Source organism: Prinia subflava, chromosome 1 (assembly GCF_021018805.1).
Source record: "Prinia subflava isolate CZ2003 ecotype Zambia chromosome 1, Cam_Psub_1.2, whole genome shotgun sequence".
NCBI lineage: Eukaryota > Metazoa > Chordata > Aves > Passeriformes > Cisticolidae > Prinia > Prinia subflava.
In genome coordinates this window covers 25617026-25688763 of record NC_086247.1, presented here as the reverse complement: position 1 = coordinate 25688763, position 71738 = coordinate 25617026, and the positions used below count along the sequence as shown (strand labels likewise).

Sequence of the window (71738 nt, the reverse complement as noted above, 5' to 3'; positions counted from 1 at the left end):
AGCAAAAGAGTGAATCTGTATTTTTAATCCCATTACCTACTGTGGCAGTGGGTTTTTGTTAAGCTGTTTTGAGTTCTGTATCTCACTGGTTCTTCCCAGTTTCCCCCCTTTGCTTGATGTGTCGGGTGCTGTCCAGGCATGTTCCCCTTTTTATCTCTTTGTCTACCTCTCCTACCCCTGCCCTGTCCCTAGAAGCTTCGGTCAGCTGTCCATCTTTCCCTTGACCCTGTCCTATGTTATGGAAAAACCCCTGTCCATCTGTCCTGGGGCCAATCACCTGCTTGTTCCACACCCCCCACCCCTTGGGTTTAAAAGCGGGTGCAGGCTTTGTCTCCTGCCTTTTTTCGTCCCCGCCTCTTGGGGAATAAAGGTCTCTGAGAAATTGTATGGAAAAGAGCCTTCTCTAGTCCTTGCTCTGAAGTCTAGACACCACAACACCTGTTTGCAGTAGAAGAACAGCCTTGCTCTGCACCATTACCTGAATCTGCTGTCAGATTTGGGAACAGCCCTTGGCACAGCCGGGAATCAGAGCTAGCTAGGGTTCTGCTGGCTGTGTTTACTTTATACTGGAGCTCATGGCTGTCACAAATCTCTCTATTGCTTTTCTCCACGCTGGGGGTACCTGCACTGCAGTTGTGGGTCACCAGGAGTTCCGCAGCTGTGCGGACCGGCAGGAGCTCCTCCAGCCGGGAGAGCCGCAGCCGCTGCGCCGAGCCCTGCCCGCTGCCAGGGGAGCAGCTCCCAGCGCTGCCCAACCCTGCCGGGCCGGGAACGTGCCCGTCCTCGCTGCTGACAGCTCGTCCCAGGGATGCTGAGTGCTTGCTCAGCTGCTTCGCTAATGGACAGGGAGAGCTGGCAGCGGCAGCGTGGCCGTGCCAGGACGGGGAGAGGGGTGGGCTGAGCGCCCTGTGACCCACACCAGGTCAGCCCAGCGAGCGCTCCGGCACGGGCTATGCCCAACCCCAGCACCGCAGCCCTTCCCTGCACTGGAGCACTGAAACTGGCAATTAGAGAAGTGCCATTATCTCCCTTCCCGTAAAACCTGCCTTCACATTACTGGGAAAAAAAAATCTTCCGCAGCCTTTCATTTCTTTAGTTTTATGAAATGAATGTTTTCTGCCCTCAGGTATTTTTGGTTACGTGATGCACTTTGCCAAAACATTATTTTGTATATGGGCCATCCACTCAAGAGTAGGATTTGATGGTTCTTGTGGGTCCCTTCTAACTCGTGTTCTGTGATATATAAGTATCTATCTTATTTTAAAATTCTTCTGCTAAGACAAGAATTAGTTGGTTGCTTTCAGTCCACAGCTTCTGAACTGAAAAATCCACACCTCCAGATTCTACACATATGCTATATACCAGCTTAGCCTCTGCACAGATTTATTTGACCCTCTTAAGACCATTTGGCTGCTGGAGGTATAATAAGAAATCATTAATAATTTTAAAATCTGCAAACTTTAAAAATATTTAAGAACATGCTGTCATGGCAATAACTGCTCGTGATAGCAGCTCCTAAAAATACTCCTGAATTTATTATACAATTAGAATAGACATGGTTCCCAAAAGAACCATTTCATAGAGTACTTCTGAGGGCCTAGTGCCAGTGCACTAATGTTTTTGGTGCTATAAAATCACTGGAAGAGAGTCTCTGTTACGAATAGAGACATTTCCTTTGCAATGAAGGAAAGTCTAACTGATTTTCATGAGCAAACCTTTCATAGCTTCTTGGAAAATCTGGTACCTAATAAATTTATATAGTAGGGGATGTTCCTCCACATTGTAATTTTTTATCAACAATAGTAAACTTTCATCTTTTCCTTTTAACAATGTCTTTAAAATCAGGTCAGACATGGTTTCCGAAATAGTTGATTCAGCATTTAGCTCACAATAGCACTTACTTGTAATATTCAGAGGATTCTGCTGCTTTATTGACACACAGGATAAAGAAAAAAATTGAGATCTCATTTAAAGATTGGCCTCCAAAGGGGTATTCTGATGTTCACCTGGAGGAGTATGGCATAATTTAAATGTGATTTTTATGTGCAGGGATAGAGTTTCAAAGCAAGGAATATAACGCCTCACTAAATCATCATGAGTGCTTCACTTGTAAAAAGCTGCTTGCCTGAGCACTCTGTCAGTAGCTTAGTTATGTCCTTCTGCCTGACAGATGTGGAATAGTGTGTAACAACATGACTCTGAGGCAGCATACGCTTACTCAGCACTTTTCTGATGGCAAAGTGCGTTAATGGTGGACTTGTCACAAAGTGTCCTGACACAAAATGGAAATTATGGCTCAGATTAGTGCAAGATACAGCCATCCTGCATTCTTATACTGTTAAACAGAAGCAGCACTTCAGGCAACCCTTTAAATGTCTCACAAGATTTAAGTAGAGAAATTAGTTATTTTTTCATACTTCAGAGAAAAGGAAAGTTTCATTTTAAACAGTGTTTTCTAATTCATCAACCAAGGACATCAGCAATCATAATTGCTAATCAACTGCTTCCAGAACAGCAGGGAACAACACAACCCCCTTTCTCATAGAGTAGCTGCTACAGCAAAACCACTGCTGCAGTTCATTAGAAACACAATACAGGGCCCTGGAAAATGTATCTTTGGAAACCAAGCTGCAGATCTACCAGATACTGCTAAGACACTAAGAATCAACAGTACTAGCAGGTTGTCAGTGGGTTAATCTAAAATTGAGCAAGCCCTTCTACATTAATAATTAGGAAGAAAACCAGTCTCCAAAAATTTAGTTCACTAAAAGCAAGAGCAATCTACACTGGCTGTGGAAACAACAGTTGTAGTTCATTGCAGGTTGAATTATCTCACAAACTAAATATCCCTCCCATAAATTGTTTGAATTGGCATTTGTTAACAACAGATTGAATTTACAACTGTAAATTTTCATTTTTGAAGCACAGAAATTGCATTTTTTGAAGAACATGTCCTAGGCATCTACTTTAGAACGAGATAATTGGATTCAGAGGTGATGATTTCTCTACTCACACCATTAAAGGAGTCTAATGACTTGTTTAGATGGAGATATCTGTATTTGTTTAGGTTATTCAGGTATCAGACTCTACAAGAAAAGAAAGTCAACAGATACTTAAGAGAATGGGACTTCGCTGAAAAGCAGAAGTCTTAAAAGTGCAAGCGACTTTGATGTGCCCCTTGCTTAGACTTATTCAGTAAATTGAATGAGAAGTGTATAGGAGCCAAAAAACAAACAAAAAACCCCCAAAAAAACCAACACCAAAAGTAAAAACAAACAAACAAAAATCCAAAACAAACCCAAAAAACCCACCACACACAGAGCCCTTATCCCTTACAGTTGATCTTATACTGAGGAAAGCCCCAGATCAAACTGAGATTATAATCTGAAAATTTATTTGACAAACTGCTGCTTCTACTCCTGTTCTCACAGAAACTATTGACAGTCAATTAAAGAGCTTTAGGCTTTATTAAAACAGCATATAGGTACAGGTTATAATTATAAAGAAAGAGATCTCCCTGCTTTTCAGTGCTGTAACATGCCTACGTATCCAAGACTTTCCATGGGCAAACTGTGCTGGCATTTGTTGTTGCAGGCACTTGGACTAGATAATCCTTCTAAGTCACTTCCAGCTGAAATATTCTAAGGTTTTAAAGACTTTTTAGAAGGAACACAGGGCTCTCAGTGAATACTCAAATAACAGACATTTGAGACCCGCAAGGGGGTCAACAGAAAGAAAAGCAGAACTCACTTCCTGCTTTTTGGAAAATCAGAACCATACAGTCCTAAAAACCAAGATAAACCTTCCTGGAAAGAGCTCACAAACATCGAGAAACACAAACACATGGAGATATTTTTTCCACAGTTAAATAAAGTTCCTGGGGGCTCAAGCCCCTAAGAGTGAATAATATGTGTCAACAAGTGTCTGGTCTTTAAGACTTCATGCATTTTCTGTAGAGGCCATAAAAGAAACCCCTGACTCAGAAATTTATGTAGGTCTGAAATTTCTTCATTCTTTGTAAAGTTCTTCAGGGATTTAGACAATCATACCTGAATGGCTCTGTCTTTCTGGCACTTCTTCCCTGGGCTGAAATTCATGAGTACACTGAAAGAAACTTCTCTTTAATCTCTTTCTTGCCATCTTAAACCCTCTGTGCTGTCCTGAAGTTAAGAAACACAGAATATGACCAACTAAGGCAAAAGCTGATCAGCATTTACTTTGATTTTCCTTTCAAATGCAAATTAGATAACATACCAGGAGAGAAATAGCATCTGAGCAATTATTTTAAAATACTGTTCCTATCTTCTAACTCTAATACAATCATTAATAGAAATTTATGGCAGATAGTTACCAAAGATGATCATTTTGACCAGTTCTACCAAAAAGTCATGTGTTCTTCTCTAGCACTACAAAATGTACATGAATACTTAAAACTGCATCAAATAAACACCTCTATAAAAATTAAAATACTGAAAGATCTCTTGAAATGTGCTTGTGTAGGAAAATATACTGATATGTAAAAGCTTCTACCCATAGATTTGTAATACAGATGGCACCTTAAATTAGCCTGTGTATATTGTAAAGGGATTCTACGAAAAATAAGTAATTAGATCACAACATTTTTCTAAAAGTACTTGGGGAACATACAGAAGAAAAATCTGTCCTCGAAAGTGTTTAATAAAGCTGACTATTTAAAGCTGTTTGAAAAGATGTGTCAAGCTGCTCATCTGAAATGTCACATTCATATCCTCACGAATATCAAAACACAGCTCGTCTTTTCAAGCACAGATTTGAATGACAATAGTGACATCGAGTGGTCGTTGTTAAACGCTGCTGTGTTCTGGCATAAAGCCCCTGCTGGGATGTAATGCCAATGTGCAGACAATGCCGGTGGCACACAGGGCTGGGTCAGCTCATACTGCTGGTACAGCAGCGTCGGAGGTGAATGTCAGATTGTCAGCGCGCACTTTAAGTTCACAGTTTGCTCTCCTGGGCAGCAGGAGAGCAAAGATCACTCAGCAGTCAGGGACTCAATGAATCATTCCTGATTTTGGTGCTCACTAAATTATATTCCTAATATGTTGATTCTTTCTTCACTCCCTTCCCAGTTGCCCATTGCCATACCAAGACAGGATTTATACTAAAAACTCCCCATTCTTTTTCTTCTCTATTTTTCATTAGTGTGTTTCATTCCTATGTTTAAAAATGCTGCTCACATATTAAGGCTGTATGTAACCTTAGCCATGAGGGCAGACACCTTCCATCAGTGACAAACTTCAGAAATCACTGGAACTCTTCACAGGCTGGAGTGCAGGCACAGCTCTCATTCAGAGCACGTCTCAGTAACACATTCTGTGCTCAAGCACACTTCCATATCATGCCCTGCATCTGTAGGCTGTGCCTTCAACAGAAAGCTCTCATCAGTATCTGGAGCTATACTGAGGGAAGATGCTAAGAGTCCATTTGATCTTCAGATTTCAAGGAGGCAGTGGTCTTTTGTCTGGATAACATGTAACAGCTTCTGCACATGGTGGGAGATTTTGGAGGAACTGAAGAGTAATGCAGAAAAGGAAAACTATTTTATCATTCTCATAACAGCCCATATGGATAAGCAACCCCTTCTCAAATTCGTACAGTAGGCACAAAATGCCCTGTTTCATTTGCTTGTTCCTTTCTTGTTCTGATGTCCCCAGTCAGTAGTCCCTGATATGCTACATTGGAAATAAATTATTTCTACTGCATTTCTGTAAGAAAACTAATTGAGACCACTAAAGAAATGGATATTTACAATGGGGCTTAATGCTACATTGGAAATAAATTATTTCTACTGCATTTCTGTAAGAAAACTAATTGAGACCACTAAAGAAATGGATATTTACAATGGGGCTTAAGCAGATGAAAAACATAGCAGACTTTGGTACGTACACAGGAGGCTGAGGTATCAAAAGGCTTTCTACAACTGAAATGATTCCAGCATGGACCTGCAGCAGTGCCCTTCCTGGAGCACCTCAGTGCACTGATAGAGATAACCAGCACAGGAGACAAGAGAGATATCTCTAAGCTCCCAAAGAATGTACAAGGATGGAAAAGGATGGCAGCTGGGCCCAAAACATAGCCTGTATTTATAAACATTTGGAGGAGTGGAGGAGACCCACGGAACAGGAGAATAATAAGTATCATTTGAGGGACTCAGGATAACGCTAAATGAGTATGTATAACTCTGTACATTGACTATAAAGATCACTTAAATAATGTAGTATAAGCTATAAGCATAAAAATATCTATGAAGATATTTCAGTAATGAGATTTAAATACAAAAGGATGGTTAGAAGATATACAATTGCATTAAATTATGTGAGATATAAGCATGATGCAAATGGTATGGAATTTATGTCCAGGAGATTGTGTTCAGTGTGATTGGGATGGAGTCAACCTTCCCATAGCAGCTCTCAGTGCTGTGCTATGTACCTGTACCTAGAAAGGTGTCAGTGTCACACACGAGTGTTTTGGCTACTCCTGAGCACTGCTCCCACAGCACCAAGGCTGTCTCTCCAACATCCCCTCACACCCCTAAAGACCAGTAGGCTCAGGGTGGGCAAGAGGCCGGGAGAGGACAAAGCCAGGACAGCTGACTCAAGCTGGCCAAGGAGATACTCCATACCAAATAACATTGTACTCAGCAATAAAACCAGGAGAAAGAAGAAGAGGGGCATTTTTCATTTAGGTGTTTATTTTCTAGAGAATCCAATAAGTGTACCAAAGCCCTATTTCCCAGGCATTGGCTGGATATCACCTGCTTAGGGGAAGTAGAGAATAGATTTTTTTTCCCCTTTGTCTCCATGTGCAGCCTTTCCTTTTTCTTTATTAAACTGCCTTCATCTCAGCCTATGAGCTCTTCTTCATTCTGTATTCCTCCCCTGGGCCCTGCTGAGGAGGGCAGTGACAGAGCAGCTGGATGGGCACCTGGAGACAGTCAAGGTCATCCCATCTGTGCTTTATACAGCACAAAATCTGCTCTTCCCAGCCAGCTCTTCCCTGGAGAACATTACACAAAAGAACTTCTGAAAGGTCGCGGCCCAATTATAGCACACAATTTATTCCTCTATATGTGTCTTTCTAGGTGTCCTGGCCATTTCCATCAATAAAGCAATTGATCATCTGTATTCTCTGACAGCCACATAGACTGCTGCAAAGATACCCAAAAGCTTAGAAGCAGGCATCTACTCAATAACAGGATAAAAATAAAATCTCAATTTGTATTCCAAAATGTACAATGACCATGTTTTTCAAAGAAGTGTGGGACACTTAGATATCAGAAAAGGCTGATAAATCTTTTTTAATTGTCAGGCAGACATAGCACATAAAACCCAGACATTTTTAGAAGAGCAACGTATGGTGATACACATTCCTAAGCACAGAAGTTTTAAGTGAGTTTAACACCTTACATAAACCAACCTAAAGCTATTATCTTCTTCCTGTCAGTTCAAGTTGATGGTCTTATTAAAAGAATTGGGCATAAGAAATGATAATCAGAACACTATAAGATTTCTTTTTAAATATCAGATGCATAAAACTTATCTTACCTGTCCTCCTCCTTGTTATATTCTACCTCTTTCCCATCTATCCCTTGTACTCTTCAATTATCTTTGATCAATTTAGACACTATTTAAGAAAATAGAATATATCTTTTGGGTTGTTTGTGTTATTTTAAGTACAAATATTTCTAACCCAAGCTTAAGCCTTTTAATCCTAAAGAAATAAATTTAAAAAAAAAATTATTGAGTATTTTCCTAAATGAACTTTTAACCCTCCCAGGTTTAGAGAAACAGGTTAGACTAAAATTTCAAATCTCAACTTGTCTCAGAGATTCTCACTTACCCGAAACTTAAGTGAGATTAACTTCCCATTTTGACACTCAGATGCAACAGGAAAACAAAATTTTTAATTGTTTTAAAACTGCAATATTTTCCAATTTGAAATTCTAACTCTTTTTCAGGTAATGAAAATCTTCTACAATCACAACTTAATAGATCTTCCAGAATCAATTTCTCATGACAATAGTTCCTGAAAAGTCAGTACTCCTGACTCAGTCACAGTTGTTTCCTTCCCCATGCTTCGATGCTGGAGATAAAAAGGATTCACATCCTGCATATTTCCTCTTTTATTTTGCCTACATGTACAGCACAACTACTACAATATAAATACCTTCAGCTTGAAGGTCACATTCTAAACTAACTTGTATTTGATCCTCTTAAAAGATACTCTTTATAAAACTTGAAAATTTGGCTTCAATAAATTTGCTGAGATATGAATCTATACTAGAGTTTTTTACTTATTGAAAATATTTACACAGAAATGTATTTCCAGTTTACCAAATCATACAAAATTTCTCTTTTTCCCTTGAAGACCACAAGGTGGCATGTGAAACATATGATAATACTAACAAGATACTTGAAAGAATACAGTAGAAAAGTGGTATGCAGTGCTACTAGATGACCATAACATGAATACTCAAACAGTTTTAAGAATCGGTCTAATTTTTTTTGTAGAAGTTTGCCTTTTTCAGTCCAAGCTCTTTGCACTGGAAAAGGAACAAGATGTGCAAGCCTTTTATTAACAAGGAGGGACTATTCTTTTTAATGTAAAATTATATTAAGGCATTCTAACAGACAGTGGGCTTTGCTACCCAAAGAGTGATCAGAGTGAACTGCAGCAAATCTCTTCCATGATTTCCATTTAGCCAAAAGAACCAGACGACCATCATGCATGCAGCTGTGGTGCGCTAAATCTTCATTTTAGTGAAAAACTAATTAGGAGGTTTTATTAAGCATGAAACTATATTTCAAAATGAAAAAAAAAATATGGAATCTGGTACTGTTGTGCTACATCATGGCAATTCTGAGCCTGTTCCCACTGATGTCTGAGCACAATGAAAAGTTTTTCACTTATCTCACATACTTCTAAATTCAGCAGATTCAGGAGATGCCACTGGGATGCCTAAAGGACACCAAAGATCTAGCTGTGTTAACTGCTAGAAGCTACTGTTGTGGTATCTTCTCCTCATGTGCTTTACCCAAGATGATAATATTATATTTTTGCCATTGCCAACAAAAATTGGATCATGTTGATGTGTCCAGTTTTCTGAGTTGCACTCCAGAGAAACACCTTCATTCCTCAGATCACTTCAAATGCATTCCAAGCCCATCTAGGGGAGACTTCATCCCAACTACAGTCTCAGCCCTTCTGGGTTATTTTACCCTGCAGGAGGGTGAGCTGTGGTACTCCTAGGCCAGTTAACTCTTTACAGACATTTCCTATATTGACCAAGTGTCAATATGTTCATGGAAGACAGCCACAGAAGAGGTCCATCTGCTCCACTCTATAAACACTTGTGAAAGACTCATGTTAATAACCTGCCAATACCTATGGGCATTCAGACAAATTGAACCTGTAAGAGTGTTGTACCCTGTGTAAACGGAGCCCTCACCTAATACAGGTCTTGCATATATATTGTTCAAGAAAAAAATCCACCTTCATTTCTGCTTTGGTTTTTTGATCTGATTTCGTTTGGGGATTTTGGCTTTTTTTTTTTTTTTTAGACTACTGTCTAGAGTTTACCCCACTGCAAACTGTTACATCTGTGATGAAAATATGCCTTACGTTATTCCCAGATGACACATGCTAACTGTTTACACAACAGGAAGAGAGGGCCATGTGTTTATTCCTGATAAAATGATTAAAAGGTTGATTCATTATGATTTACTATAAATTCCTTGAAGCGTAAGCACTGTTGCTAAAAGTCATAGACTTTCAACATAATACTTATCAGGAAATACCTGCTCCTAAGGGAACAAGAAGTAATTACACTCACTAAAAAAACTACTGAGGCTTTGACTGTCAGAATCAAAGAATCGAGGCAAAGGTTCGAGGTGACCTTTGAAGGTTTTCAAACCTGGAGCTGGAAATTTGGGCTATTTTTCCTCTTATGAATGCAGTCCTGGATGCTACTAAGAATGCTAAGTCCTTACAAGTCTTAACTCCTCATTTCATTTACAGATAGGGTGGATCTTAAATTGATTTCAAAACACACATATGTTGCCAAATAAATATGCCAATTTTTCTCTTATTTAAGTGCCAACACAAACCACAAAAAAAGCAAACGTAAATGTATAACAATTCCAATTCCCACATTTCCACCTGGTTCCATGTATCTACTTGATTATCTAGACCTTGCCTCTCAGTCTTGTAGTTAAGCAATGAATGTTGTTCTCTTTTATCACTCTGTCTTGAGTGACAGCTTGACAGCTGTTTGGAAAGAATTGTAGCTATTTGAGCTAGAGGACAGAGCTCCAACACATTATATATTTATGGCAACAGAAATTACACACCTAGCAGATTTGTAACACTCCAGGAGGTGCCTTGAATCACAGAATGGTTTGGGTTGGAAGGAACCTAAAAGATCATCTAGTTCTAATCCCCTTGCCATAGGCAGGGACACCTCCACTAGATCAAGTTGCTCAGAGCTCTATCCAACCTGGCCTTTCAGGGATGGGGCATCTACAACTTCTCTGGGCAACCTGTACCAATGCAACCTCTTCACCATCCTCTCAGCAAAGAATTTTTTCTGATATCTAGTCTAAGCCTACTCTCTTTCCATTTGATTCCATTTCCCCTGTAATTACATGCTCTTGTAAAATGTCCCTGTCCATTTTTCTTGTACAGTCCTTTCAGGTACTGGAAGGCTGCAAATACCCCAAAGCCTTCTCTTTTCCAGGTTAAACAAACCCAATCCCCTCATCTTTCCTTGTGGGAGAGATGCTCCATCCCTCTGATCATCTTGCTGGCCTCCCCTGGACTCGCTCCCACAGGCTCATGTCTGTCCTGTGCTGGGGATCCCAGAGCTGGATACAGCACTGCAAGTGGGTCTCAGCAGAGTGGAGCTGAGGGGCAGAATCACCTCCCCTGATCTGCTGGCTTTGCATCAAACCTCCTGCACTAGTATAAGAGTTTGAATTTTAAAAAAGAAAATAAAAGGGGGGGAAAAAAACTTGCTCTAATTCACTGCTGAAAGAAATTTTTTCAGCTTTCTCTCAGCTGAATTGATTTTATGGGAAGCACCAAGAACAGCAGCATTTTAGACAGGAAACCAAAGTAAAGGTTAAAACCTAGGAGTAGGGGGAAGGGGGAAGTATATGAAGTATTTGAGGAAATCCCCAGCATTAAAAATGCACATAGACTGATCCTGAATGCAGCAGACTACTGAATACCTAATGCTACCTGTGCTTGTAAAGTTGGTGGTGTCAGGAAATGCTCCTAGGCCTGGAACTCATTTTCCAACAGGAGATAATTCTTTAAGAATTCTATTAGAATAATCCTTTTTTTTGCTCATGAGAAATACTGTTCTCCTAATAATCTCCATGGTTCAGGAATTAGAGCCAGGAACTCCTCTTAACAGGCATTTCTGATGCAGATTCTGTTTTGGAAGGATGACAGTCATCCCATGCCAGTTGTTCTTGTTGCTAAGAAATGGTCATACACATTTTTTATTGTATTCAGCACCTACCTAGGATGGACTTGGGCTTCACTTGGCCCCAGAGAATCCACATGTTAGTAAAGGTACATAAGAGTACCACAGTATTATTGTGTCTAAGAAGAATCTTTCAAAATCACCCCCTCTTCTCCTTCCTCCTCTGACAAACTTTTGCCTCTGCACTACTTCCACACAGAAAAAGTTTCACTGGGTTCATGCAAAGCCAGGGGCTAGGAAGAGGAACCACCCTCATAAAGTTGCTAAGGTTCCACAGGCAAGTGGAGAAAAGAGGAAGCTCAGTGAAAAAAGCAAATAAACATTGAAATGGTTCAGGTGTGGGGTGGCTTTGGTAAACTGCTCGGGCTGAAAGGAAATGTCATTTACCTTAAAGAGAGCACTTGAGTTTATCCTGATATTACACTCATAGTGTGTCATCACCACATGGGCACCAACAGTAGCACAACATGGAAATAAAAATCCAGATGACTCAGCAGCACAAACCCCAAGCACTCCCTCACTCCTTCCCTCCAAACTGCTCTCAGCAGCTCTGCTCCTCAATTCAGTCAGCTGGGTAGTGTCAGCCTGTTGTAATAGCTGGATACAAGTACTTCCATGCAGCTCTCTTAATATCAAAGTGTGTCAAGATTACCCATATGTAACAACTTCCAAAAGAGTTCAGATGCTCAGGAATGGCCCACCCAGAGTGTGAAACACGCTGACAAGGACGGGTTGGTTCAGGCTAGCAGGAGAATACACGGAGGATTTCAAAGGCTGTTGGTTTCCATGGTTGTAGCACTCATTACCAATAGATCTGAGCAAGTGTATTATCACACTGCCAGTGTGACAGCAGGCAAAACAGGATCTCAGCCAGCATCTAAACACCTGATGCATCATTACAGAAAAAAATACTTGTTTCTTTAAGAGCAAACACATTTGAAGAGGTTACTACTGAAGTCCTTCATTCCTGCAATGTGGATAGTACAAAATATTCAGGAAAAATATTCCCTTAAAAAAGGTGATCATAACCAAATATCTCTTATCTGTTTTATGTAAAAGCTTGAAAAATCCACAAAATAAAAAGCAGGGACAAAGGCATTGTGATTACTGAATGAAAACTCATTTTCTAAAACAGGGTCTTTTATGCAGCTCCAAAGACACAACTAAAATTCAGAGACTATCAAGTACTAAGAGGAAAAAAACAGCCATTTCCCAAAATTTTGCACAATACTTAATAGGTAACAGAGTCTGTCATGTCAAAGTCTAACAGTAAAAATATAGTAAAGTTGTTTGAGATATAAAATCATCATCATGAAATCATAGCTTCTTTCAATCTGAACATCTTGTCCTGAAAACAAAGAGATTCCTGCCATTGTGGGAACACAGTCAATCTGGTGAACTGCAAAAAAAAAAAAAAAAAAACACAACTAGATTTAGTCTTCAATATCCATAAAAAAGAAGGTACTAAAATTTTTAGGGGAGTAGTAGTAGCTAGTAGCTTGCTGCCCTCCTAGATTTCACAAGCTGAAGGAAGACTAAGCCCATTGCCATAGCTTTCACACTTTCAGAACCACTTTTTTCCATTTTAAATTCAAGAAAATTACAGTCATTACAACACTAATCAAACCACTGTGAAAACTACACACACAAAAAGTATCCTCTTTGCTGTGGACTTTGCTTATCTCATTATCAGTGGGGATCTTCAGGAAATTTCCATGTGAAAGGACGAGTCAGATCCAACACTTAAAAATGAAAAAGACTATATGAGAAATCCCACAAGTTAAAATTTCAAAGAAGTAAACCACAGGCAGCTATTTATCTGCCACATGCTATACTGTTTCTATCATTTAGAAACAGTATTTAACAAAAACTTTAGTTTTATCAAAAGTTTAATCTACCTTAGGACCTGAGCCTTGCTCTCAAGATGCCATTAGGGTTAGGGTTAGGGTCTGGGGTTAGGGTCTAGGGGTCATGAGGGCTACAGCTCCAGGAACACTACCTGGAATAGGCATGACAAGAGAAGCATGGCACTGCTCCAACAGTGCTGCCTCCACATCCCCTTTTAGAATCACAATAATTTTTCTGGGGTTTAAGGCAGTGTACTTAGCACCATAAATATACTTAAGGTTAACATAGCACACAGTAATAAGATGCACAAATAAATTTTCAGCATAATGACATCTTAATGGCAAAGACTGTTAAATATGTATTTACACAGTGGTTTTATAATGCAAGCTCATGGTAATTGTCCTTTGAATATCATTTTCTTTAGGAAATAAAATCTTCCTTATACATCAAATTTAAAATTGTATGACTAACAGTACTACCGACATGGTTAATACAGAGAGAGATAGGCGTAAACAGATACCCAAAACTTGCATATTGCAAACATTGCCTCAAGATTACAGTTTTGGGAAACCACCTAGCATGTCTAAAGGACATGGACTGAATGAAAACTGAAAGTAGAGTAAGGCAGTGGTTGCTTTATGTGGTTGCTCATATTGTGGTTGTTCATAATGCTGAAGCATTTGGAGGATATAAATCATCCAAAATACAAGAAAATTGGAAAACCCACAAAGCTACTGAAGTGCTAGGACCCAAACAGAGCTGAAAAGTTGTTGCCATGTCTTAAAATGAATGCTGTGAAATACTGAACATATTGTAGTTTGAAAACGTAGGTCTTCCTCATTCTCTAGTCCATATCCATGAGTGGGAGAAAAGAGAGGTGAAACGCCACAGGCGCTTAGCCCCTGTTCCACACACATGGAAAGGCAAGTGAGGTGCTCTGTTTACCTTTATTTCATCCTGTGGAGCTGTCACTCCTTGTGGAATGCTACAAACCTCTACCTTTAAATTAAATTACTTTGTTAGTCTGTGAGAACTTGGCTTGGTGAACGGGCTTTACCAAAGCTTCCTGCGCAACCTTCACTAAACTCTCATAAATACGTCAGCGTATCAGGCAGCTCGCTATGAGCAGGGGCAAGGGTGAACTTGCACTTACTGGAAATTTCGAAATTACCTTTTCGAAATGCCGCTATCCTGAAAAATCTTCCTAGGACAAACACGGAGGAGATAAGCGACTGCATGAGACAAAGCTTTTCTCACTTCGCTTGAGCAATGAGTATACACCAGACGGGGCTCTGAGCAACCTGGTCTAGTGGAAGGTGTGTCCTGTCCTGGCAGAGGAGCTGGGACTAGGTGATGTTTAAGGTCCCTTCCAACCCACATCATTCTATGATTCTATGCACTAACAATTCACTGCGGCGATCTGCGCTCGCCTCTGGCATCCTGCATCACCTTTCGAGGGCAGAACTCACACACCCCTCCCGCCCCCGGACGGAGGGGAATGCCTCCTCCTCCTCCCCAGCGCAGGGGCTGCTCCTTCGGACCGGCTGGGGCGATGCTCCATCCACGGCCCGAGGGACGCGCCCTCCCCGGCCGCGGCCGCCCAAGGGCGAGGCCGCTGCCCCGGCACGGCCTTCGGGACACCGCTCCCTGGGCTCGCTCCTCCCTCCCGGCTGCTCCGCCTTCCCCGACCCGCGAACCGTGGGGCTCACCCACTTTCCACGAGGAAGTGGCTCTTCGGTGGGGTAGGAGGAGGAGGGAACTGCCGGCCAACGGGAGAGCAGGCGGGGCAGGGAGGTGCGGAGGGAAGCGCGGAAGCGAGGCCCGAGGAGCGGCGCTCTGGACGCCGCCGCGCCCGCGGAGTGCGAGCATGAGCGGCGGGGATGGCGGCGGGGGCCGGGTGGGTGCCCTCAGCTACGGACTCCCCTCCATCCCCTCCAGCAAACTCCCGGACTTGCGTTTTATCAGCCGGGGCGCTTACGGGACCGTGTCCGCCGCCCGCCACGCCGACTGGAGGGTCCCGGTGGCCCTGAAATGCCTGCAGGGTCCGCTGCTAGACAGGTAACGGGGGCGGGGGGCGGCCGGCATGGGCAGCGCCGGGGCACGGGCCGGGCCGGGCCGGGCCGCCTTCCCCCGCACCAGCGCCCAGAAAGGGGCGAGGGGCCGGTGGGAGATGCCGGCGTGGGTTTCTGAGGTCTGTGGATCAGATCCTGCTGTTTCGGGAGGCACTCTTGCTTTCATCCCACGGGAAAAGGGCATCCCACAAGGATGATTCAGCTTGGGCCAGGAGAAAGCACGGGCCTGTCCCGGAGCTTCCTCTCTTTCGATTATTGTGAAGGGGTGGTTTCGGTCTCGGTCTCTAGAAACACTAAATTGTTTCTTTTGGAGTTTTTGTTGGGGTTTTTTTTGGTTTTTTTTTTTTTTTTTTTCTTCTGCACTGTGCACCTTGAGCCCTCATCAAGGTGAGATTGACAGAGTTTGGTTTCTTGCTGAGTCTGTTGGTTGCTAACCATTTTGCCGAGGTATCAGCAGGATATTAAAGTACCGTGATTACTATAGATTTGGTGTTTACATAGAGAGAGGAATACAGGGAGTATACGGTTGTGTCCACTAGAGATTGCTTCTAGAAGATGCTTCTCTGGGACAACACAAAATTATTCTTTTTCCCCAGATCTCAGAGTACTGAGAGAAGCTGATTTAAAATAATAGCCTTGTAGGCTCCCCTGTAAAATGCTATTTTCCGTGTATTGAGTTCCCGGTTTTCCAGGTACTCCAGTGGCAGCATATTTATTACAGGAGCTGTCACTCCATGTAAGGGGGCAGCAAGTTGTGTTTTTTCATTCATCTCTGTCCTATTCAATCCCCACCGTTTCAATTTGTTAATGCATCAATGCAAATTTGCCTCTTCTTAAGCTGTCTGGAGCTTACCTGACTGTAAACCTGCCTCTCAGTCTTATCTTGCTTTGTACAGGCTTTTGCCTCAGGTTTCTTTGATCTAGTATTAGGCCTTCAAGGTAGGATAACTTCACTCAGAAAGGTTTCTAGTCTTGTGACTCAATATACTTGAATATAAGACAAGTTGTTTTAAGCTCTTTCACCTCATATTGCCCAGGTTTGTGTATACACAAGCTTTATCTCTGAAATCTTGCCAGAAATGGAATCTCAGTTATGTGGTGTTTTCTGATAAGTCAGGGGAGGAGGAGGGATGGACAGGTGTTGTGTTGTTTTTATTTGTTCGGTTGTTGTTTTGGTTTTTTTACTGATTGATTGTTTGGTTTGGTTTTTGTTTTTTGGGGATTTTTTTAAATGTCTGCTTAAATCTCAGCTAATTGGAAATACAGCACTTATCCTCAGAACACCGTTGGGAGAAACCACCAAGGCTATTTTTAGCCTTGCAAGAATTTGGATTAGTGGGACATCTAACTTGTGAAATTATGATTTAAAAGGCAAGTGAGGTAATCAAAATAATTCAGTCACCTACCATATGCCATGCAAACCCCAGAAATGCTATCAGAAGACTGAAAGCTGTAAAAAAATCCATTCTACCCGAGTCTCAGCAGCAAGTGTTTTGTTGGTTGCACAGTAGGCAATATAAAATGCCAAACTGTAAGTGTTGTCAGGAAAAGGGGTGAGTTCATGGTGCCATTAATTCCCCAAGTGGGAAGTGTGTGCTGTGCCTTCCAGAATATGATGTGTGAGCAGCCAAAGAGCAAAGCCAGCTGGGAAGCCCTTGTGGGAATGTGCTCATTTTGACATTACTCAGTGCCCTTCTGGCATGGAGCAGACCAAGGTGAAGTGACCGACAGACAGGAATAGACTTCAGTATGTTGCAATCTGTTTCCTGGGCCACCGCTGAATCCCATGCTAATGTGCCTTACTGTCTGGGAAAACCCCAAACTTCCTCAAACCTGGTCATTTCTGGAGAGAGGGAGGAAGTTGTAGAGGTGTGTCTTCCATCCCATGCTTGTCTCAAAGGCTGTTTTTTACTTCTGTCATTTCCTAGAGTTTCCTATAAGTCTTTTTCCATCACACCAATAAAAGGACCTTAATTTCATATCCATCTAAATTCAAAATTTCCTGTTGCTAAGAGCTGCAGGCTTTAGCTCACAAGGCTTCCTCTTTTACCCATACATCCTGACAGCCTTTGTGAGTGCTAAAGCCACCTTGGTGGATCAAGAGTGCCCTGAGTGCTTTAGGGTGTGCTCTGAGCTCGATGTGCACAAGCCAGCTCTCACCCCAGGGCTGTGCTGTGCACATAACAGTACTGTGCTCTGCAAATTGTGGTGGGCATAGCCCTGGCCCCAGTACAGCCCTATTGCTTCTGAGCCAGACTGGCTTACATCTGAAGCATCAATCTTAAATGTGCAGTAAATGTCCTGTATTTCAATATCCTAGTCATGTACTTGTATCTGTACCGCTCTTCACTAGTATAAGATCTAAATGCTTTTTTCACTGAATTATGCTTCATGGTCTAACTATCCTCCTTAACAAACCTATTTTTTCAAGACTGTTTGAGATATAAAGCATACCAAATAGCTTCTATTTTTAGGGATGGAATCGTACTCAAATAAAACTTGATCTTCTCAAATCCACATGCTGCAAGGTCTGAATTTGTAAATGTGCATCAAACCCATATTTATGAGGAGTTTCGAAGAGTGGAGCCACACAGTCAAATTCAGGCATCCAAACATCATGAGGCTGGTCTGTTCCTGCTTCCTGTGCACATAGGAGATATTTTGTCCAGAGAGTAATTCAAAGCAGGAACAGTTTATGGGAAAACAAAGCTTAGTTAATTGTTCCTTTTCCTTCAGAAAGGAATTTCCTTTCCTTCAGAAGTCAAAAGTGCATTCCTTTAGTCCCTATTATTTTAGTGTACATCAGAGTCCACTACATTTAAATGGTGGTAGAATCATGTGCATTAAAATCTCCACTCTCTAGGAGACAAATATGGGGCCTGAGTGAAAACTCAGGATTTGAAGGTGTTCAGTAAAGTGGGAGAAATGCAGCTGGTTGTTACCATTATGGTTACCAGGAATGATGGAAGGTGGAAGTTCTGAATGTATCCTTATTTACTGGAAACATGGATGAAATGTGTGATGGAAATATATTTGTGTGGTACAACAAAACCAGGGAAACTGTCTTGTCTTTGCATTTGCAGATTCTGATTTGTCTTACACTGTCTTGGTCTCAGAACAGCATGGTAGAAATCAAATGGTGAAAAGGTGGTGGTACTACATACAGGGATATAATTGACAGAGACTATAGTGACCCCAGCATTTGCCTTGAGTTTCCCAGTACTGGTGTGGTAATGTGTTTTATTTGTTTGCTTGTTTTCTTTAAGCGATAGAAACCACCTTCTAAAAGAAGCAGAGATATTACACAAAGCCAGGTTTAGTTACATTCTGCCAATTTTGGGGATTTGCAACGAGCCTGAATTTCTGGGGATAGTAACAGAATACATGACCAATGGGTCATTAAACCAGCTATTGCACGGGGTAAGTGTACTTACAGTCTTTAAGTATGATACCTGGCTGCTCCAAGTAGATTGCAATTTCTATACTTATTTCATATAGTAAAGTATTTTATTTATTGTGTTTCACTCTAGAAGACAGTCATTATCCCTAGTAGGTTTTGGTGCTAAGATAGAACTGTATCTCAAAAAGACAACTAAAACTCAGCTGACTTAAGTTTTGCTAAACTTTTTCTTTAATGTTGTGACATAGGACAAGCTTTATGTTGAATTACTACATACAGTCACTTTAAAAATCTCAGTTGTTCTCTAATTAGATTCTGAAATAGTTACACTTGCTTCAGTCTGGGTTTCTGAATTACTGCCAGTACAAATATTGATTATTTTAATGAGTTTGAGTATTTAAAAAATAAACCTGAAAGTTTTGACTTCAGTTTATAGAAGCCAAATATTGCTAATATAAACAGGTATGAATATTTCTACCAGATCATATTCTCTGAGTAACTTCTCCTGCACTGAACTCTCAGTTATTCCTGTTAGCTTGGCCTGAACTGTGTTGCTACTGCAAAGCTACTGCAGTTGTGTCTCAACAGCACTAAAGTCTCTTCTCCACCTTTAATCAATACACATTTGGTGCCTTAGAGAGCTCAGCTGTGTGTTTTTTATAAAGGCATTAGTGTCAATATAACTTTTAAGATTTCATTTGAATTTTACTGCATTTTTCTTGCCATATTATTATTTGTAATGGTAGTATTTTATGCATACTTTCAATACAGTTTTTTTTGTTCCCCAATGTCAGTTGAAAATATGATTTTTGCTATGCTTCCTGTAGAACTCATAAATTGTGAGGTGCAAGTTTCATGCAGAAGTTCATCTGTAATTCATATTTCTATGTGAATGAGTAATGTAGTAAATGTTCACCATCATGTATGGCAGTCATGAACTACTATGTGAATGCTAGAGAATGGAAATACAGCACTGCATAATTTTTTCAATGTTTCTTTTAACAGCTAAGTTTAAATTAGTCTTAATGCTTTGTTACAATTTTTAAGGAGTTTGTATAATGCTCGTTTTAAAAGATTAATGTGTGCCCAAGTCACTTTCTTCTTCTTATACAATTAGTCTTTGTCTTTGCTGTTAGATCAGAACAGAGGATTATATTCTGGTTTTGTGGTTTTATCTTGGCAGAAAGATGTGTATCCTGACATTCCCTGGTGCCTGAGATTCCGCATTCTTTATGAAATTGCTTTGGGAGTAAACTATTTGCACAACATGAATCCTCCATTGCTGCACCATGACTTAAAAACCCAGAACATTTTGCTGGATGATGAGTTTCATGTCAAGGTAGGGTTATTTAATTCTTATGTTCTTCAGCATTCCAGAATGAGTGAAAGAGTTTTCATTATTGTAGAGGAGGAAGGGTGAAGTTGTGGCCATACAGAAAGGATGTAATTGTGTGGTAGATTTTTTCTTCTAACCTTGCAGACAGAACTTTGGAGTTTTTCTTTTGGAAACTCTGTATTACTCAGTTGTGGATTTTATCTAAGACCAGAAAGATAGAATTTGGGCTGTTTCTGCTATAGCAGTAGCTGATATTCAATAGAGGTGACACTCTTGTTTGTCAGCCTTCCTAGCCACATCTGGCCCTTCCTGAGAAGAAAATAGAAAACGTCCCTGCCTGAGATGCTCTGACAAGTTACTTCTGATAGGCAGTAGGTCAAATTCAAATGTTAATGCTCCAGTTGATACTTATACAATCTGTTCTGTTGGTGTAGTGTAAGAACATGTAAAACAGGACTGCAAAATCTTACTGTGTTGGAAGGTAACTTTTGTGAAGTTCCTTAGAACAAGAACGCATACATGCAGAAGTATCAGTAGTTCAAAACTTTATTTCTGCCTTTTAAAATATCACTACCCTGATATGAAAAAGAGACTGAAAGTACTTACGACAAAATGTTTAGGTGCTTCCATAATTGCCAGAGTTGAGTTTGTTGTTTCTTGTTTTTTTTAAAAGATATGGTTTTATAATTAATAGAATATATTACTCAGGTAAATGGAAGTAAGAGATATTTTGCACTGAATTTATGCTTGAAAAGTGAATGTTTCAGTTGTTACTGTAAGTTGAGTCTCTTTATGAATCCTTTGAGCAAAGATTTGCTGCTGGTTTCTTCTTTCTCCATAAAAATTCTCCTTGGCAGCCAGGTGCCTCACACGGCTTTGTCTCTGCCCATATGCTCAGCAGGTTATACTTCCTCCCACGGAATTGTGCTGGTATTGCCGTCTCTTGAACTTCCTGATAAACCTGATCAGGGAACTAGTCCAAGTTATTTTTTATCTCCTCACTTTTTAATCCATAACAGCTTTGGTGTGGCCTGATGCTCTGCCTGATCATATCTGAACAGTTTCTTCGCTGAGGCAATTGAAGGGAAGAGGCTAACTCTTGTGTACCTGCCCTGCCTCCTGTAAGGAGTGTCCTTAGGGTTTTAAGTGAAGCAAGATTCTCTAAATTTGTACAGCTAACAGGAAATGCAAAGAGGGTTATAATGCATGCCAAATAGAAGAGATGCTGCATATGTATAAAAGTAACACCATTCACAGAGTGCTTCTGACTGTCCCTGATCTACTGAATGAGCAAGAGTTAAGACCAGTTACAGTGAGGAAGGCTTGATGAGAGTGAGTTGTAGTGAAGAAAGGTTACTGTTCATGTTGGATTTTGATGTATGCTCTTCAGAAAACTTGTTTCTGTTATCTTATTGCCACAGTGCTTGCACAGGCATCTTTGTTGAAAATGTTTTTGATATTATGCAGATGTTGGATAAGTGCAGAGCCGGTAGCTGGCTGCTTATCTCTCATATATGTCAGACACTGTAGCTCAGCCAGCAGGTGCATTCTGCTAAATGTTTCTCTCCTTATCCGTAATCTAATCTGACATCTGGCACCCTGTCTCCTGGATGTCTGAGGAAGTAAACTGAAGTCAGTTACTTCTTCCTAGAGATGCACTGTGGCCTGTAGAAAGGAGCAAGGCCCCAGAGTGCACAGTAAAGAAAATACTCAGCAAGTTTTGCAGCACAGAATTTCAGAATATCAATTTTATTAATTCAGGATTAATATGTCATAGTTATGGGAGTGAGGTGAAGTGCCTTAAAATCTTTCTGTGGAGAGGAGCTGCCTTGAGATATTGGCAAGCCATGTTATGTACAACTATCATGATTTGTACTAAACCTGTGCTTTCTTCACAACCAGGGAGCTACAAGGAATCAATGATTTTTTGTTTGCTTTTTTTAACGCAAGGAAGTGATTTTGATCATATGGTACAGCTGTCTACTGAAGATTCCTCAGCCATAGTGACATGAGTCCTTCCTTAAAAGAACAGGATAGGGCAGTGTTATAGGGATGGCATGAGTCATGAGCTGAGAATGCTTTATGGACGGGAGTTGATGTTTTCTGTTGCTAGGAGAACCACATACTTTTTGTGTGTCAGGTTAAGTGCTTTGGGTGACCCCTTCTGGGCATATTTCAGGAATTTCTAACAACTGGCAGCAGATAAATCCAGTTTTTCTTCTCAGAACAACTGATTTGACCTTTCCAGATTGCAGATTTTGGCATGGCCAAATGGCGTGTCATATCCATGTCGCAATCGCGAAGTGAGTCCTCCTTGCCAGAAGGAGGGACAATTATCTACATGCCACCTGAAGATTACAACCCCAGTCAGAAAACCCGGGCAAGTGTGAAACATGACATCTACAGGTAACTCATGTTGTTCTCTAGTGGGGATTGAAATCTGAACTCAGATTTGATTCACTGATCTTAGATTTTAACATGTTCTCAGCAATTTTATTATTTTCAATGATACTATCATAGCTATATAGGCGAAATGAATTGGGAAATAAAGAATTGGGTAATAGTTGTATTTAGTGACTCATTTCTTTTGTGCTGTGACAAGTGTAATGTTCCAAAATTAAACAGAGACTACAGAAATAGGCAGGGGAGACTGGTTTTTGTAAATGAGCACACACATACAGACAGTGTAGGGAAAGAAGAAAGCCATTCATACCGTTAACTCAATGCACATACTCCTGTAAATAGTGTAATCAAATAACATAATTTGCAGAATGTACTTGGGGGAAAGAAGAAAATGTATTTTTGGAAAGGAGGTAGACAAAAACAGGATAGTAGGATTGGAGAAAGTAGTTACAGTAATCTCTTTAAGGAATAATTTACTTTAGGAAACTTCTGGTAGTTTTGTGTTGGGCAATCCTGAATACAAGTAGTAGAATAGTAAATAGAGTGCTGGTGACCTATATAATAAAAGGAAATCTCTGTTGAAGATATTAGAGTCACAATTGACTGGTCTGAAAAGGTTTGGAGAATTCAGAGATTACTTGAAGGATTTTGGGAGTAATTGTCATGTGTAAGGGCAGATTGAGGAGGCATGAACTGGCCAGTCACTGTGACAAAGTCCATCATTCTTGTGCATCTGCTACCTTTACCTTCACTCATCTCTGACATGGCTGTATCTTGGTGAGAGATGACTCAGTCTCAGGGGGTCCTATGGACTTGCAAGGAAACCACTACTTCCCTTAGTTATCCCTTAAGAAGCACATGAAGTTCCTTGACATTCCTGTCCAATGAATACAGATGACAACGTACCTGCTTTCCTTACCCTTCTCCCATGAGAAGATACGGATAAGGAAAACATTGAAAAGAAATAAAGGTGTATTAAGGGGAAAGAAAGGGTGACTGGGAGCTTAATGAATGGGTAGAAATGAAGATGACAAATGTTTCTTAGAAAGAAAATAATGTTTTCAGACGAATAATAACCAAATAGGAGAAAATATGAGAACACATCAGTAGAAGAGGGTAGAAAACAGTTAATTAGGAAGGAAAGAGATTATGTGAGAAGACAGAAGAGAAACTGAGGCAACGTTGGAAAGACAGATATTCAAGGCAGGAAGAGATGAAGGTGCAGAGACAGTGAAGGACCACCAAAAGGCCACACAGGAGGTTCTGTGCTCACGATCGGAAGGAGATGCTACAAAGCAGAAATAAGAAAGGAAAACAGAAATAGTGTGAAGAGGAATGCTGCAGTATTGTAGAACTGAAAAAATAATCTTTAACTGTAGAGAGATTCCAAACTGAATGAAAGATATTATTAAATATGTGGATATTTTCTGGCTGTCTAATTAATTGATCACATCTAAGTGTTGTTGAGATATTGAAGCTAGTTTGTGAGGACCTTTCTTAAAGAAACAAATTGTTTAAACAACAGTCAGACAGCTTAACTTCTACAAAAGGGATGATTTGCTTTGCCAAAAAAAATCAACCTGTATGGATTTACAGTCAGGAATACATCAAAAGCAGTCTTTGTAACAGGGAGGACTGCTTTTATTAAAAGCTACATGAGTAAATTTTATTGTTGAAGAATATTAAAATGCAAACAGAATAAATAGTTAGGAAAACTCAATTTATATGATTTGATTTTAAGCATTGTTTATTTTTTTCTTACTTCATTTTTTTTGAATTCTTATTTGGTAGCTGTTGGATGGTACAGTGCTCTAAGGCAGTTAAATGTAACCTGTATGCAAAATCTGGTACTTCTTAGTGATGTAGGAAGGAAGCTCAGTACATTCATACCAAGGGTGGGGACCGAGTCTTAACAGCAATTGATCATGGTGATTATTTTCTGGAATGACACTGTCACAATGCTTATAAAGACTTGGACTGAAAACATGGAAATACACACTTGTCAACACCTTGCATGTATTCTGAAGTTATGGAAGCATGGAAGTTTTCGCCTGGATTTTCTTTTCTAAATCCAAAACTGGATACTTGAATACAGTGCTGTGATTAATATTAGGACCTTTTCATGGAATAGAGCTTGATTCAGATATGGTAGAGTATGTGAGGAAACATTGGAGAGAAGGACTGAGAATTCAATGCTGCTTTTAAGTAAAATCAGCTAACCTTATTTACAGTACAAAGTTGTTTAAAGTTACCTTTTTCTAGTATATCCTGATGGCTGAAGAGAGTGACTAGTTTACTAAAGATGGGGTAAGTTTGTACTTGCTTAACCACTTGCCATTCATGTTGGTGTGAATGGAAAGGAAGGTCACTGGTTTGAGCAAGCACATGTGTTCAGTCTCTTGGCATTAGTTCAGTGTAGTCTTCCCAAGAGTCTGTTTTGGAAAGTGAATGTTGTGTGTGACATCTCTCTGTATGGAGAAGATTGCAAATGCTGGAAGCGTGTGTGGGGAGGGAGGAAGCTGGAGTGGGCATCCCACCTGCCAGTTTGTATCTTACCTGTCTCTGTGAGACTGTGTTGGGATGGAGCTGTGGGTCAAAGCCATGCTCCCTGCTAATGCCCAGCTTCCCTTGGGAATGTCAGGGAGTGTCAGTCCTTGCTGGGAAGATGCCAGAGTATTACAGTTAGGACAGTTGGCTCTCTGGGTTCACTTTAATCTGCATGCTGAGATTTAAACTCTATGTACGTAATTCACAACATACTAGCAAGAGCCAAGTTGATACAGATTTGGAATAGGAGTTTATATGCCATGGATCTTGTCTGTACTTAATAGTAATAACTAGTTCTGGATGAAGTCACCTACTAGTTTTCATATATTCATGTCATCATTTTAGTTAGCTATAGTCAGTCCCATGTGTTCTTGCAGGACCATTTTACCAAAATGTTTTAAATAAAATGTAAAGCTGAGCATATTGTGTTGTTAAGTGCTGGTAGTCTAAAATAACATCTTCTGTACTTTTTATATGTAAACAGTTATGCAGTTATCATGTGGGAAGTAATGTCAAGGAAACAGCCATTTGAAGGTAAGGGCATGTCTTCCTTTAATTTAATCTTCCTGCCTTACCTAGAGGTTAAAAATTAAACCTGGGGACTTAATTTTAGGGTTTACTTTCTAATAATTCAACTTTTAAGTTTTTTGAAGAACACTTTGAAATATTTTTCAAATTAGACTATTTTTTTAGTATATTTTCTTTTTTAATTACAGTGTTGCTTCATAAATTGAGAATACCTTTTCATTAATTAAGAAATGTAACCTTATTTTGATGAACTATAAATTCTATGTCTGCAAACTGAATTACTCATCCTATATAATAAGCTCTTTATATTGCATGTATTTCTAATGACTTCACAATGTCTGTTTTGACAGAAGTTATAAACCCCTTGCAGATAATGTACAGCGTGTCACAAGGACAGCGACTCGACTTGAGTGCAGGAAGTCTATCAATGGATATTCCTCATCGAGGGCTAATCATAAGACTGATGGAAAGTGGATGGGCACAAAACCCAGATGAAAGGCCATCATTCTTAAGTGAGTTTACCTTGCCAGATTTCTGTTGAACATGGTACTTGCACAGCAGGGTTATAGATGTGAAAGGGAAATGTTAAAGATGTCAGGAGATCTATGTGCTTCGTCTTGTTGGTTATGATACGGTGCTTGCTGCTTTCTTCATGTCTGTAAACAAACTTTTATGAATGGAATTATGTGTGTGCCATGCAACCAGGGTGGTTGTTGAAGTCTTGTGCATTTTACTTGTACCTTTCTTAATTTACCTGTATAAAAGCAGCCTGTTTCGTTTAACTACTTGTTAAACTTGGAGGTTTTTCATTATTGTTGAAAATAATTTGGGATTTTTAAGGGGGGATGGGAGAAGGGAAGTATAAAACCAGTTCTGGGGAATTTATGAGCACCAAACCAACACCAACAAACCATTGCACACAAGTTGTAGTGACTTCAACTTGTATTTGCATCTAAGTGTAAATCTTTCACTGATACTTTATCTTTTATTGTTCCATCTCCTTTATCAAGCAAGAACTGTTTTTTTTCCCAAGCAAGGAAATGTATCTAAATACAGTATTTTCTAAAATCAAGAAGAATAGACATGTCATGATATTTCCATATGCATTCTTGTTTTCTTATGCTAATTAACAAAAAAAAATAGCAATTTAAGTGTATGGTCAAACTGAAGGGAAAATTATCTGGGATAAGTACTATGGTGTGAGCTAACTTAGATTCTCTTTTTAGTGCCCCATGTGTAGTAAGATGGTCTTTGAAAAAGAACCATGCATTGCTTTTGCCACTACTTTACTATCATAAAAAGAAAGAAGAAGTTGCAAAACTGTTGCAGAATTAGGGAAGTACAGCTCACTGATGGGGAACTTAAGCAATTACCATGGCATAGGACACAGACATGCTGAGGCCAGTGTCACTTGATTTCACTGATGTGATAGGTCAGTGCTTTGACTATCCCATCATTTCTAGCCCTGCCTCATGCCTTACGCATGTATTCTGGATATTGCTGTGTTGAGTGTGTGTTTGTTTATTTTTCTGGTGTAAATATTTAACACCTCTTCTGGAGTGGGAAGACAGCAACACACTCTGAGGTCTTATGGTGTTTGGTCCCATTCAGCTAATGTGGTTTGTTTGGACTACCATAAAACACAGCAAACTCACCAATCTCTCCACCCCATGAATGCGACACTTGTGGTCCAGCACAGTCCTGGGTCTCTTTTGGTACACACTCATCAGATGGCCACGTCAGGATAGGGTTTCTTTTGGTGGTGTGAACTGGTCTAACAGAAGCAAGCAGCTTCTGTTTTAGCTGCATAAGTGGTTTGATACATGTCAATAGACAAATTATTTTTGTGAATGTAAGAAAGACACTTTAGTACAGTGACAACTTGATTTCCACTTCAAACCATTCACCAAGTACTCTTGCCTTGTTCAGAATGTTTAATAGACCTGGAGCCAGTTCTGCGAACATTTGATGAAATAGCTCTGCTGGAAGCAGTGCTTCTGTTAAAGAGATCAAAGGTAAGTAGCTTTTGTTACAGTCATGAGTTAGTCAAATAAATTGGTAACTTTCACTTGCTGAAAGAAGTGTAATCTCCTTTGTCATTTCTCCTCTCCTCAGTTTGCTTTGTCTAATCTTGTATCTGGTTGAAACACGAGTTTGTACAAGGCTGTCCTCCTGTCTTATAGCAGAAATTTAATACGGGTAAATATTTCTCTTCCAGTTACTATATGAATCAGAAAGTATTTACAAGAGTGGAAAAAAGGCAAATGTGGCACAGATATCTCTAAATATACCTCTGAATCCCGAAAAGGTAAATACTTTATGTGTTGCATTTGGTACGTCAGCATCCTGAGAGATTCAAGGAAGGTTAACTTGGTATGGGGAGTTGTTCTGCACTTTTAAGAAATGGTGTGACACTCGGGGTGATCCTGTGCAGGGCCAGCAGTTGGACTTGATGATCCTTGTGAGTCTCTTTCCAGCCCACATATTCTGTGAGTCTCTGATCCTCTCAAGGAGGAATGCAGCACCCAATGCCTGCCAATAGTGAGAGATTGTCTACTGCTCCCTTACACCTCTATGGAGCTTGCTTGTATAGGGTCATATAGATTTGCATTTATATTTTGATTCTTAATGCTGCTGCTTTTGGTTCTTAATAATATTAAACTTGTATACAAAATTGCTGTCATCTTTGATAATACATAAGTATTGGGATTACATAATTTCTTCTGATTTACCATATTTTATTGTGCTGTGTATTGAGCATTTAGATAGCAAGGAAAACATGGTGATGGGAAGGTTCTCTGTAAAAAATTGCAACTTAATATTTGTTTAATGTGCCTGTTCAACATACACCTGGATTTCTTTCAGCCAACATACTCTAGCTCCATACAGTGTGATGCACTTCCCCTTCGGAGCATCTCTCCAGATACATCAAAATTCAAGTCTGTTCCCCAGTGCAATATCCTCTCATCAGGTGAGTTATTCTTGACTTTGTGTGAATTTAAGTTGCCATTGCAGCTTTACATTCATACTGTGACATTGCATTTGTGTAGTAGAAAGTTGGGTCTCTCTATGTCAGGAAAAAATGTCTTTTGTAAACTTTGTGCTCTGTGTAAAAAACGAGAGTTTTTAAACTCTGATTTTCTGTTCCTATCACCTAAGAAATCTCTACAGCTCACAGGTTCAGTTTTCCTACTCAGAGTTGTGAGTGCAGAGCTAACATTTTCTTGTCCCTTCAGACTCTTGGCAGTTTAGTTAACTGTTTTTTTCTTTTTTAATTTGTGAATACTTCTGAATATAAATAAGACTACACATTTTAAGGCATTCTAGAAGCTGAGTAAACTCAAAGTTTCCAGTGCGAATTTCTAGATAATTTTTAATTCAGTAAGTAAAAATGTCTTCAATAGATTGCTTCGCAAAAGTATCTGCACAGACCTTTTGTAGCTGTCCCCTTTTATGAATAAAAGTTGGCAAAATTCCCAGAGAAAACTCAGTTTTGAGGTTTTGCTGACATCAGAAGCTAGAAAAATATGATGGAACCCAGGTGGAACAGCAATACATTGTGAAACTAAAAGTTCATTTAAGTTTCTTCACTTGACAGAATGTAAACATGTTTCAAAAGAATGGAGTGTCCTCTGGCATTGCAGGGACCAGGAGTATGAAAGCAGACAAGACTGTTGACTTCACTGCTGTAAAATAAGGACATCAAAAAGTGTTCTGAGGTGCTGCAAAACCAGGGATACTCTGATAGAGGTAGGAGAGCACAGGTAGTTCCTGTTTCAGCTCTTGTTTGAACACATACACAATTTTGAACTTCTACTCAGTGTGCCAGAAAGGTAAAATACAGGAGGAATTTGGGTAAATAAATTACGGGAGGCTTAAGGACTTTGAATTACTGGGGAAAATGGCAGAAAGCAAGTGCAGGGTACTTTGGCTATACCTCAACTGAAACATTTATCTATGCAGCATAAAAATTTCAGAGATGAAGAATACCTTGTATTTACCTAGCTTAGTAAGTATGTTGTGATGAATTTTAGAACATGGAATATTAGTTTGAACATGATCACGGACTGTAAGTATAATCATATAAGATAATGATAAATATCAGCCTTTCTTACTGCTGGTTCCTGTTACAAATTGTTGTGTCTGCCTGTGGAGGGCATCAATGGAAATTTGTTGGTACAGTTGATCTGATTGGTCAGCTGGTGATAGTTTTATAGAGTCATTGCTTAGACTTTATTGTGTTTATGTATAGATACTCTAGAGCTTGTGAAAAGCAAAACCCTACTGTAGAAGTGTTTGCTATTACTTTGCCAATGGTTGCATCAGGTAGTGAGGTAGTGGGAAGCAGGACTGACATTCCTCTTGCTTTTCAAACTCAGATTCAATTGTTTAAGGTGAAAATTCTATTCCAGGTAGCTGTTAGCAAGAGAAAAATTTTTTGGCATGGCACCAGGGCAGAAGTTAATGACTACAGAGTCTGGCTGAGTTAATGACTATAGATTCTTGTTTTTTCCATCAGTACAATCAGAATATTTTTTCAGAAGATTGCTTCTTCAGAGTTAAGACTTGTCTTCTACTCTTTAGCCTTTCTTTTCATCTTTACTTTTTTTTTACCTTCCCTAGTGCTTGGGTATTTCTTCAAAAAGCTCTTTTCTCTCTTCCCACTTCATTTCTGGTACAGAGTAATCCTTTAATATATTTTTAAGTATAGCTAGATGAACAGGATGCACTCTTTTGAAATCCCTTTGGAAAATAAACTTCTTTATTCTCGTAGTATCCTAGCTAGTCCTCCTAGTGCATGTTCTAATTTAAGTCATTGAACTAAGGCTATGTAGTACTATGAGACACATAACAATCTTTTTTTGTCTACAAAATCCCCCTTACCTAGTATACCTTAGAATTCCATTTTTCTGTTCTCACAAGGTCCTTCATTACAGAATAATATACTTAGGGGTTTTTTTTATTCCTCATCTCACTTCTAATCATTAGCCCCAGCTTGAAACAGAAAATCTAAATCTAATATTTTTTGTTCTTTTTCTGTTTCTCATACTCCAGTCTTCAGGGTTACCTAGGTTCTTTTTGAGTAACTTGAGTCAATCTGGTTTTCTTCTGAATAACATCTAAATAACTCTCATTAGCATTTTTTTTGATGGAACTGGGGTTGTTTAGCCTAGAGAAAAGGAGACTCAGAGAGAAAATTCTGCTCCTTTGCTCTCTGCAACTACCTGAGAGGAGACTGTGGCCCAATGGGGGCCTTTTAACTGACAAGCAATAGCAGCAAGCAGCAGGATGAGAGGAAATGGCCCTGAGTTGTGCCAGAAGAGGTTTAGATTGGATATTAGGGGAAAAAATCTTCATGGAAAGAGTTCTCAAGCATTGGAACAGGCTGTCTAGGGTAGTGATTGAGCCACCAGCCTTGGAGGATTACAAGACGTGTAGATGTGGCACTTCAGGATGTGGGGCAGTGGTGGATTTGGCAGACTTGATGATTTTGAGGGTCTTTCAAATGGAAAAAAGTGTGTGATTTTATTATTTTTTTTTTATGATGCGGTCACTGGTCAAGGTCATTCTCTCATACCAGTACAATTCCAGTCGTTTTGTCTTTATGTTATGAAATTAAATATGTGCCTAAAAATCTATAGCAATCAATCCCAGCACAGCTGCTTGCAATAGTTTCCTGAAATGATCTTTCACTCACAGTGGTTGTCTCCTCTTTTCATGCAGTAGATAATATCTGCTGCTTCACAGTTCATAGCTCTGCCCAACTTTCTCTCTTGTCCATGAAATAAAATACTAGTTACTAGGAGTTCTAGTCCACCATTTTAAAATACCGAGTATGGAGTTTATTCCACATTTTCCTATTCCTGCTCTGTGTACTTACAGACATATTCTTCTACAGGTCAAGAATGAGCTGGGAATACACCTTCAGATTTCCCCATTGGACAGGTAATCTCGAGTTGTCCATGGGGCTACCTCATTGTGTCTTTAGATGCTCATCTGAATTCTTGCATCTCTGGTTCTTAGTTAACATCTTAGTTATTGTCTTTATCAAGTGACACAGTGAAAGTCTAATCAAAGCTATTTGCAGAGTTAGGCACATGTCCTGTAGTTCGTTTCTCATCAGCTATTTGTCATCTCTTCCTTGTGTCATTCCTACTGCTGCTGTCATATCTGTCATCCTTTTCTACTATAAAAAAATCCTAAAACTAGAAACTGTTAAAATTCCCACTTGATAGAAATTCTTTTTACTTTGCTTTGCAAAAGTTTACCTGAAGCTTCATGTAGTCATATCCTGTTTTGGACTACAAAAAGCTTCCATTGGCCTCTTACTGAATGTTAACTTCTCCCACTGCTCTTCATGTCCTTTTCCCCCACCTTTATTTTAATATTTTCACCTTTGTTACACAGCAAAACTTCATCAAAATAAGTGAATCTGCTATTCCTGCTGACTTCTAGTTACCCCTCCAAATACGCAAAGGATTTATTTTGTTCTTCTAGTCCCTACAAAAATTTTCTGTCAGACAGAGCTTTCTTGTTAAAGTTCACATCTACCAGATCTATACTGCCAATATTTCTTTGCAATAAAACAGGACCCCAAACCATAGTGAGACCTTGATAAAATATAAGGGACATAAATGTACTCAGAATTTGAGTATAAGGACTAATTTGTTGTATGTAATGTAAAAATAGTTGGTTTATTACTTCTTTTGTGAAATTTCTGTAAATAATCTCTGATAGGTGTATTTTATTTGAGCACAGAAGTAATACAGTTTGTTCTTTTCCTTCTCCTTTTTTTTTTTTTTGGTCTCAGATGGAAATTCTGGGTGTCTACACTCTCTCAGCAGCCATAGCTTGGATGGAAATCTGTCTGTAACTCAGAGTGCCAAACCCCTTGTGCATCCATACAGCACTGTTCCCTCCTCTGACAAGAGCATTTCAGATGCCTCAAGTTCTCCATCCTGTGTACTGCAGTCACCGCCAATTCCTTCAGGTACAGCAAACACTGATTCCAGGACCCACAATAAGTGTTTTAACAATGAATGTATGTCTGTATGAAACGAGAAACTGGAACTGTTACTCACCTGCAAAATGAAAACAAAACATCTGCAAAATAGGAATGCAAAATTGAGTAATCCTATCCTTGTAGAGTTATATTACAAAATAAGAAAAACAATGTAAAACGTGACCAAGTACAGGTACCTGTAGCTATTAGATTTTTCTCCGTTCTTAATCAGATTCCTGCTGCCATGGGTCTTCTTTATCCCATTCGCTTTGCTCATATTATTTCTCCTATCTCCTACTGCTGTAGCAGTGCTACAGTCCAGCAGAACTGGAGAAAAACTTAGCTCAAACTTAGTCACCTTGTTGCCTGTCCCTTCTCACTTTTTAGGCTTTCCAGTCTTCCATTTAGTAATGGTGGGGCTGAGAGAAGCAGCAACTGTGTCAGCATTTCACCTGTAATGATCCTCTGTGTTAGCTGAGACCCCACTACATTATAATCTTATGCGTCAAATAACTGTTAAAAAGTTAACACAAAAGTTAACAAAAAGAAACTTCAATGGTAAATTATTCAGAAATATTTTTTTTGAGGGGCCACAAAGCAACATGCAACTTCATAAAGATCTGTTGCATCATCCCTCTTCTGGAAATATGAGAATCAACACCTTTTCACTGTGTAAAACCTCATCTTGAGAAAAATACCAGGAAACTACAGGGATGTTTTCATAATCTTCAATTAAAATCCCCCTGGAAAGTGAAATTACCACCTGTCCCTTTTTAGTACCAGGTTGGGCTGAACACTGGAACAGGTTGCCCATGGAGGCTGCAGAAGTGCCATCACTTGGAGATGCTCAAAATTCAGCTGGACAAGGCCCTGAGCAACCTGAGTTATCCTTGAAGTTGGCCCAGCTTTGACCTTTTGAGGCCATTGCATCAGATGACCTCCTTGAGGGTCCCTTCCAACCTAAATAATTCTGTGATTCAGATAGAGCAAATACTCTAACCACCAAATTTGTCAAATTAGAACATTTTAACAGTTTTTTTTTCTGTTTGTTCTTTGTTCTGTGGCAATATTTGTTGACAGACAGTTACAATCCCTTCCTTTTTTCTAATCCTTTCCAATCTCAGATTTTATGTTGGAAACCGTACAACAGAATGTAGCTCATCAGTGGATCCAAAGTAAAAGAGAAGAAATTATTGATCAGATGACTGAAGCATGTTTGAATCAATCACTGGATGCTCTTCTATCAAGATTTTTACTCATGAAAGAAGATTATGAACTTATTAGCACCAAACCTACAAGGACATCAAAAGTACGACAACTGCTTGATACTTCAGACAGCCAAGGAGAGGAATTTGCCAGAATTATAGTACAGAAGTTGAAAGATAACAAACAGCTTGGACTTCAACCTTATCCAGATATTGTGTCTAATTCTCAAAGACTGCATCTTTAAATTTATTCTTTCTTTATGAAACCATGTGTATATTTCTTCCAACATGATTCTTGTTTCTATATAGTATTTTATATATGTGCATCTTTGTCTTTATTATGCCTTTGTAGAGTCTCAGAAGTGACCCTGAGTTCTTCTAGCCTGCATTTAGTCAATGACCAATTAATAAGTTGGAGTGCAATCATAAATCCAAACACTTGATGGTTGTTGACTCATTTTGTAAAAGTATTTTGTTTATACATGACAAACATTAAAGGTCCACCATTTTACATATTTGCTGTTTATACACATCCTTTCCTTTTATTTCACAGGACTGAGACATCTCAATATGGCATGATTTTTTTTCTCCTTTCATCTGCTCTTTCTCACAGAGGAGGGTAAAAAAAATCTAGGTGCTCTTTTCCAGGGCCGTTCTGCTGTGTGTATAGTAAACTTTCTTCCTTAAGCCATGCTGACGTGCATGCTGGAGAGGAGTGGTAGAGGAAGTTTACATTGTGATTTTACAGGATTTTTTATTGTTTTGTTTTGGTTATTTTTCCCCATTTTGTTGCCAGAGCAAGTGCCTCAGACCACTGCATAAGAAGAATGTTAGTCTAAAGAGGAGCCCAGGGGCAAGGAGGACATTGTGCTTGTCCTCTTTGTTCTGCTCAGAAGTGATACAGTAGAAAGGCTGCAGTTACAGCATTTTACATTGTGTGGTTATAACCACTTCAGCTATTCTTGAAATCATAGTAGGATGAGATCCAGAAAGAACATATGTAAGGGCATCCTCAGGTAATAACTCTTGAACATTTCCTTGGTCATCTGCCTTGCCTTTGTCACCTGCTGTCTCACCACCCCTTACCTTTGTCATTTGCCATAAATACTTCTCGTGTCATGTTGCTAGATCAAACTTTTAGCTCAATTTTATTTTTGGTGTTTAGATAACGAACAGTAGTTGGGTCTGTACAAAGATCAATCGTGCTCTGCCTTGCCATGCCTGAAGTAACGTGCAGGGGTCTCTTCTGCTGTGACCTGCCTTAACCTTCTCCAGATCACATCTCTGCTGCCAGCTTTTTCTGAGGATGGGGACATGTTGAGGCACAGATGGGGCCACCTGAGAGGGAAAGGTAGGTGGTGGTTTTTTCAATTTGTTTCACAAAACCTTAGTGACTTTACCTAGGCAACTTCAAAACTAGTAAAAAAATTACTTGTTTTAGTTTGTCAAAACACAGCACAGGCAGATTATTTTTGCAAGCACTGATAAATAATTACAATTTCTGCTCAGGCTAAAATTTGGGGAAGTCCAAACTCCACATACAAGAATGGTGAAATATACCTAAATTACCATAGAAAAAAGAGCAGATAAATGAAAAATCCTAGGTGATAGCTGTTTCAAAACCTATGGACATATGAGATCTGCCCCATTTCAATGATTCACGTTTCAGTGTGGTCATACTAGTTGCCAACAGCTTACTTTTTTCAGTATCTTTATGATTTTATGAACTGAATCACAAGAATACAATGTATAGTTTATTGGATAGGAGGGGTTTAAAATTGTTTCGAATAATGTAAGTTTTTGACATAAACGGTATTTGCTTTTTATCCTGCTTCTCTCTGGAGGCTGTAAAATTAAAGTTAGATAGCTGAAACCAGAACTATGGTGCCATGAATCTCTGTGCTTTTCCTAGAGCAGACCTAATGATGTCTAGCAGCAAGAGGTCTGAGGAAAGCTGGTGCCAGAACTCTGTGCTTCACTGCACATCACATTTTAAGCCACAATTGTTCATTATTGTTGGTGCTTAAAATAAGATTTGTGTCTTGCAAGGTAGCAAAGTAAGGTTTCTTCAATGTGTGTCCAAAATTCATCGTTAGGAGCTTTCCTGAGGACCCACTGTAAGACAGCTATGTGAGGGAAAAGAGCATCCTGCAGCTTTCAAATTCTCCCTGCTAACTCTTGCCTGTCAGTACAGAACTAACTTGGTTTCCCCTAATTACCATGGTAAATGTGGCCCTATGGAGCCACATTCAGGCATGGTGCTGTTGCAGTGCTGCAGTCACTGTGGACTGCTCCTCTTCATGTGCCATCACCCTGACGTGGCACAGCTGCAGAAAAAGTAGTTTTCTACCCCCAGCTCTGAATATGCCCACGTGTGTAAGGCCATGAACATTCCAGCCAAAGCCCAGCCCTCCAGTGAAACCCTGAGTCCATTCAATATGAAAACTCGGGCCGCTCTCCCTCCTCTTTCCTTGGATCCTGAGCCTCTGTCCATGATGGAGTACAATCAGAGAATAGTTCAGGGAGAAGGGACTGCTAAGGGTCAGCTAGTCCAGCCCTTCTACCGTGGTCAGGGATCTTCAGCTAGATCAGGTTGCTCAGAGACCTGTCCAGTATGACCTTGAATGTTTGCAGGGCATCAGACGCTACCACTCTGGACAACATCAACCCGCCCTCTCCAATGTGCTAGGCACACACAGATTTCCTTGAGTGAAAGAGGGGAAGGGGCAGCCACAGCTGGGGCCTGAGAGATACAGACAAGGACGTAAAGAGAGTGATTTGGGGTTGGCATGGGGGAAGAGAGGTGGAGGTTGTGTGCTTGGCCATGCAGAGTGAAAGGTGTGAGGAGGTGACAGACATGAGAGTCAATATGAGCCACAGTCTGACACTGCTGTTGTTTTACAGTTGTTTAAACAGTATTTTGTACTCACTTCTTCAGTGCAATTCCTAACAGATTTTTCTTTTTCACTCCAAAGGGAAATGCTGCTGATGTTTCAGACTGACAGTAAAAGCTTTTCTGTGAGCTGTAACAGCTCACTGAAAGCCTTTCAAAATGTGCATGTGGAAATGTCTTTTTACATGTACACGGGGAAAATAGAAGCATAGGACTACACATATTATTTTGTGTTTGTTTGCATTAGATTTTGTATGGCATTTTAGCACCTTGTCACTTAGTAGTGGCTGCTCCTTGTGTTCTGCTCCATACCTGAAGTTAACGTGGTTGAAATAATGTTTATTGGTCTGGGAGCTATGTTCTGTCCTGCATCAACTTCATGGTGAAGTAAGTAAAGATCTGATTTTACCAAGATGACACAAATGGTGGCCTTTGTCATTCAGGGTCTTGCAGATAATGGGTAGAGGGTGTTTGGTAGTGTGTTTTCAATCAGGGTTCACTGTGAGTGCATCTGTTGTGGATGAGGACTGTAGGGGCCTGTGCTGGCTGAGGCACAGAGGGCAGGGTTAAGGAACAGGAGGAAGCAGAGGACTTGGCAGGGGCACCACTGAGCTCTTGCTGCAGCTGAGCAATGGTATGAATGAAGAGGGCTCTGGAAATAATTGAAGTAGTCTTGTTTCCAGTGCAGAGTATGAAAAGCCTTCCTGAGCAGTAATGGAAGTATGGGCAAGAAACCAGAAAATGCCACAGGTTCATTCAGGCACGCATGCCTTACTTTGCTGTCCAAGAAGGAAATGTGTGTTTATATGTAACTAAGACACACAGAAGAATTACTGTGAACAGTAAGTAGGTACAGGAGAAGCCTCACTGCAAACATTCTTATCAAATCCTGGAATACTGTAAAAATTAGTAAGAAAAGCTTGTTACAAAGGCAATAACATCCACTTCTTTACATTATCCATCTTGCTTACTTAAAATGCAAGATTAAGTGCAATCTTCCTTGGCAAAGGAACTAGATTTAGTGTTTACAGAATAAATGTTCAAGGAAAATCCTTTTCATGCCCAGTGCATGCTTTATAGTTGCCTAAGGTTGATTTATGTGCTGTTCCTGTAAATCTATGGCAAATGTCCAGTACTGTGTAACCATTAGGGTCAGACCAATAGAAATATGGGAAACATTAATGAAGAAAAGATCCTGTTTCATGTTCCAACATGCAGACTTGAAACAAAGGGCTGAGGCTGGCTCAGGAGCAACATAGATGGACAATATAAAGGAGGTCTGATAGCAGAGTCCCTCAGTAAAACACACAATCGGAAAACCAGTTCGGTGCCCCAAATCAGAAACAGGACAAACTCGAGTTCAAATTTCAGAGTGAAAGTAATTAGGCATTCTTGAAAATATGCATTCTGGGCTTTAGGCTATAATTGGTTTACATTACCCTGGCAGAAGAAAAATAATTTAAGATGACAGAGGCCCTGATTAAGGAACATCGTGCTCAGTCTCTCTGTTTGTCCAACAAGGAAAAACATCCCTGCAAAACATTTCTGTTGCCAAAATGCTTCTTGCTACATTAAAAGTACGTAGCTACAAATTCACAGGCAGCTGGAGTTGTGCAATCTTTTCAGGCATACTTAGAGAGCTCTCATCCTTCATAGATGGAACAGCTTGAAAGTTGTTTATTCAAAGAATTTGTCCTACGCTTGCTTTGAATAGGGTTTTTAAAAAGCGCAGCCATTTCTGTGTAAACATTAACCGTATACCTGTCTCAGTCTATCATAAAAAGCATGTTTATACAAGATGTAACTTACAAATGAAGAAATAGGAGGAGCATTGGCTTACAAAAGAAAGATTTGTGTTGTTTTTATTATTCCTTTTGGTCACCGTGGGTTACAGAATGGAACGTGCAGCATGAATCTCTGCTCCTGCTTGTTTTCTAGTTGGACTGCTCAAGCGTTCTGAAGGGATATCTGTGCTTGGATTCAAATATTTTACTTTCCTGTGTGGATTCGTGGTCAAGTCTGATGAAGTGCTGTTATCTGGTGCCTCAGCTCTAGTGACAAGACTCTTGACCTGCTGGATCAGCTCCTTCCAGATGCCCTTTGTACTTCACGTGAGTACATCGTTCCTCACAGAAAACAAAAATTCCAAGTCAGTGCTCTTGCATTCATTAACTTTTTGCTCTGCCGAGAAGATTTTATTTTCTGGATGTTTACTTGTTTCAGTAGACATTATGCTGTATACCATACTGGCTTTGCTAAAGGACGTCATAGGACAACGTATTATTTCAGAAGACTAAGTGAATACCCTGGGTAAATAATTTCTTTGCTTGTTTTTATCTTAGATTTTTTTACAGCTTTTTGAATTAAAATTAGATCTTAACACCAGATCAGCCTGTTTTGTGTCTCATGTATCATGTCATAAATTATTATTAAAGACACAGATCTATAATTCTGCAGATAAGAAAAACAATTGAGTTGATTAACATTTAACAATGGGTAGATTAAACATAGAAGAAAATTTGGAAAATAAATAAAACAGAAAAATATTCAGTTGTTTGAAATTAAATAATACCTATAATTTTCAGTTAACTACAACTCTTTGCTAGTCTACCCTCTCAGAACACTTTCTGATTTATGCCACCAGATTAAACATTGTGTAGTGTTAGTAAAATTCCCATTGTGGCTTTCTAAATCAGCAAGACGGAATTAGACTGCATTAGTTATTTGTGGTTTCAGGGACACATGGATAAAGGATTCCCCCCTGCCTGGCCAGCTTTCCTTTTGTTTTATTTCTATCACAACTTTCTTAGGAATAGAGAGTAGCAGTTGCCTGATTCTGCCTACTAATGACCTCAGTTGAGGCTGTTTGGAGAAACTACATTCCAGAATAGTCTGAGATCCTTGTTGAAAGCTCTCATTGAGTTTAATATCCATGCCACTGTAATAAAAATAGCAAGTAAGGCAAGGCTAAACAGAGAGTGAGAGAAGAGGCTATTCATGTGGGTGTTAACTTACCCATCCTGGTGAAACAGAGGTGTTTATTTAGAGCAGCAGCCTGAGAGGCCCTGTTCTATTACAGCAACCTTTCTGCTAAAGGAAACACGGGTATCACCTACCCTCTGGTAAGCTGCTAAATCCTCTTTTTAATACCTCCTTAGATTTGGGCTACAGTAGCTTTTCTCTCAAATCTCTGTGATTTGCTTTGGGGTGGGAATGGAGTGCTGGGGCGGAGCAAGGCCCTCCTGTGGGAGAGCCAGTCTATGACCATAGTAATGTATTTGGAGCACATGAAGCAATAACTCATTAATTATTTTTAGAAACATAGAATTTGAAAACCAAAAGGAAATATGCTTGTCTCCTATTGAGTGAGAAATGTTTGCTTCAAATGAGATCAAAGTGGATTTTTTGTTTCTGTTGTTTGAGTTTTTGGTATTATAATTTCTGAGAGTATTTTATTTTATGCTCTTTCCTCATACTGCATAATCTTGTTTTGTTTGCTTTCCTCATTGAGAAATGTCCAACAGTACAATCTGCCATGAATACTCCCTTTGAGACCTGTTGACGCTCATACTCAGTAGTGGTGTTTTGAAGTTTGAACTACACATTTTTGGTCATGTTGAAAACTGCTTGCTGATTTGATTTCAGGTTCCAATAACGATTAATATAAATGTATATGTTTGAGTTTTTTTAAGTTTTGGTCAATATTCTACAGGCAGAAGAAAATTACCCAGAATGGACTTGGAGAAAATAAGAGATTGGTTATGACTTTTACAGTAGCTTTCTACAGGTATATTGATTTCTAATACACATGTAATTAAAATGTGCTAGATTTGAATTTTAAATGTTATCCTTAATCTTACTAATTTTCTGACTGAAACTAGAAAATATTGGGAGTTTATCAGTTTTCTTAGCTGGTTTGACTTTGCCTGGTTCATTGGTGGTGTAGCACACTTTCACTATTGAGAAATTTTGTGGAGGTAGACAAAATTCATCAAAAGAAAACACCAAGAAACAAGGTGTAAATCTGACGTCCAGCATGTTCCAACATCTTTCATACGAATTGTCTTTCTGAATGCCCTCAGCTTCCAAGGGAATCTGCTGAAGGCAACAATTGATCTCTGAGACCTTATTATTTACTAATATTTCTTGAATTAAAAGATGAGAATTGCTAAATGCTCTAACAAATAGAGGCACTTCAGTCCCTCTGGAAGACTATGGAGCAGTTTGTAAGGTTCATAAGTCTGTAGGTTCCTATGGAAGTACATAAGCACTTCCCCGACCAAGCCTTGCTGAATCATTTGGCAAAGGTGAATTATCTCCTTAAGGAAGAAATCATTCATGAAATTTAGACCCCAGAAGAATGGGAAGTGTCTGAGAAAATCCTGCCCTGCCAAACCAGCCCTGTAGTAATTTATGGAAGAGCTGTGTTTGATTTCAGCTCTAGTTTTCAACTGCTATCAACTTGTCCCTTCTTTCTTCACTTTTCTGTCTGACTTTTGGGAGTGGAATAAGTAAGAAACGAGCTATTGAATTACCTATATGTGGTGCTGCTGTTTTCTTTAATTTCTCAGATGTCAGTATCCAAGGTCCCTTCTGTTTGTCTTTGCACATACAGCTGGGAGGTAAAGCTGTATATGCAAAGAGCAACAGAAATGTTGCTCAAACATGAAGCTGCAAAGGATTTAGGGCCATTATGGCTGTCTGGGATCTCAAGGCATTGTGCTTTCCCTGAGAGGAAAATTTCCCTCCATTTATTGAGAGAGTCCCTAAGAAAAAGGAAGACCTGCATGAAAATAGGTTCTGAAGTTGTTTAACAGAGCTCACTTGCTAACACAAGGCAGAGGCAAGTGTCATTCAGCTGCTGCAGCCTCTGAGGCACATTGGCACATTGATTCCAGAAACCAATAGCTCTTTCTGCTTGTCCCAGTCCGTGGGACCAAGACAGCAGGGACCTTCCTTAGCATCAGAAAGCTTTTATTCTTTGCTCTTCAGACTTCATGCTCTAGGGCTACTAAAATACCTGTACTGATATTTTTGCTGCCATAAAGTTTTGTCATCACAGTACCAAACCACATTAAAGTAGGATGCAAAGAACGACTGGTTTTTAATTACTTCATAAATTAAAACTTTCTGATCTCAGGAAGCCACTCTGATTGCTAGAAACTTCACTGTAAATATTTTTCATCTATTATGATATGGAATTTTACAACTGAAAATGGACACCCCTGTAAGAAATCACCTTATTATAGTTCTGATGGTTGTCCCCAATAAGCTCTCTCAGTTGGATTATATGCACCCTCAAAATGTGACCTGAATGTCCAAATGATGAAGAAGAGCTGTTGAAGCATTCTTGAATATGTAAACATCTCATCTTAAGGTTCTTGGCACACCAATTTGAGGCAGAAGCAACAGTAATGGTCCCAGAAAGAGGACATGGAGGCATGAGGATGAAGTGAGAGTGACAACAGTAGGACAGGACTATTGACCAGGTTCAGTAGGGGAAAAATAGCAGAAGCTATAAATGAGATAAAGAGTTAGACAACAGACACTGGACATATCCTCAAAGTTTTCATCACTGCCTGGAATGTAACTGCAGTAAATTCTTTATACACTTGACAAAAATTATTCTTTTGCTATTGTATGGGGAGATCTGTACAGGAGACTATTTCCTATATTCCATTGATTTTCTTAATAGCATGAATACTTTGCTGAGAGCAAGCATGAGTCATGACTCAGTAAATCTTGTTTATTTAAGGAAGACATAGTCCTGAATAAAGAAATCAGTAACTGCTCCAACATTGTGATGGCACTGAATGCAATCAGTGCATTGCTAAAGCTGCTGGAAATTCTGATGTTGTCTTGGTGGAGAAGGACAAGCAGAAGCTGTTTAAATATTTTGTTCAAAACTTTCTGCTTTCAGGTGATACAAATTAATTACAGTGAAGTTGCACATCCTGGTTATGGAAACCCTTTGATTCTCAGGCCATACCTATTTGTGGACTTATTTGAGGGTCTGGGTAAAAGTGTTGCTGCTAATGTGACATGTCTCAAAGTACAGAATTTTGAACTGCTTCTTCTAGTTGTTTTTCTTTCAGAATGGTTTCATCCGCAGTCACTTATTTATGGAAGAAATACTTTACTACGCAGTTCCAGTTACACATTTTTAGAAATTGGAAATAATCTTTTGGTAGCACAAGAGATAAGAGAAAAATATGCAAAACATTGTGTTACTTAAGAAAATAATTTAAACTTTACCTTTGTTCGCTCATGAAAGCTGCAGATTGTAAAAGTGCTACTAGGCTTCAGTAGTGTTGCCAGTTTAAATGATCAAATTCCCTTTAGCTAGCAGGCCATCTGTAGTAGACATCAGAGTGCAGGCTTGATACCACATACACAGGTTACCTGTACCTACCAATTACTTGATGAATTCTTTTTTACAAGAAAATAACTGTATCTTACTTATCAGTGAGACTTCATTTCAGGGAAAGTAAGAGCCACTGGGTTTGATCACTGCTTGCATAGCTCCGCATTCACATCACCTGGGTAACAACTGCATTTTAAATTCCCACTCTCTGAGCTGACTGAAATAGTGCATTTCAGCTCACAGCCAGAGTTCACATTTAAAAATTTGAAAAAAAAAAATTTAAAATCATACATCAGGCATAATAAGCATAAGATGATTTTAAACCAGCTATGCTGAAAAATTACTATTAATACAGAATTATGCAGAGATTTTTAGCATGCTGCTATCATGGTGATCTCTCCAAACAGCTGCCATCATGAGAGGGATTTCTGTTGATATTTCACGTAGCCATTGAGAACAGAAATGGAGACAGGAGGTTTTGGAAGTATTGGCTTGTATTTTGGGGTGAGGAGGGTGACGTTTTCCTCCTTTCTGTCACATGGAAATAAACAGGTGAGGCTTACCAGGAATTCAAAGGACGATATGAATAGTTTATTGGATGTGTGAGATTTCCCCCTGCAAACCAGGATGATGTTTTTTATTCATTGAGGGATGATGTGAGAAGTAAAAGGAGTCACTTGTGTGTGTGAGGAGGAGGTTAGAAAAAACCAAGGGAGACTGCAGTCATGCTTGGGCACTTTTGACAAGAGTTAATATTTAACTTTATTCCAGTGTTCCCACAGTGTTTCTGTGGTTAGAGAAAGTGCCATTGGGATGAGAAAAGCATTTAATCTTTAAAGAGAGTTCACAATCTTTTAATTTTCAATACTCATTAGTGCTTGTTTGCTATTTGATCAATTAGGAAAGTGAGTTGCATCAAAAAAACTGGGAAGGAACACATTGAATTACAATGTATTCAGGGTTGCTAAAACAGTCATACTTTACAAAGGAATGCAAACCTTTCAGGAAATTTGGGGAGGGCAGATTGTTTTAAACTGGCCATTGACCCATGTTTTAACAGTATAAATTTGTGAATCACATGTAATGTGTAAACATTTGTTATCAATTTTGTTTTGTTTTGCCAGTATTGCATGGATGAGCTTTTTTCTACTCAGGGAACTTGGATCTAGGTCATAGGATTTTGAGGAACTTATCTTCAAAAGTGCTTTAGAGTGTGTGTGGAGGGGGGACAGCAAGGAGACACAAATGTCTTTTGAGACAGACACCAAAAATTTGCTGTTGGTCTAAGCACCCTTATTGATCAGCAGGACCCCAGAACTGAGACAGTCACTGCAGTCCTGGGTTCCTCGTGCCCAGGGACCTCAGCCCCAGAGCTGTGTGCACCAGGTCCATTGATCCACGGAGCTATGCAGTTAGGTCATTTTTCCCAGCTCCCAGAAAACTTGGATCTTGTCCTGCAAGCACCAGAGGGAGATGCTTTTACAGGCATGTTTTGTTGGACTCTCTTCTACAGAAGCATTCCAGGGACAAAGTGTTCCAGACTCAATCCCTGTGACTGTTAGTGGCTTCTCCTGAGAAGTCAAATGAGGTTAATAGCTAACAAGGCTGCATTATTCATTGCAGTAGCAATCTCATCTCTAAGAGCAGTAAAACTCTTTTTTTACCCTCATATTAACATTTACCTTGTGACATTAGAGGTTTTGAGGCTCTTTTTCTGTCTTTTCTCTGGTGTTCCCCAGCAGAACAATTTTTCAAGTGAATGTCATTTGATGAAACAAATAAAAATGAAATTAAAATTCTTTCTAGGATAAGAACAAATTTTAGGAAGAGGTATTCTTGTAGAGGACACTACAGCTGTATTAGAATGTATTTGCAGGTATAGTGTCTCCTTCTTCCTTAAAATATTTTCAACAACATAACATAGAATTACAATTCAAGACAAATAATAATAGTGAACTGAGACTTAATAAAAGCTTCAGAATCTATAACCAAGGAGAGTGGCCTCATATTTATCCATTGAAAAGGTATGCAACCATGAAAGTTAAGAAAATTCACTAGTGTGCTGTTCCTGAATGTCGTTGAACCCTGGAAAGACTGGGGACTAGAGTAACGTGAGACCAACCAGTATGGTTTCCAGCACGTACTCCGCTTTATTCCGCGAGATGGCCGGTTAAGTACAGAACGAATAGTTTACAGTTAGCAGGTGCACTGTGATAGGCGGTGAACATACAGAAGTATGTAAGCAATCTAGGGTTAAGGTGGCTACGGAGATCTAGTGCCATTACCTCTATGCTGCGAGCGTCCATACCTTAACACATTTGTAGTAGCAGATAAGTTTATCTGCTACTACGTATGCTGAACGTTTTGCAGCCTACTAGACCCAGGCCTGAGGCCTAGTTTGGCCTAGTTTGGAATAGCTCAAATGGTATCCGTGAGCATATCATGCCCACGATACCTGAGAAACTCGGCCACAGTTCCCCTTTTTTCTTTTTGGGCTATCTAAACTGACGTTAAGGCACGGTCGGCTAATTTGCGCATGCATTGTATCAAGCAAGGCACTATTGTCAAAACTACTATGACAGCAATAAAGATCATTATACTAAAACGAATTAAATCTACAATCTACTCGGTGAGATTCTAAGACTTCAGCTAATTGTCAAACGGAGTGTTTTCAACTACAAGGTGTTTCATGTTGTCCCTCAACTGCGCTAACTGCTGATGTATCGACCGTGAGTGGTCTGATAAATTCATGCAGCACATGCCTTCAAACTCTTCGCATCCATGTCCCTGAGCCAAAAGAAGGAAGTCAATTGCGGCTCGGTTCTGGAGCACTGAATGGCGAATGCCACTAACATCTTCAGCAAGCTCACTCAACAACTTCGTCGTTATGTTAATCTGTTTCCTTGTCTAGCAGGCTAAATATTTCAGTTGTGTGAGGGCTTGTGCTGAAGCAACTCCTGGGGCAAAAATGGATGCTGAGATCACGGCTGCAGGCTGCCATAACTTAACTTGATCTCTGCAGCTGGGACCTAGTTGAGACATACTGCGCTTGACTCATTGAGCCTTTCTTGGCAAGCCTAGAACCTGGTGAATACTAGGTGCGAACAGAGTTAGTTTACCAAAATAACACGGTCCTCCGACACTGTTTGGAGGTACTGTGGACCATGCTCTATCTCCACAAACTAAAAAGATTCTTGGTGGCAATCTCTTAGCAGCTGTTGTCAATTGCGTGACAGATCTGACCTAACTATTACAATACTCAGAGTAATTGTAATACAATGGTGAATGAGGGGATAGCCACGTAGCGTGGCCTTTCAATTGCTGCTCATCTATGATTAATAGACTTGAATTCACTGCAAAGCGCCCAAAGACAAGACAATAGTTTCCTGGCACAGAACCTAAAAGATCAAGCTCCTGAGGTTCTGGACCAGCAGTTCTAAGGTTTCGCACTATGGCAGCAGCTTGTGGCCCTAAAGCACCTTTTGGGTCAATGTTGACAGGGGTTAAAGACTTGAACTCTGCCATGGAGGTCAGTGGAACTCCAATCAAGCAGGTTCTAAAAGGATTGGATGGCGTCGCTAGAGATAAACAAAAGGAATCTTGTTTAGTTTGTTTGGCCCAAGTAACCCACATGTTCTCTCTTGTGTCAATGTTAAACATCCCTGCTCTTGTTTTTACTACTACACTGATTAAAACTAACACTCTCATGCTTAGCATTTCACCCGTTGTGACAAGCAGACAGTGTAGCACACAGGCTACTAACCTAAAACCCTAACCAATAACTTATCGTGCTTCTAAGTATCACACAATAACAGTGCAATGATATAGTATTAAAACAGTCAATTTTCAGCACTCTCCACGTCTTCTTGAGGTGCTTCAGGTAAGTCGTCGCTGTCTTTGTGAGTGTCTCTAGGAGTGTCACCGCCGGTTGGTATCTTTTCTTGTGGACACGCACGGGTAAAGTGACTCGGCACCCAGACAGGTCCTGCTTCTCTTGCAGAAACACACATATAACCGCGACCATTAAACAAGACTGGACTGGGTCCCTGCCATTCACCCGTTCGCATGTCCCTATGATATACGTAAAGTCCTGGAATTGTTTGTGGTCTCTCTTCTTTCACAGCCTGGTGGTGGATGACAACTGCAGGCTCTTCTCGCCCTTCTGCTAGGCATAAGTAATTTAAAGTGAACAGTACTTTAGATAAATGATTGGTCACATCTAGGTCATTGCTTTGCTTTTGTTTTGTGAGATACTCTTTCAGCGTCCGATGAGCTCGTTCTACAATGGCTTGGCCAGTAGGAGAGTGAGGAATCCCGGTAGTATGTTTGACTCCCCACTTTTGCAGAAACCTAGCAACTCGTTGTCCCGCATAAGCTGGACCATTGTCAGTTTTGATTTCTGCAGGCACTCTCATCACTGAAAAGCAAACAGTCAAATGTCTCTCAACGTGCAGAGCTCTTTCCCCAGTTTGTGCTGTGGCCCAAATGAATTTGGAGTAGGTGTCAATAGTGACATGAACATATTTCAACTTTCTAAACTCTGGGATGTGTGTTACATCCACTTGCCACAGTTCTAGGGCTTTCATTCCTCGAGGATTCGTGCCTAGGCCAAGACCTGGCCCGTGATGACTGCATTGAGGGCAGGCATGCACAATCCCCTGTGCATCGTTCATAGATATTTGAAATTGACGACGCAAAGCTCTAGCATTCTGATGGAAATTCTCGTGGCTGTTGCGAGCTCTTACAAATTTGCTTTCGGGAGGGACATGGGCAACGCAACTGACTGCAGCATCTGCCCGTGCATTGCCTTCTCCCAAACCATTGCTGCACTGATGACTACGAATGTGCATCACACAAAAGGCATGCTGACGCTGTCTGAGTATACTCCTCAGTCGCAGAAATAGTTCTCCGAGGCGCTGATTCTGAGTGGTCTTAATGAGTGCATCTTCGATTCTTTGTACCACTCCAACTACATACAAAGAATCTGACACTACATTAAGAGGTTCTTTATTCCAGGTTTGCAAAGCCTAACACACTGCTCCCAGTTCCAGGGTCTGCAAGCTGTCTCCGGCTTCACTGTGGGTTAAATGCTGCTTCTATTCTCTTTGCTGTTTCCACACACACACAGCTCTTTGTGTCTTTCGGCCAGCATCTGTATAAACTGTTCTGCCTTCTACAGGTGTCATGGAACACAAAGGCTTCTCCAGCCACTGATGGCGTGCAGTCAGAGTCTACATCGGACCCTTTGGCTGTCGGTTGTGAACCACACCTGTAAAACTTAACAATGCTTCTTGCAGCTCCACAGAATGTCTCAGCTTCCAGTCCAGATCTTCATTTCTGATCGGAACACTGATATCTGCCGGTTCTTCCCCATTGATCTCTAAAATCCTATCTCTCCCTTTCTTGATGAGCGCGGCAAGGGCTTCTGTTCTTGTCATAACACGACTCTTCGGCTGCACCGGCAAGAACACCCATTCAATCACACCAGCTGTCGATTTTAACCCAGACTGGTGTTCCCCCTTTTTCTTTTGCCATTGAAAAATGATGGCAAACGGACAGGCATCTGCGTTGGAGAGGAACAGTGACAGTGGCAGGTGTTCTATGCGGCGAATGCTCCAACTACGTTGTAGCTTTTCTGACACCTTGACTAAGGCTCGTTGCTGTTCAGGGGTACATTGTCGAAGGCTACTGGCATCATTACCGTGTAGCCATGGTAGAAACGGTTGCAAGTCCTCATTGGTGATTCCTACAATGGTACGAACCCATTGCAGGTCTCTAAAAAGTCTCTGAGCATCATATAACGTTGAAATGTTGGTATGTAAAGTAATTTTCTGCGGCCGGATTTGTGCACTCATGATCAGCCATCTTAAGTACTTCCACGGGGCTGATCGTTGTATTTTTTCCGGGGCCACAGTCAGACCACGATGTTTTAACTGCGTGACTAGCTAGTCTAATTCTTTTGTGGGCAGAGGCTCTTTAGTAGCAACAAGGATGTCATCGACGTAGTGATAAATTATTGCATTGAAAAAACGCTGACGAATTGGCTGCAAAGCCCAATTGACGAATATCTGGCACATGGTAGGCGAGGTACAACTTCCCTGAGGAAGAGTTACCCATTCATATTGTTGTGCTGGCGCTGCTCTGTTAATAGATGGCACAGTGAAGGCAAAGTGCTGAGTATCTTGAGGGTGGAGCGGGATAGTGAAAAAACAGTCCTTCAAATCGATGATCACAATGTCTCACCCTTGAGGAATCATGGTCGGTGCTGGCAAGCCTGGTTGCAGAGCACCCATCGCTTGCATCTGCTCATTAACCTTACGAAGGTCATGTAGCAGTCTCCATTTCTCTGATTTTTTAGGGATGACAAAAATCGGTGTGTTCTATGGACTCACTGAGGGTCGAATGTGACCTGTTTCTAATTGTTCTTGCACCAATTGCTTGGTAATTCGCAGCCTCTTCTCTGTCATTGGCCACTGCTCAACCCACACAGGGGTATCAGTTAACCAGGTGATTTTTAAAATGGGTGGCTGCTCTGCAGTGGCCACTAAGGAAAATGCCGGTCAGTAGTCAAAACCATCCCTATTTGGGAAAGCACATCTCTTCCTAGCAGCCCCAGAATCTCTTCATGCATTGGCACAACATATAGATGAGCCACAACCACTTGTCCATCTTCAAAGATGATCCGAATAGGATCTGCACTTATTGAGGGAACAGTCAGGCCTCCTACGCCCACAACGCGGGTATAGGGGGATTTCAAAGGCCAATGAGAAGGCCAATGTAATTCGTTAATTAAAGATATGTCTGCACCGGTGTCTGGAAGTGGTTCTATGCCAATAATTTCATCGCCTCGTTGCAGTTTCACTGCAATCCGTGGCCGCTCGTGTAAATCTACTGTAAGGAAAACATTGTGTCCCATAGATCCAAAGCTCTCAGCTCCGCCTTCAGTTTCCGCAGGCTGCTTGTGGGACTGACGACGTGGCAGGATGTTCTCAAAGGGGATGATCTGAGCAATCCTGCTCCCCTTTGGGATTGTCACAGGAGGCTGCAGGGCATAAACCATTACTTTTAACTGTCCAGTGTAATCTGCATCGATGACTCCTGGCACCACCATAATACCCTGTTTGCTCGTGGAGGCTCCTCCTAATATCAAACCTCCAGCTGAGGAAATTGTATTATAGATGGGTTCAGAGACATCAATTGGGATTAGGGTGACTTCCTTATTTTGTAAGGTGACCTCTTCTGCTGCTGTTATGTCCACACCAAAGCTTCTCCATGCAGCAGGTCTGGTCTGCTTCAATGAGTCATTTTTGGGGTCTGGTGGAACGTTTTGGATAATTCAAATGTCCTTTGTTCTAGCTGACTTTGCCGGTTAGAGAGCTTAGCAAGCTCTGCTATAATTTGCTGCAGCTCCGTTGACCTCTGCGGCTTTTCCGGCGATTGCGTTGCACAACTGCTATCAGGTTTCAAAACTTCCTCATCCGAGTCAGATTCTGGCAGAGGACAGTGAGACGCTCGTGGATGGGTGGCGGGTCCCACTGATGTAGGCTGTGGGGGCGCAGGGATCTCAGGTTGAATCGAACTCGCGTTGTCCGATCCGGCCATGGGCGCCGCCATGTTCTCTGTTTTTGTTTTTGTCATGTGGGCAGCTGACGTCAGCTCCCGTTCCGGTGGGGAGGGGTTTGGCTCCGCTCCGCCGGTGGCACCGCCTCTGAGTCCGCCTCCTTGCTGCGTCACTTGTGCCCGCCCTGCGCCGCTGCCGGTCCCGCCTGCCTCCTCTTTCTCCACGCCCCTCGGGTCTGGCGGCTGGCTCGTCTCCTCCCCCACGCCTTTCTCGCCGAACCGCGGCAAGGACACTTCCGGCTTCTCGCTCGGTCTCTCAACCGCATGGCTGGCTACGTCTACCACATCACGGAGGGACGAGCAGAGGGGGGCCGCGTTCCCTTTCACCGGATGCGTGGAATTAATTCCGAAAAATCTCGCAACCCTGGATACTTTTTTCCGCTCTTCCGCTTGGGAAGGAACGGTCTCCGGTTCAGGAGAGCAAGGGGCCGTTCTCTCCAATGCGGAAATCGCGGCTTGGGCAGCTCTGCGCTCCGCGGCAAAGGTTTGTAGCGTATTTATAATTTTCTTCCACGTGACGCCTAACTCTGAACAGAGTTTTGCGTCTTTCCCCTGTGAAACTACTGAGTCCCACAGTAAATCTCCGATCTCCTTCCATTCTGTCTCGCTGAACAAAAGCGAGGGCTGCTGTAACTTTCCTTTCTTTTTAGCCCATTGGGCCAGCTGATTTATATCAGAATCTCTGATCTTTTCGCTCCGTTTCGAGACAATGGACGCTAACAGCTGCGTGGCAGCTATGTAATCGCGTTCTGTGAGTGAATCTATCTGCGCTGCTGCTCTTACTTTTTTTCTGCTGACAGTGGGTGGCACTGTCGCCTTTCTAATCAACTCAATCAGCTGACGCTCCCCAGCCTGCTTCGGAAATTCCGGACTGTAGTTCGTAAGCGACACACACACGTCTTAAATCAAGCGAGGTCTTTTAGCATTTAAGCTAAATAATTTACAGCATCTAAGCTTTATAATCACACAGCATCTAAGCTTTATATTTCAGTAAAATCTAGGGCTCTGTCCCTGTTCGGGCACCACTGTCGTTGAACCCTGGAAAGACTGGGGACTAGAGTAACGTGAGACCAACCAGTATGGTTTCCAGCACGTACTCCGCTTTATTCCGCGAGATGGCCGGTTAAGTACAGAGCGAATAGTTTACAGTTAGCAGGTGCACTGTGATAGGCGGTGAACATACAGAAGTATGTAAGCAATCTAGGGTTAAGGTGGCTACGGAGATCTAGTGCCATTACCTCTATGCTGCGAGTGGCCATACCTTAACACATAACTAGTAGGAGATAAGTTTATCTGCTACTACGTATGCTGAACGTTTTGCAGCCTACTAGACCCAGGCCTGAGGCCTAGTTTGGCCTAGTTTGGAATAGCTCAAATGGTATCCGTGAGCATATCATGCCCACGATACCTGAGAAACTCGGCCACACCTGAACTGCAAGATAAAATCAGGCAAAATAGTTGTTCTTTGTATCATTTATGGCTTATCTGTTAATTAACTTATCCATGTCTCTGATGCCACATGCATTACAAAAGATGTTCTCTCCTCTTGTTTTCAGGTGATGTGATTTGAAGATGCCAACCCCTTGGCAAACGTGCTGCAATAAAAAGACCAGAACTAAGAATGCAAAAGCTGGAATGGACAATATGGCTGAGATGAGTGAAAAAATGCAGATGAAAAAAGAAATCACATTACTAAATGGAGTTTCTTTAATTGTGGGGAACATGATTGGCTCTGGCATATTTGTGTCACCCAGAGGTGTTCTAATGTACAGTGCTTCCTATGGACTCTCGCTGGTCATCTGGGCGCTTGGTGGGCTCTTTTCCCTGTTTGGAGCTTTGTGCTACGTTGAACTGGGGACATCCATCATGAAATCTGGAGGCAGTTATGCCTATATCCTGGAGGCATTTGGGGCCTTTGTGGCCTTCATCAGACTCTGGTCTTCCTTGCTGATTATTGAACCAACGACTCAGGCAGTGATAGCAATCACATTTGCTAACTATATTGTTCAGCCGATTTTCCCCCATTGTGAACCGCCCTATGATGCAGTCAGGCTGATTGCAGCTGCATGTATATGTAAGTAGGGACTGCTAGAAGTTAAAACTGTAATTGTACATGGCCAGAGGAGGTTTTTCTAAATTTCTATTTCTTTGCATTCTGTGAAAATAATTATTACCTATCTAAAACATGTTCTTAGGAACTAATAATCTTTTATTCTGATGTATTGTGTTTGGGGCTGGTATTACTAGAGAGGAGAGGAAGATTACAACAGTTTGGCAGGGAGAAATTGTGACTGTTGATTAGCGATACACGTATGTTTATGGTTCACTGTCCTAACTGGCTGGTAGGACACTGTCACATACACAGATTCATTTATGGAAGTGAAGGCAAGAAGTTCTTTGAGCATGCTAATGCCCTTATATAGCATGATTTCTAATTTTTTTTTATTTTGAGCATTACAAACCCCTTGTTCTTCCTTTCAAAACTGAAGTATAGATTATAGGCAGGTCAAGGAAAGAGAAGCAAAGACCAAAAAGATTTCTAGATAAGAAATAGCCCACTTTGATCCATGCTTGAGAGCACTCTAGGTCACCATGCCGCATTTGTTCTGCTCTCTTCTCCAGCAGCTGGCCTTCATACCTTGTACAAATGCACACCATTACCTTTCCTCATCCATCTCTGTTTTGAATAGTGGGATTGCGAGAGGGAGAAGTTGCCTGTGATGCCATGTGTGTGCTAGAGTGAGAGCAGATGGGCACACAGCTCAGCCCCTGGCTGGACCTGCTGCCAGCCAAGGGACAAACCTGACTGCAGAGTATATGGCAAAAGGAGGAAAGGAAAACAACTGGTTGATCCCACCCACCCTCTGCAACCAACTTCTTTGGTATTTTTGTTAGATTCTGTCAAAACTGGGACTTGAGAGGACTCTGTAAGTAAGTGCTATGCAATCTTCAGACTCAGGGCCAAAATGTGAATCACACAACTTCTAAGCCATGGGCACAGAGTAATTGCATGCTGGCTTGGCTCAATTCGGTATCTTGTCACAGCATGCAAACTATTTTTGTGCAGGAGTTGTCCTTATTCTGTAGCTAAACTAGAACTTAACTCAGCATGAGGAAATCTGTGGTATACAGGATATAAAGAAATACCATTATTTGCATGTGAACAACTTTGTTGAGTTTAATAAAATTTAAATATTATTTAAAAGGAGGAGTTAGTCCTAAAATTCTAAAACCGATGTGTTTTGTCTTACCTACTGTCATGAAAACAGTATTCTTCAGAAAGTCATTGTGTAAATTTTAAACCAGGTATTTCATTTTAATAAATCTGGGTGGTACCGAAGTAGTGAAATTTCATTCAGTTTTACTTATCAAAAGACGAGTGGTATGTGAAAAGATGGGTTTGAAATATGACTGAAGTGGTGTTAAACATCCAGTGCTTCTTTCATGCATATTCTTTTTCTCTGCAGGTTCCTTAACATTTGTTAATTGTGTTAATGTAAAGTGGGGTACCCGTGTACAAGATGTTTTCACATATGCCAAAGTTATGGCTCTTATCTTGGTGATATCTGTTGGCCTTTACAAAATTGGTAAAGGTAAGAATAATTTTCATTTACCTAAATTCTATGAAATGAACCATATATGAGTTTCAAAATCTATGTAGGGAGATCCTTAAGACTTACATATGAAGTGCTGTTTATTCAGGGAAAAAAAAGAGTCTGCCATAGGAAGATCAGACGTATTTTATGGCTTATTAGGCAATAGGAGGTTAATTATTCAGGCCAAGTCCTGTGCTGCTTGGTCTGAATAACAAATAGCAGCTGAATGAACATCACTTTACTGCTGACTAGTCTAAAGTCAGCCTTGGTGTTTGATTCATGCATTACCACCTGTCCTATAACAGGACAGGGAAACAGAAATTGTATTGCTTCTCACAGCTCCCCCCACCACCATTCCCTGCCCACCTCACCCCACCAGCACCACGCCCCAGCCACAGCACCTGCCCAGGGAGATGACCAGAGAGGGAAATCATAGGTGGGATTTTTGGGAGGGCATGTTTGTTCCTAGAAACAGAGGAGAAGTCTGTAACTGTGCCATTCTGTGAGTCACTGTGGGATGGTGTCACTATAAGGCATCACAGGACAGATGAGTCACCTATCAGCAATAAGTGGACTGAACTGAACTCACTAAAAAGCTGGAGAGCAGTTTATTCTGGTGTTACCTCAGAGCTTTGCATATGGCAATAGATTTTATTGATTTGGGCGTCTGGCACAGTGAAATCTCCTCCAGTTCTAGCTCTGCTGCTTAGATTACTGAGGTTTTTACATTTTCATTTCCTTTGAAATTCTTAAATTGTATAGCCATGTTATCTTTATTGAGTTGGAATAAAGGTGGTTTCCCCTCTTCAGTTTAGGAATTATCTTTTTCTCCTGCTAAATTAGCTTATAAAACCTAACAAGCATGTTTATTTTTCCATGTTTGCTGGCCTCCTCCTTTCCTTGGCTGGAGTTGCATCAGCTGTTACACTGTAAAGCTACATTAGACTTTAGGAAAGGTTTTTTGTTTAGCCATTACCTCTGCACATCAGTTGTCACCAGCTGGTTGAAGTCTAAAGAAACCTGGACAACCAAACCCAGTCCTAAGGGCAGAGATGTGAAGATTCAGAGAAGAATTGCTTAAGGGTCACAGTTGCATGAAGGAGTAGTTTCCCTCATAAAACTGCTGCAGTTTTGCAAAAGTGTGATTCTGTGATATCACCTTTGTAGCAGCACTGCCCCAGCTTTCAAATTGCTCCTTCAGAACTGCCTCCTGTCCTGCCCACTGGTGTGCCGTGGGACCCGGGGGCTGCTCCCTCTGCTCCCACATACAGCCCACTCTGCACTGCTCTGTGGGCTCAGGGAGGGTTAAAGCATAGAGGAAACATTGTTATTCGAGAGGCACAGGAAATGCTGAGCTTTTATTGGTAATAAAGGTCTCATCTCTGCTTTGTTTAAGCAGAACTGAGCACTTGAAGACTTGGAGGAGGAATCATGTAGACTTCTGGAGGAAGCTGTGATCAGGTCAATGACCCTTTAAAACTCAGCAGCTGTTGTAATGAACAGAACAGTTATGCTGTTTTAGCCCTGCCATATTCTATCTGATATGCTCGGATACACTTCCTGTGTTAAAAGACTGTAAATATATCTGATTTTAAATATGAGCTGTCTTTAGCAAAAACAACAGCAACAACAACAAAAACTTTTCTTGAAAATTCTGGATTTTTCTTTCTTTTTCTTACAAACAATTTTCTTCAAAGTTGGTGTACATCTCATTGCATCTCCTCTTTGGTTCGAACAATCTCCTGCTCTTCAATGACTGAATGGCTTTCATAGTATCTATAAACTCCTTCGTTGAATTCGTGTTTTCACTTTACAAAAAAGACATCACTTTCTTTCCTAGTTGGGATTTCGGCATGTTTCTGTCTTCCCTTAATACTTAACCCACTTCCATTTTCATTACTTAGTAGACTTTCCTTCTGCAAGCTCAGTAAGGCCTTTGTTCCCCTTTCCAGGATGGCACTGAAGGCATATGCAGTTTCACTAAAATTTTGCCTATTTTGCAGCATTCTATCTTGCAGGCTGTTATTTAAAAGAATGGAGCACAATTTTGAAAGGAAAGATTTTTAATCTCATCTCTTAGTTTTGGGGAACACCATTGTGGGTCAGAGCATCCCACAGAAAACCGTGCCCAAAGGAGGTCCCCCTCTAGTGGCCACTAATTCGTCTGGTGAAAATAAAAGCACAGCTGTTAGGAAGAAATATGAGACAGATTCAGGAACTGAAACTGGGTTTGCCAAGTACCTCATTCTGGCTGACAGGGTACTGCATGCCCTATGTATGGCTCCCTCCTTCAGTAGGGTCAGCAGTAATGTCAGAGGAGGACTCTGAATTCTGGTAAAATTATAAAAGTCACATCCAAATAACAATCATGTGAAAACATTTTGTTTTCTCCCTGTGCAAGTGTAGCTGTCTGAACATCTCACTGAAACGCTCCTGTTTGTTAAGTGAAAATGTAAGTTGTGCACTTTTAGATACAGTAATCAAGCCTGGATGCAGTAGGGTGTTATTTCCTTTTGGTTAGCTGACACTTCAGGTGTACTGCCCTTCTAAGCTGCAGTCCTTGAAATGTAACAGGCAATTGGCACCTGCCATTTGTACAGGGGAAACGGAGAACCTGAGAGCTCCATACGAGGGCTCAGCAACAAACCCAGGGATGATCGCCCTGGCTCTCTACTCTGCCCTCTTCTCCTACTCAGGATGGGACACGCTCAACTATGTCACCGAGGAAATGCAGAATCCTGAGAGGTAAACACGTGCTCTTCCTTTGAATCACTGATAGGTGATGGCAGGATAAGCCACTCTTGTATTTGTTTCTGACTGGAAATTAGTCAAATTATTTTCTCTGCAAAAACCTTATTTTTTTCAAATGAAGGAGTAAGTAGGAGAACTCTTTCTGATTATTGTTCTCATTTATCAGTTGTACACACAATGTATCATTACATCACTGTGTGTACACATCATTAGTGTATCACACTAATGAATCATTTACCTGTCTATATCTGTCTTACATCTTACTCTTCAGACTACAATTTTTAAAGAAGGAGAACAAATCCCTGCTGAAAGCAAGGAAAAGCAAAGGTACATCTAGCCTTCTAAAATTCCCTGCTTCTTTTCAGTTAGGAAGAATTATTTTTCCAAGATGTTTTTTGCCACCAGTAGAGTAAGACTGTGTCAGATTGATGGCTTTTATGATGTGATTTTCAGCATTGCTGTTTATGAGCAAATATCTCCTGTAGGGATGTCAGCCCTGTGGGAGTTGTGTACATGACCCACTCAAGTTGATGTTGTCCATCTCGTCTTGGGACGTGCATAGGTTATGAGTCAGGAAAAAAATGCCACAATCGAGACAATACCTAAGTCTGCATTTAAATGTCATTGTTTGAGTGCTCCCTTAAATTGCTGTGTATAACAGACAGTGTATTAAATTTACATGTATGAATGTTTTAAGGATTTTTTTTAAAAACTTATGACAGACAAGTAAGCAACAAGCTAAGCTTTTTATGGAATTGTTTCACACATGGCTGCATGTTATTTTGTGACCCCATGATTCAAAATCATGCATTACAAGACATGATGGAGGTATCCATTCACAAATGCTTGAATCTGGGAACAATCTTCTGTTTAAGTATTTCTTATTCAAATAACATGAAATAATTTTTCCATTTTCCTTTTGCAGGAACCTACCTCTTTCTATTGCAATTTCAATGCCTATTGTAGCTATTATTTACTTATTGACTAATATAGCATACTATGTAGTGTTGGACATGTCAGCTATCCTCACAAGTGATGCAGTGGCTGTGGTAAGTTGTGGAACATAACCCAAACAAAAGACACTACAGAAAAATTTCAGGTAGCATGCTTGGCAAACAGCTGAATACTGTCATGCTGGAGGCTGCTAGAAATATTTTTTTCATGTAACCGTACCAGTATATTAGAAGGTACATATCAAGAATGTATCCAACAAATACTCTCTTGAAAAATCATCTTGTATACTCTGCAAATCCTGTTCTTAACACTACATCATAGGAAAGATGCTTTTGCCAGGATCAAAGAGCTGTAGAAAGTCAGGGTGGTTGGAGAACCAGGTGTTTTTGTTATCATTGTAATGTACAGTGTGTGATGTTTAATGCTGCACAACCACAGCAATATTTTCAAGGCAGAAGTGTGCACTGATTTTTTTTAAAATCTTATCAGTATTTTTATAAAGAAATAAAATTATTAATTCAAGGATTACTGCAGTTGAGATTTGTCAGAATATTTTAAAGCAAATACATCATCTTCTTTTCCATCACTGAATTAATCTAGGCTTAGATTTTTAAAATATTTTTTAATGCATCTGCCAACTTTATTTTGATGCTGATCAGCTTTTGCAAATTCTAATTTCCTAAGTCATTACTGGGTGTCATAAAAAAGTATGGGCTATGACACTACATTTGGGATGATGTATTTTCATGAGAGTTTCTCAGAATTATCCATATACCTAACATAGTGGGCCTGACCATTATTGTTTTTCTGTTGCAGACATTTGGAGGTGAAACCCTCAGTCATGCCAAGTGGATAATTCCTATAGCAGTGGCCATGTCTTGCTATAGTGGCTTAAACTCATCAATTATTGCAGCATCTCGGTATGAAGTATAAGAGTTATTTTAAATAATTGAAAAGGAATCATTAATCTGCATTCTTTACTACTGTTTGGTAATTTTTGCCATGTCAAGTCATTCATTTGTGATGGAGGTGTTGTTACAATCAGACTTCTTCTCATGATCAGCACCATTTGATAAACTAAAGCCACTTGAGAAGAGAGCAGCACTTACAACAGAGTAATAAAAGAATTATTTTTTTTGCTTTGTCAGGAAGCAAAAAGCTATTCCTGTGGCTGAGTTTACTTAGTCTTTTTTAGGCTTTTCTATGTTGGAGCCAGGGAAGGACACCTGCCTGTCAGTCTGAGCTTGATTCACGTCAAGTGCTTCACACCAGTCCCTGCTCTCCTGTTCAATGTAAGTGACAGCCCATGCCTGGCTGGGCCAGCTGGGGCTCAGGTAGAACCTCTCTGCTCTGCCCTGGGCTTCTCACAGGCTTCTCCTGCCCTGGACACATCTGCCAATGCCCACAGCTTCTAAAACTCATTGTGGGGGTGGGGGTGGTGTTATTTGGTCTGACAGAGGGTTTTTTTCAGTGGAAAGAGAATAGCTTCATTGATGTTCATATGCTCTCCAAACAATCTGAGTGAGAGCTGCAATAGCATTGCTGAGAAAACAGAATGGCTCAATATGCAGTGGTATAGACAGGAGCTGTTTAAGTCTTCAATGCGAGCTTCTAGAGTGTCACTGCAGGAGAACGTGTCAGGAACATCTCTCTGACCCTCCCCTAGGCTGATGTTCTACAACTGTACTTATAATAGGAGTGGAAAAGCTCTTAAAATTAATTTTCTGCTATTGGATGCCTATAGCCTTGTTGACTTTTTTTCTGCTGCCACTATACAAATGAGATCTTGTGACACAAAATTGTGGAACCGTAAGTTATATAATTAATGGAAATTAGTTTCATAAATAATCCATGTATTTGAGCATGCGTTTTATTTGGTGTCTGCCATTGCCCTGTGTTACACATCATTTATGAATAGATTATCATACTTATCCTGTTTGATATCAAATAATTTACTAAAAATTAAAATCTTATTTTGAAGACTCTTCTCACAGGGATTCTGTTTGCACTACTGAGATGATTTGTACTCTCTTAATATACCACCATTCACATTTTTCATGTGGAAGTGGAAGTTTTTTCTGCTCATCTGTTAAAATAGACATTGAATTCCTGGTGGTTTAGGTCTTTCAATGCAGGCACACCTGCAGGGCACAGAATTTATTCTAATGGTCTCAATTTGTGGGTGGACTGGGTCCTTTCAAGGACATGTTATCCCAAGCCCATACAAATAGGTTGGAAACAGGCCAGTTTATAATTTTACTGTCGTTGTTTTCACATTAAAAAATCTTTGTTTTTATTATCTCTAGGGCTTAATGACTTTGCTTTACCTCCTTGTGGAAGATGTTTTTCTCCTTATTAACTACTACTGCTTCAACTACTGGCTCTTTGTGGGTCTATCTATTGCAGGACTAATATATTTGAGATATACTCAGCCACACAGACCACGGCCTGTTAAAGTAAGTAAAATAGACAGAAAGAAAGCTCTAAAAGCCAGCTAATGCATGTGTTTATATGATCTTTAATATCATAACCATAACAGTACCAGTTATGTTATAGATTTATTAGCCATATAAATTCTTTCAAAATACAAAACAAAGGAGCAAAACCCATTAGAGTCCATCAGAACATCTGCTCTGGTAGTTTTGCTGTGAGATTGAAATGATATATACCATCTATTCTTCTTTCATTCGGACTTATAATTTTTGTTTTGAAACTAATAAGGAATAAATAAATTTCTGGGGTTTTTAGCCCATCCTGGAAGAACGGCAGACCTCAGTAGAGCTGGTGATGGAGGCTCCAGAGAGGTTAACACTGATCAAACCTACATGATTTAACAAACACATTAAAATCCCTCCAAAGCCCATAAATGTCCACAATTCTGCCCACACAGAAGTTAGTGTAAGTAATCAAATATATTTTGAATGTTCTCTGCCACTGCATAGTGGGTCATAGACAGTAAAATGCAATTTGATGATTGACTTAGAAGAGCATTTGACTATCAGTTAGACTAGGGAGACTGCACAGAAACAAAGTGTGCCTAAAACCTGTTTCTAGTTTTAATCCAGTGATTGTCCAGGAAGTAAGGATGGAAACACACAGCAGGCACACAAAACCATCCATTGGCTTCTGTGAGTTGGCTCCATGACCTGCATTTTGGTTCTGCAGTGATGCAGTAAAAATCAAGACAATTATAAATTAATGCCTCCCCAAACATTTCTTCTTTGTTAATCTCTCTTCCTAAACTCCTGCATCATTTTTACAAACACATTTTCTTTCCATTTAAGTGTAACATCCTGATTAATTTTTTAAAAGTTTCAAACGAAGGCATAAAATATCCTAAGCACCTCCTGCTAGAAACCTTCCCAATTTTCCACAGCAGACCCAATTTTCCTGAAGCATGTTCACACTCAATTTCCAAACTTTTCCACAAAATATGTGGAAGATGAAGATTAAATCTTGCTTTATTGGCAGTTTTGCTTCTGACTCTGCTAAGGATTACAGTCAGATTATACAAAATGACTGTTTAATTCCTGTCAGCATTTGCCAGCTTAGTCAACAACACAACTCCACATACACCATTTCCTTGTCTGAAATGTAGCAGTTGGTTTTGATCAACTTACTTTTTAACCTTTATAAGGAAAAAGAAGTATTTGTACCGGTAAACTCTCACCAGTTTCAGCTGGTATTCAAATGTCAACTCCTGGACCCCTGAGAAGGCTCTCTCCTGGAGACAGTAAAAAAAAAAAATATTAGTGAAAAAATAATTCATTTTATGAGATCTTCATAGAATCATAAAGTGTTAAGGTCTGGAATGGATCTTCAAGATCACCTAGTCCTAACCATCCCTGCCACAGGCAGAGACAATTTCCACCCGACCAGGTTTCTCAAGGATTCATCCAACCCAGCCCTGAACTACTGAACTACTGCCAGAGTTGGGGCATCCACAACCTCCCTGGGCAACTTGTTCCAGTGTCTCACCACTTTCACACTAGAGAATTCCTTCCTAATACCTAACCTAAATTTCCCCTCTTTCAGTTTGTACCCATTAATCCTTGTCCTATCACTACAGTTCCTGACAAAGAATCCCTCTCCAGCTTCCCTGTAGGCCCCCTTAAGACACTGGAAGGTTGCTATGAGGTGTCCATGCAACCTTTTCTTCTCTCGGCTGAACAGCCCCAACCTTCCCAACCTGCTGTCGTAGGGAAGGTGCTCCAGTCTTCTAATCAGCTTTGTGGCCCAACTTTCCTTATTTCTCATATGATCTTTTTTAAATGACCACACAAAATGGTTGTAAATCATTTCACTAGATCTACAGCATCAGATGGTAGTTGAAGGTCTAGTGAGCTAGTTCGCAACCAAAACCAGACGTAAAAATTCAGAACTGAAGTTGGAGAGAAAGCTACCCATTACTTAAAGTACTTCTTTCAAAGGTTGATCTTTTACTAATTGTAAAGGAACTGAGTTTATGCAGGCCTGAAAAAAAATACAATAGTCAGATGCTCAGATGTGTACTAAATAAGATGCTCTCAGCAGTGTACACAGAAGCTAACAAATTATGCTGCATGTAAGCAGTCAAAAGATTCAGTACATTTATTATTGACATGTCTAACCTTAATCTGCAAAGCCTGAATTTTTACAATAGAATATTTGTTACATCTTTCAACAAATGCTGTATTTTTTTTTTATTTTGTCTTCACAGCTTAGCCTCTTCTTCCCTATAGTATATTGTTTGTGTTCCCTGTTCCTGGTTATAGTGCCTCTCTACAGTGATACAATCAATTCCCTTATTGGCGTTGGTATTGCCCTCTCAGGCATTCCTGCATATTATTTGGGAGTCTATCTGCCAGCTGAAAAACGACCTAAATGTCTGCTTTGGCTCTCTGGTAAGCAACATCCTGTCTCAGTCACCACGTCAAAACCTTGGTCAGAAGAAGCAGAGAATAATTTTTCTTAAAATCCTTTTTTTTTAATGACATTTATCTGTGCTTTGGTATGTGGCATGTCTGAGATCATCTGCATTCTCACATGGTCCTGAAAACAAAACCATGCTTGCCTGTTCAAAACAGTCCAATATGTGGATGTCATGTGGTCATCTCATATTTGTGGTGCTGAACAATTTCAGTATGTTGGCTCAATAAAAGCCATGTAGGCTTGTCAATACTAAACCTAAGCTTTTTAATACCTTGGAAGGCAGAAATACCAGAACATCTTTGCTTCACTTTCCATCCAAGGAATGGAATGATCCAAATCAGAGGAGTCCAGAGATTTTCAGACAGAAACAATGAAATAATTAATTATTGGCTTGAAGGTTAGTTGCCAGTCCTCAAATTCAGGCAGTTTTGAAAAGCAGATCTTTAATATTTTTATTTATTATGCTTTGAATTCAGCTATCAATTCAATGAAAATGTTGATGAAAATCTGACTAAACAAGAATTTCAGTTTAATTACTGTCTTCTTTTGCCTTTAGCTATTTATAGCATATGCTTAATTCTAATGATTAAGGTGTTGCAAGGTTTTCCTGATATCTGTGCAGTATTTTCAAATCCTCAAAATCCAGATGTATTTTTGAGATATATTATAAATTTCTCTCCCACATTTTTGCCAGTACAGCTACAACAACGAAGTATGTTCAGATGCTCTTCTACTGTGCTCTGTCAGACCTGGACATAGACGTGGAACCCACAGCAGCTAAGAATAAATAGAGTTGCCTCAACATTGAAAATTGTGCCTTGACATCTCCTGTCTGGAACAGTTTTCATCATCTGAAGCTCTTCCCATATGTTCAGTCATAGAAGAGTACTAACCACTGTACTGTGCATTGGTTTCATGTCAGTGAAGTTGTGATGGGTTTATAAAATACTCTGTTTTACAGGATTTCTTTTTAAAATTCTGTTTGTTTATAGTCAGTTATCATGTGACATTTTGAAACTATAAAGCACTTAATGAACAAATGTTTATTAGTGGATAAGTGCTAAATCTTAAATGCAAAAGAAGAGTAAAAAATATTAGATCAGGTCTTTGCAAGATTCAAAGTCTGAGTTTGAAAGTAGAAACAACAGTAGTTTTCTAAAAATGTAACTAAATTCTTAGCCAAAGCAAAAAAAAAAAAAAAATTCTTGCTGGTACTCATTTTGAGTCTTAATATTAGTGTTACATTATTCTAATGCATAATTCGTGGCATACGTAGTTTACTAAAAGCAGAAAACCAAAGAGTTTGGTCATTTAACTTCTGTGAGAAATTCTCATTTGATGAATGTCCACATAAATTACTCTTTTATAGAAAAGATATTTCCAACAAAAAAATGATACCATTGTTCAGAAGTATTTTTAGTTTCCAGAACAGTCTGTCATGGAGGACTTAAGTCACTGAGTCCCATTCCAGCTAGTGGATATTCAGGGAAAACACTTCACCTTCTCAGACTGTCCTTTAGTTGCCTAAAAGTATCAAAAGTGTGGTCCCATGAATCATACTGATTTTTTCCACAGTTGAACTTATTTAAAAATTCACAAGGAAAAATTAAAAATTGATGTTTTTCAAAGTTCCTTGAGTCCTGCCTAACCCCAGAAACCTCACCAGTTTCTGCTATTAAAATAACCTTCAGGTCTTCTACTGAGCACACAGAGAGCCTCCAGATAGGTCCTCACACCACAGGTGCCTGTTCCACAATGCTCAGCACAGACACGTGTACTGGACAAGTGCACCCATCAGTGAGTGCCATGAAAGAATATGGCAATTAAGAACTGGGATGTTCTCTTGATCATTAACTCTTTCAGTGTGGCACACAGGAATCTGCAACTAATCCTACTTCTTAGTCTCCTGAAATGGAAAAGACAATAACTGTAAAGAAAAAAAAAAAAAAAAAGAAGCCACCAGCCTTGCAACCTAGACCTTAAAATGCTTCAGCTCTAATATGGTTTGTTGAAATGCAGTACCATTTGTGATCTTGTTGGCAAGTCATACTTCCTTTCTGGTTTTATATTTAAATGTAACATACATTGTTTCTAATTTGAATTTCACCATTCCTCTTCAATTAGCCTTGACTAAGGTAATTTAATCTTATACAAGTCCTTGTAGCTTCCAGAATTGTGTGTTATTGATGTCTGCTCAGAGAAAGAGCAATGCAACAGGCAATTTTTACTATTTAAGCCTCTCTTTACTCCCTCCCCACACTGCAAGGTCATTTGGAGGATTGTAGTTTCATGCATCTAGGGTGTAATTTAGTTTGCCCAGCTCAGAGCATCCCCACACACTCTTCACACACAGCACACGTGTCTGTTACAGAATAGCACCACTGTGATCCTGCCTGTGATTGTACAGTAATTCTGCATTTTCGCCTCATCTCTTACAAAGCACTGGTTAGTGACAGAGCTGTGGTCCCAGACTGTATCAGGGCACAGAGTAAAAACCCTCCAATCTGGCACCAAACTCAACAGCACCAAAGCTGACTGTCTTTGCCCCCATAGAGGTCAAAGTCATGCTTGGTACTGAGCCATGTGTCCTACCAAGACAGACTGTACCATCCTCTGAAGTTTTTCAATGCAGGACCGAAGTTTCTAAATTATTTGGGACACTTGAGGTGACATCTCAGGTGGTAACAGCAGGCATTACAGAGTTAAAACAAGAATTCCAACCTATAACAAGAACATTTCCAAACAAAAATCTGAGCTGAGAAACTTCTTTAGTTGTCTGTTCTTTGCCTTTTTGTGGTTTTTGTTTTTTGGGGTGGTTTTTTGGTTTTTTGGGGTTTTTTTTGTTTTGTTTTGTGTTTTGTTTTTTGTTTTTGTTTTTTGTTTTTGTTTTTTGTTTGTTTGTTTGTTTTGTTTTGTTGGGTTTTTTTGTTTGCTTGTTTTTTGTTTTTTGTTTTTTTTGGTGGATCTGTTTATTTGTTCTGGCTGCAAAGGTGCTGATAACACACCAGTGTTTTGGCTACTGCTGAGCAGTGCTGGCACAGCATCAGCGCTGTCTCCCTGACATTCCACTGCCAAGCAGAGGGCTGGGAAGAGCCTGGGAGGGGTCACATCTGGGATAGGTGACCCAGGTTAACCAAAGGGATTTTCCATACCATATGACATCAGCTTAGCCATAAAAGTTTAGAAAAGTAGGAGGAAGGTGGAGCATGTGTTAATTTGAAAGTTTGCCTTCTGGAGAAATCACTATTTGTGCTGAAGCCACACTTCCCAGGATTGGGACACTGGGACATGTGGTTGGACATTGCTTGCTGATGGAAAGTAGAGAATAATTTTTTTTCCCCTCTTTGTTTGGGGACACACAAACTTTTGCTTTTGCTGTAGTAAACTGCTTTATCTCAACTTACAAGTTGTTTTCCATCCTATTTTCTCTTCTCTGTCCCACTGAGAAGGGGGAGTAATGGAGCAGCTTTGTGGGCACTGGGCATCCAACAAAGGTCAACTCAGCACAGCCTTTTCTGGGCATGATGCACAAACCTTAATTTTCTTTCAGGACAGAAGAAAAGTAATAGTCAGATACAAGGTTTTAAATGTAAATTAAACTACTGAAATTCTCTGGACATTGGAATCTAAGAAATGTTAATGTGATTGTTGATTTTTCACTCCTTACAAATGTAAGTTATTGTCAAATATCTAAAGCAAGTCATAGATGTTGAAAGCATTTAAAACAAATAAACATTTGATTCCTGGCAAATGCTATAGCTGTGTGGCTTTAAAGCAGAAAAATATTACTGTTAGATAAATTTACTCTGCTTTACATCTCACCAGTTGAGTTGCCAGGAGAAAAGTTAGACTAACTCTTCTTTATGTTTTCTATAAATCAATTTTAAAAAGCATTTATGAAAGGAAAAATTTCTAGTTGCTCTCAGATGGGACATAAAGCAATTCAAGCACTTTCGTGCCCTAGGACTTGATATTTCTTCTTCTACATTATTCACAGATGCTCAATTACATAGCAAGACAATAAACCATTTCACTTTTTCGGAGACAGTCTTAGGCTACATATCTCTTATTTAAGTATCAAAATATTAGGAGAGAGCTGTTTAAAATCTATTTTGCCAGCTGGCTTCTCTCTGGTGGATGTGGACAACACTGAAATCCTCTGGAAGAAGGGACAAGAAACAGCCCACATGCAGAGGTGGGGAAGAACCTTCCAGGAGCAAAAGCTGGGGCGACACAGTATGAGGGGGATAATATTAGCTCTTATTTAGGAATTAAGAAAATACAGGATTCTTGCTTTTTATAAAAAGTCACAGTTCTTTAAATAAAAAGAAGAGGCTTGGCAGCAGATGCCATTTCTGTGTCAGCAAAGGAAAACAGAAGCTGCTGTTGATAGAGGAAACACTGACAGCCATAGCAGGTCTGAAGATAGCTGGGCTTTGCCTGAAGAGGCCTGTTGTGTATTCCCTGGATACAGAGGTGAGGTAATGCCTTCATATGTCAAGTGGGATGAAGATATAGAAGAGTGAAACTACCTGAGAGTTGCACAACCAGAGACTGGGTCAGGCCACAGCTCTGTTATACTGCAGAATGAAAGGCCTTCATTACATGTGAAACTTGAAACTGAAGATACTTCCTAATATATTTCTGGAAATTTACCTTCATTGTGTAACAGAAACTTAAGAAGTATTATTGCACAACCTTTCAATCTGTAGTACAAGATTTGTCAAGTCTCTGTTCTGATAAATTAGCAGGTTTTGTAAATCTTCCAATTTTTTCTGCAGGATTGATTTTTTGACGTATGAGGAGTGGCAGCCAAGCAACTATGTGAAGTTCCATAATTTTGCAAGTGGCTCAAAAGCTCTAAAACTAAAAAACAAAAAAAAAAAAAAAAAAAAGCAAATAAGAAAGATAAAATGCAAACCTAAATAAGATACCCTACAGTAAGGAGAAAATTCTCTACTTTGTCTTGTACATCAAGAGTCTTGATTATTACCACAAGAAAAAATGATAAATACTTTTTTAGGAGCACACATTTAATGTATTGGATGTTACTGAAAAACAAAAAGGATAAATGGACTACTGAAATGTCTGGTTATTAGCTACCTTAAAAGGTCAATATTAGAGTCAAAAGAATGGAGTGGAATTTCAGTTACATGACCATTAGTGGTCAACATTAAAGCAAATGATCAAGAGTTGATCTTCTTGGAAAGAATAAATGAGAATGAATTGGTTCATGCTACAATTCAATTTTAAAAAACAGTAGAAATGAGTAGGTGTATAATCAACTGTTCATCCAAAATGTTCTGTCTGTGAAGTGATAGAAATGAATACAGTTCAGCATATACAGAGAACAAAGAGCGATTCAGCAATATATTTACATAATGCTCAAAAATGTTCATTTCCCAGAGCCAAAACAACTGTGGGCCACACCTGCTGGAGGGAGGGGGGTAGGGAAGGCAGGAAGAGTTTACATGGAAGAAAACCTGCTTGGTGCTGTTTGAGAACATTCTACCTACATTCAGAGACCAGAGGGAGGGAGAAAAAGAGCATACATTGGTTTGAAAATGCAATAAATCCTTCCTCTATGTAGAACTGCAAAGAGTCATTTAGAAACAGAAGAAATGCAAATTTGATAGTAATGGTCATAAGTTAAAGGATAAGCTGCTGAACCAGATGCCTGATGTGCAAAAGAATTTCAAAACTATTGCAATGCATAGTGTATGTTTGGGTCAAAATACGATTTTCATAGTGATGTTACCTTATTTCTTATTAGACCTTCCTCTTGCCCATATTGTGCCATTATATGAGGAATCCTACAAAATACATTCATCTTTCTCTTGCTGTCTTAGGTCCTGTCTGTCTCTGAGACTATGTGATCATGGAAGCAGAATTCAAATTGCCAGTGGAGTTACATTTGACTCCACAAGAGGGAGATCTCCTCTGCCTGATGCTCTCAGGAAAGAGAGCCTGCTGTTTTCAGACCTTCTGCTCAGAGCAGTAGAACCAGAGTGATGTGTATATTCCTGCCCACAGCAAAAGTCCTGTGAGGTACAGGCTTAACTCCAGTGTAAAGTGTCAGCCACATATTCTGAATAATATGAATGTACAGCAATCTGCTGCGAATCCAATGAAGAAGAGGTTAAAGTTCAAACATTCCTCTTTATAGGATTGCCTTGGTGTCTGTAGCAGCAGACAGTTTTTTTTTTCATTCTGGCTGTTTCCAATATGTAACGGCATGAATGAAAAAGATTGAGGACATCCTTTTCAGAATTTACACATTAAGCATAAATAATAAACGAGCTAATCACAGCTAATAAGTAATAAATTAGCTATTTTATGAAAAGAAAAAAAAATTGTTCTGCTTGAATGTCTGAGTAGTTTTCTATCCTTATACTCCCCTTTTTTTCTTCTCTATCTTTTTGTCAGGTAAAACTTGTGAAATATCCAAGTGTCTCTGCTGTTTGGTAGTGAAGAAATATTTATAAAGACACTCTTTGGAAAATACAGTGTTGATATCAGTTGCCTGTTGAACTGCTACCAATATGCTACCAACCTGGGCAGCTATGGCCTTTGTTCTATAGTTGCTGTTTTTCCATTTCACTCTGTTGAAGTCACTTTCACTTTAACTGTCTTCTAGAGCAAGCCCCTAGCTCTGCTCACTTAGTGGAGTACCAAACCATCCTTGCCTTCCATCTGAGCTTATGACATTCATCTGCTGCCAGTAATTCTCTCAGTCCATGAAGGTACTCTTAATCAGCTCCTCCTGGTAATATCTGCAAGTAAACAACAGGCACAAAATGGCACAAGGCAGTAGCAACTGGAGAAGGGTATGCAGATTTCATTTTTTTTTTCTTCATTTTGTTTACTTTACTCTCAGGCAGAATACCTGTATTAGTTGTGGTGCTTGCTACAAATCCAGATGGTAAAGAGTTGGGAAGAGTATGGGGATGCTTCCCAGTTTTGTATGGGAGAAGTCAGGAAGGCCAAGATACAGCTGAAGCTGAAGTTTGGAAGGGATGCAGAGAGAAATAAAAGGGTTGCTGCAGGTGTGTCTGCCAGAAATGAAGCTCAAAGAAAGCGCCACCCTGGAAACATTCAAAAGCAGCTTGCGTGGGGCTCTGAGCAACCTGTTCCAGTTGAAGATATCCCTGACCATGGCAGGGTGGTAGGACTCTGAAAAGGTGCTTTCCAAACCTATTTATTCTTTGATCTATGAGTCTATGATTCTTCATTATGGCTAAAAATGGAGCAGAGGGAGCACTGAGCTTCTGCACTGTAATTTCTTTTGTCCTGTTGATATCCATGGCAATATCTTATTAAGTTCCAGGTTAGAGAAAGGATGGAGACTGACAGCTCAGCCTCTGGTGTGACTGGGAAGATGTATCAGCACAGGCCAGGGTGGCATAGTGCAGTCTCCTGAATACAGTGCAAGCAATCCATTTCTGCTAATGGTTCAGAGCACGGTGCTTTTGCAAAATCAGTTCCCTGGAAACAGGAGATAGGGCAAAAGATTTTGACAGTGAATCATCTTCATGGCTTCAACACCCTGGGCTCAAACCATGCTGGTTTTCAGCTGCTCTGTGGCTCTACCACATTGCTTTGGTAGAATAAAATAGGCTGTAACACAAACATGGGCACTAGGAAATAATCGGCTGGGAATGATTTCTGTGTGAAGTAAGGCCACAATATATATTTCTCAGCCCTAAGTGCACTGTAGGGCACTGTCAGAGAAATGCTGTGCTCTGGCTGAGCACAGGCATCAGAGCACTCCTGTGGTGGTGCCAGGGAGATCTGAGGATAAATGCCAGTGGCTTGAGACAGCTGAAGATGACAGCCAGGTAGAGAGGGAAATAGCATTGCTGAGGACATGAAGAGAGGCACAAGTAGCTTTCTACACAAAGGGGACAGACACGCAGCATCCTTCAGCCAGAGCAGGAATATTCAGACTCTGACATCTACCAGGATATAAATAATCCTAATGAAGTGGCTGCTGCATTGATAGACTGGAGGCTGTCAGCCTTTAAGTGGTGTAAGCAATGTGCTTCTGCTGTTCTCTCTGCAAGAGCCAGCATGGCTGGGCAGTGCCTGTGGGGAACAAGGGAGGACAGCTGCTGGTATTCAGGCTCTCAATAAACCTAAAAAACCCCCCTGAGATCTAATAGAGCATTTTGAATTCTTTTCTGTCAGGCCTTTTAGTTTCTCTGTTTTTTCTTTAGTTGCATTTCAAACCTTCCGCTGCAATAGGGAGGCATGGAAAGGGCATTTGTTCAGGTAGGTTTGTTCTTTTATTAGTTACTTTTTGGTTTTAAAAGGAGGAAGTGCTATAGAATCCAAAGATTCAAGTTAGGATTTAACCACAAATATGGAACAGTCTAAAGCAGAAATGCAATTAACAACTGCAGAATGCAGAGAGCTGATACCGAACACGGGAAGAAATCAGCAACTGGTGTGGAAGGACAACATCAACCTTCCTGCAACAGCTATGCCAGCAGACAGCCCACAACAATTTTAGAATGCCATATGCCTGTTTTTTCCTTTCTCCCTTCATATACCAACAGTTTATTTTTTTTATTTTCTTTCCCATGCTTTCCCCCTACTCTTTCTTTTCTTACTATTTCATTGCCAGAACTAGAATTCACATGAGAGTGATTTTACTTTGTACAGAAGTATTAAGGACAGCAATTTCTTCTCATTGCCTCCTTTTCCCCTCCTCCCCCTCCAGATTTGCTTTAATGACTTGTCCTAATTAAGTTTGAAAAAAAAATCTTTATTATGTTCCC

The 71738-nt window shown here is 40.2% G+C and overlaps 2 protein-coding genes and 1 long non-coding RNA gene across 8 annotated transcripts; 2 read left to right on the top strand and 1 right to left on the bottom strand.

Annotated features, from left to right (window-relative positions):
* The first annotated feature begins 14697 nt into the window (after positions 1–14697).
* Positions 14698–34384, top strand: RIPK2 (receptor interacting serine/threonine kinase 2). The gene is made up of 11 exons (XM_063391527.1): positions 14698–15433; positions 18714–18867; positions 20031–20186; positions 22432–22589; positions 25618–25667; positions 26012–26173; positions 27591–27676; positions 27880–27969; positions 28527–28632; positions 32473–32652; positions 33789–34384. Exons 1-11 carry the CDS (start codon positions 14874–14876, stop codon positions 34112–34114), a joined length of 2028 nt encoding a protein of 675 aa, XP_063247597.1. The 5' UTR covers positions 14698–14873; the 3' UTR covers positions 34115–34384.
* Positions 34385–34653: 269 nt separating this feature from the next.
* On the bottom strand, positions 34654–39916 carry LOC134547521 (uncharacterized). The gene is made up of 2 exons (XR_010079510.1): positions 39778–39916; positions 34654–38888 (listed from the first exon to the last, which is right to left on the bottom strand). It is a non-coding gene; the product is annotated as an uncharacterized LOC134547521 (long non-coding RNA).
* LOC134547496 (Y+L amino acid transporter 2-like) lies at positions 38377–66709 on the top strand. 6 transcript variants are annotated; one of them, XM_063391556.1, is made up of 12 exons: positions 38733–38873; positions 38986–39072; positions 40475–40549; positions 52303–52820; positions 54214–54339; positions 56943–57087; positions 58019–58142; positions 58864–58967; positions 59243–59339; positions 60354–60503; positions 62747–62930; positions 63658–66709. In XM_063391556.1, the coding sequence occupies exons 4-12, from the start codon at positions 52319–52321 to the stop codon at positions 63747–63749; spliced, it is 1524 nt and encodes a 507-aa protein (XP_063247626.1). In that variant the 5' UTR covers positions 38733–38873; positions 38986–39072; positions 40475–40549; positions 52303–52318; the 3' UTR covers positions 63750–66709. The 6 variants fall into 6 exon arrangements, with proteins under 6 accessions (XP_063247641.1, XP_063247619.1, XP_063247610.1 ...); XM_063391549.1 differs by lacking the exon at positions 38986–39072 and having other exon boundaries at positions 38380–38873; XM_063391557.1 differs by lacking the exon at positions 40475–40549.
* The last annotated feature ends 5029 nt before the right edge of the window (positions 66710–71738 follow it).

Coding starts and splice junctions, on each gene's coding strand:
- LOC134547496 (XM_063391549.1), top strand. CDS start 52,319: ATGCCAACCCCTTGGCAAACGTGCTGCAATAAAAAGACCAGAACTAAG. Junction 52,821..54,213: donor GATTGCAGCTGCATGTATAT/GTAAGTAGGGAC, acceptor TTTTCTCTGCAG/GTTCCTTAACATTTGTTAAT. Junction 57,088..58,018: donor GAAATGCAGAATCCTGAGAG/GTAAACACGTGC, acceptor TTCCTTTTGCAG/GAACCTACCTCTTTCTATTG.
- RIPK2 (XM_063391527.1), top strand. CDS start 14,874: ATGCCTCCTCCTCCTCCCCAGCGCAGGGGCTGCTCCTTCGGACCGGCT. Junction 15,434..18,713: donor CAGGGTCCGCTGCTAGACAG/GTAACGGGGGCG, acceptor GTTTTCTTTAAG/CGATAGAAACCACCTTCTAA. Junction 20,187..22,431: donor ATGATGAGTTTCATGTCAAG/GTAGGGTTATTT, acceptor TGACCTTTCCAG/ATTGCAGATTTTGGCATGGC.